General features: G+C 39.0%; 1 protein-coding gene across 3 annotated transcripts; it reads left to right on the top strand.

The window, feature by feature from the left end:
* The first annotated feature begins 17,164 nt into the window (after positions 1-17,164).
* MAP9 (microtubule associated protein 9) lies at positions 17,165-57,951 on the top strand. 3 transcript variants are annotated; one of them, XM_068137224.1, is made up of 11 exons: positions 17,165-17,228; positions 18,153-18,249; positions 19,441-19,860; positions 21,114-21,370; positions 22,749-22,807; positions 23,324-23,486; positions 24,715-24,804; positions 25,557-25,718; positions 26,160-26,305; positions 27,895-28,027; positions 57,866-57,951. In XM_068137224.1, exons 1-11 carry the CDS (start codon positions 17,175-17,177, stop codon positions 57,938-57,940), a joined length of 1,656 nt encoding a protein of 551 aa, XP_067993325.1. In that variant the 5' UTR covers positions 17,165-17,174; the 3' UTR covers positions 57,941-57,951. The 3 variants fall into 3 exon arrangements, with proteins under 3 accessions (XP_067993325.1, XP_067993324.1, XP_067993326.1); XM_068137223.1 differs by lacking the exon at positions 57,866-57,951 and adding an exon at positions 33,134-36,005; XM_068137225.1 differs by lacking the exons at positions 19,441-19,860; positions 57,866-57,951 and adding an exon at positions 33,134-36,004.
* The last annotated feature ends 14,138 nt before the right edge of the window (positions 57,952-72,089 follow it).

The following is a 72,089-nucleotide window of genomic DNA, read 5'->3' on the forward strand; positions in this document are numbered from 1 at the left end:
AATCCATAAGGAAGCAGCAAGATACCAGACAAAAAAAGACACAGGTATTAATAGAAACAGATCTTGCAAACTGAAACTTGAATGTGCTTTAAATGTTTCTGTTTGCAATTATATTAACAACAGACACTGGATTTTAATTTTTTTTTTTTAATGTTCTCTCAGCTGAGCACAATGTTCTTAATGGGTTTGTATTTCTCATAAACTGTTGTTGTTTGACATGCTTAGGTTTGTCCATTACTTATTCCACATGATCTGCAAACCCAAATAGAAGGCTAAAACACAGACACCCATTGCAGCCATGGTGTAAATTGTGTATCTTTTTGGAGGACAATGGTATTAAATAGTTTTGCTATTCTGAGTTCCAGATATTTAGCTCATGGGAGTGAGTCTAAGTGCACAAAGAAGTGTTGCTATAATTTTCTGTAAAAGGCTACTTGGAATGCTTAAGGAGCTGGTTATATAAGTCAACAAGTCACCAGGAAATACTCTGTAAATGCAAAGACATCAGTTGGCTGTTATTTTGGAGGACACTGTTATTTGTTGTCAATTGCTGAAGTATTTCTGAAAATGTAAGACACTCAGATTTTTATATGCATTATCAGAATAATGTTAATTTAACTACTGGTTAACACCTAACTTCAACCATTAGCTACAGTACCAGAGAAAACAGAGACACATCGTTTTGAGAAGTAGAATCTGTCCCCTCTTGAGTGACAACTCACATGCTACAAATAGTGACATAAATAGTTTGATAACCATCTACGATCTGGATTTTTCTGGAAAAAATGTTCAACAAGTACTTGTGAACAATGGTTACACATATAGAAAACAGAACATGCTTGTGCACACTTCCATATGAAAATTAAACTACAGCTTCAGAAAGCTGTTGTGCCAGATTCTCCTGTCACTCTTGCATATGTCAGTGTTCATTTCTTCCATGGATTTTCTGCTCTCATCTGTGGGATCACCTTCAAAGTGAACAGGTAACAGAAATGGCCTTAATTTTTAGCAGAACTAATGTTAATGAAGAAAAAATTAGTAATAATACTTGTTAATGAAGAAAAAAGTAGTAATAATACTTGTTACAGGCTGACTTTGAGCTTCCCCTGCTCTGCATCACTAAAAGTCTTAATGTAATTACTGCATTAATTCAAAATCAAAACAGGTAGTACCATAAAACAAATTAGATTAGAAGGGAGTTCCAGAGGGTTTATAGTCCATGCACCTGCTCAAAACAGGATCCAAGTTCAAAGTTAGGCCAGGTCAATGTTAGATCAGGTCAAAATTGAAAATAACTTGGTGACCACAATTGTGATGGTCCTCTGATACTTCATGTCAATTCCAAATACCATTTAAAGCACATGAGTGTTTGAGTGTTTGAATGATTTTAAGTTTTGCAACTTGCTTTTATCACCTTTGTCAAGATTGACTAAGCTTTGGCCCTTCTCATAGAGAGAATATGATATTTAATCTTGGTTCTCAACTTTAACTCTTAAAAAATCCCAGGTTTTAACTGCTGAATGTGTTTAAGAGGATTTCATTATGGACAATGTCAAGCAATGCAACTTAACAAGAGTATTGCTTAACAGAAGAAAAGGGCTAAAAGCTTAGACTTAATACTAGGGCAATGTTTGGAATCTAAACACCAAGGTTTCAGGTACCATGTAAAAATCCTAGAGATTTATAAGTATTTCAGAAGTAAAATGAAACTAAAATGTGAAAGTGGAATGGAAATAAATAGATATCTTTAGTGTGTAAATGGAGCATCATAATAGTACTAGCAGCCTGACACTCATGCTGCTTAGAGCTGTATTTGCCGTATAACCCAATGGAAAGATGGAATTTTAGAACTGAGTGAAATATAGTAAAATACATTAGCTAATAAAGAAGAGATGACAACATTAGCACAAATGTCCTAGAATGATTGTTGGTGAAACAGCCAAGATGAAAAACTTTCTAATGTAACATTTTAAGGATGGGAAAACAGAGTCAATACTTTACATTTGCACTGATATTCTCAGTTTATATACGTTTTATTATCTGAAAGAATGGGTGCTTTGTGAATTGTAAGTGAGGCTATTTTAATTTCATTAAACAGTATCTCTGTCATAAAATCTAAGCTGGAGAATGAATTCTGCTCAGCTAGATAATTCCAAATGAATTAATCAGTAGACCTACAATTAATGATTCTAATTAACAGACCAGTCCTTAACAGCCACTTATGCAATTGTTTGCTAGACACTGGGGAAAATGGCTCTGCAGGGTTGCTGCAGATCCCCAGCACAGATGGACAGGAGGAGATGAAAATGTTGGAGACTGAGTGCAAGGGAGCATTATCCTCCTAGCAGTCCCTCAGCGGTAGGGTCATACAGGAGAGGTGTAGTCCAGCAGGCAGGCTTTCCTGGAGTAATACAAAGGCAGGACTGGTCTTCCCAGGCTGCTCTGGGGCCAGTACAGCAACACGTTAGTGACTGCTATTGCTCAGTTACAAATTGATCAATACCAATCTGAATGAATGTGTTGGTAAGTGATAGCATTTAGCTTTTAGAAAAGAACTCAGGGTCAGATGTTAAGATTCTTGTTGACATGAAGTTTAAAAGGGTGTTTCACCAGAACAAATGAGAGAGCATACCTTAGTTGTGCATATTTAGACCTTGGTGTTCAGAGTACACAAGCCTTTTGCCTGTTTACAGCATGCAAAGAAATGTATACTAATGGTAGAAGAGTTTCCAGTGGATGAAAGTCAAATATCAGCCTTTGTTACTGCTGTGGTTTAGCGACTTGCTCCTGATTAGGGATTAGAAATGCTCAGTAAGTATTTTGCAGGCATTAGAGCTTTGTCTCCTTGCATTCTATGTGACATGGTTTAGGTGCTACTATTCTTGGGTTAAAGCAAAATATGTAAGGACAGATCACAACTGAGGAAGAGTAATATCCAGTTTCCTATATCTGGAGTAAACTGAGGAATTTATGCCTCAAAAGAGAAACATTTGATACTATGATACTATGATATACAACTTACTTTGCAGTTCTGCTTGTGGTCACAGTAAAATAAAATCCCTTTAAGGGAAAACTTTCAAGTAGATTTTAAAATGAAAGGTGTTGATTTTTGTGTCCTGAGTTTTCAGTTTTGTCTGGGGTCTCTACTTTCTGTTTGCAACCAGCTTGCTGGACAGATGTTCAAATTCAGCTATGTGTTTTTAACATTGAAATAGTAGACTAATTTCCTGGTATAACAAAAAAAAAAAAAAAAAAAAGGAAGGTTTTACTAATAATATTAAGGACTAAAGCTTCCCCTTGTTTTCTGTGTGTGGTCAGCAAGAAGTGTTCCTTCTCTCCTAAACCTTCCTCTACTCCTAGTACAAACAGATTCTGTGTAAATACCAACACTCAAAAGACTGGTGAGGAGGTGTGACTCCACAGATCATTAGAAGAAGAATTCAGAGGACTATTAAATATAAATAAAAAGCCATTAGCCATTACTCACAAAACCCTCTGAGCTATACACAGCTATAGGCTGAGAAAACTTTCTGAGGAAATAGTACTATATGCTTGCTATGTTCTTTAGGTGCTATCAGTGACTGAGATAGGATGTTGAAGTACATGATCCTTTGATATAATCTGATACTCATACAATCTTATTACCTCAGCTACACTAAATGACATGGACTGTATTGAAGAGTGTGAAGTTAGTGAATACTAGAATTCAGAAGAGTAGCCCCATCACTTACCACATGCATGTGCCTTACCACATACATGAATCCACTGTAAAGACCCAAACTGAAAATTAGTCCAAGATCCAATATTCAGTTTTGCCAGTATAAATACATTGGAAATAACCAAAACTCATATTGTTGAATGGGTAGATCAAGTGGTTCAGTTTCTCACACTCTAAATCCAGAGAGATAGTTGTTTCTCCTGAAAGGACATTTTAGATTGATGTGGTTATTCCTTCCAAGCCTAGCAAGTATTTATTGAGAAGGACATTCTGCAGAGAAATACAGGTTACAAACATACTGCATGGTGATTACCTAGTGTGACAGGTGGACAGAAAGGCAATTGTCCAAAACAGTATAATTTTAAGATTTGGGGAGGGGGGTTTGTGCTTCTTTGATTAACAGAAGAGAGATTTTATTTAAAAACAAAATACAAGTTCAAAAGTTGTCTTGAATTTGAAAAGGCAGCAGCATCTATTTAAATGTCTCTGTTTAATTCTACAAATACATGACCTTTTCCACCACTCTGACAAGTTCAGTTCCCAGAAGAAAAGAAAAGCCTCATGGCCTCATGACTCTTCATAAGAAAAACATCTTGGGAAGGATACGGCTGGCTGAAAGAGCTAAAAACCTGTGTGAAAGAACAAGGCAAAAACAGTGGAAAGAGTTGTTTGTAAAGCCAAATGCTCTAAGTTCACATGATCCTGGTAACACATTCTGACATCCTGTGCTGTAGAGGCAGATGCCTTAACTTGCCAAAAGGGGGTAAACCCACACATTTCTGGATTCTGCTGACTACTAAGAACATTCTTATTATTTAATGCAGGTACAACTCCTGTGCATCAGCTGCACTTTGTCTTCTGGAAAGAATGCAGTTTTTGATCCACAGTTTCTATTTAAAACAGAAAACACTGAAACAACTATGACTTTCATAAATGTGGTGTCTCTGTGGACTACAGCCAATTACCTGTAGTGCAATAGCAGAGAGGATGTATCTGTCAGTGTCTTCCTTTATCACATGCTGTTTGAAAAACTGATGAAAACATCCCTCATTTTAAGTGCTCGCCACTTCCAAAACTTCATTTTCTTAAGAAGGTCTTTGCTAAATCTCACAGGAAAATGACAAAACACTGATCTTTAGAGGTTCTTTTCAGTAACTGTGATCCTGCTTTTTGGAAATAACTGGAAAAGCTCTGTTGTCACAATTAATGAACAACAGAATGTTTGCTTAGACCCTGCGTATGTTTTGATAGCAGTTACAGAACATTACGTTGTCCCTTTCATGTGCAAGACCAAAGTTTTACAGTTTAGTTCTTTTCTGATTACCATTTCTAACCTAGAAAACAAAATTATTATACTTTAAGACTTCATCCCAAATGAATGTTTACCTAGGTATTTGCCATAAATCTAAGGACAGCAGAATCCAGATGCTTTAAATATAATTCTTCTCAGACCATGACAGCACTGACATCTGCCAAAAGCTTGAATCTTAGAAGTATGTTCCACCAGTCCTCTTTTCATAGACTGTACATTTCTCATCCCCTCAATACAACTTTAGAGACTGCAGACATCACAAAGAACCTTTAGCACATCATTAGATCTTTTCACACCCCATTAAAAGAAAGGAGAAAGAATCTGGACATCTGAAACCTCATCTCTACCCTTCAGAAATATATTCTACCATTTTTAAGAAAGTGAGAGTTGCAAAATAAGAAATACTAGAGAAGAGAAATTAAATTAAAAGGGATTGAAGTACTACATTTGAGTTCAACAGACTTTGATGATTCCCCATGGAATATGTTATGTTTTTTGTCCCATGTGAAAGGAAGCCAAAGATAATTATAGAACATAGCACTGGGCAAGCAAATAAATCAAGCTTTGCACTGCTGAATTCTCACATTGCAAATTAGCAGCTATGGGTCTGCTAGTGTTCTATTACAACAAAATGATGCCAAATGTAAGTATAGCTGCTTAGCTTAGGATAAGAAGATGTATTCCAAAAGGAAATGTCCCCTTCACAAGAATTCATGTCCATGGACTAAATCAACACACACAATACTGTGCATTAGAAGGAGAACCCAGCATATAACACCACAAAACCCCACACTGAGTATCTCTGTAAAATCAGTGTTTGCAGCGCATGATTTCAACACTAGAAATATAATCTCAGATACTGAGGCTGACATGGCATTATATCCTGTATATTATATTGTGTAGTATAATGTGCATTCAGTAATCTATGTATACATGTAGGGATTATGTGTGTGTGTGTGTGCATAAGAGAGAGAAAAACATGCAAATAATCTTCCAAGGATAGCACTAAAAATTCCATGTAGCTGAAACTGTGAAAAAAATCCCATGGCACACCTCAGAACCATAGAAATGGTGCAGTCATGTCCATACGCACAGGCCAGGTTGATTAGCAGACTATTTGAATATTCAAATTTTCAAGTTTAAGCTATCACATTGGCCACTAGCTTGTAAAAATGCACCCACTTGGGAAATCTGGTGGCAAACTTTTTTTTTTTTTTTCTGTTTGCCAGCAACAACTATTTTCAGGCAGAAATGGGAAAACTCAACATCAAAAAAAAATCCAAATCGTGTAGAGACTGTTTTTGAGGTTAGGTACTGTATTCTGAACTTTAATGTTCAATTGCAAGACTCTCCTCTAAAGGTAATTTTTTCTAGTTTAAAAGCCAGGTAAGATTTACTTGCTCCTAACTAATTGGGCTGCTTATAAGAATCATTCCTTTATTAGAATAAACCTTTATTAGAATAAACCAAACCAGGTTGGAAGAGACCTTCAAGATCATCGTGTCCAACCCATCAACCAATCCAACCCACCCAAACAGCTAACCCATGGCACCAAGCACCCCATCAAGTCTCCTTCTGAACACCTTCAATGACGGCGACTCCACCACCTCCCTGGGCAACCCATTCCATAGCGCAATCACTCTTTCTGTATAGAACTTCTTCCTAACATCCAACCTGAACCTCCCCTGGCGCAGCCTGAGACTGTGTCCTCTTGTTCTGGTACTGGGTGCCTGGGAGAAGAGACCATCATCCGCCTGTCTACAACCTCCCTTCAGGTAGTTGTAGAGAGTGATAAGGTCACCCCTGAGTCTCCTCTTCTCCAGGCTAAGCAGCCCCAGCTCCCTCAGCCTCTCCTCATAGGGCTTGTGTTCCAAACCCCTCACCAACTTTGTTGCTCTTCTCTGGACTCGTTCCAGCAAGTCAACATCCTTCCTAAACTGAGGGTCCCAGAACTGGACACAGTACTCGAGGTGTGGCCTAACCAGTGCAGTGTACTTGACAGCACCACACTTTGAACATGGCATCCTCTATAATGTCACCAGCATTGTTATTATGGGCAGGGAAAGCCACCATCTGAACATGAAATGTGTGCCAGGTACCTTTTCTCTCCACACATTGAAGAACTGCAACTCATACAGGATTTTAACTCTGTTTTGTTTTTTAGCTTTGTTTCTGTCTGCTTGGCTACTACCTATCTCTTGAGAGTATGTAGGGTGGCACCATGACCTTGAGGGATGATTCTCATTCCAAGACATTGCAGGATTACTCCAGCTTTTTTCAAACTAATGCATTTAGCCAAAAGAACAAAATGCAACTCCCCCACTGCCACTCACAATCATACTCAGACGCTTTACTCCATTCTTTAAATGTCTAAATACCTTCCTGGATTTAATTTATTTTTCTACATGTTGCATTTAACTGCAACACAGGATAGGTTGCTCTTGCCAGCTAGCTTCTAGTACAGCTGAGGTCAGCTGCTAAATTCATATGTTATCAACAGGATTTGTACAACATAAGGAATTCTCTGCAGTCCCAATTTCATTTGGCTTTTTATCCGTATTAGGCAAGATTAAAGCTAGCTGAGATAGCTAGCAGAGGAGGTGTTGAATTGTGTAAGGGCATCATTTGACTCAGAAGCACCTTTCTGTGCTTACTTAACAACTTGTGCTAAACCCAGATCTGGCTAAAACGATTCATTACAGAGTATTAGGCAACAGATAAAAGAGATAGGAACTCAATACCTGAAGAGCCTCTTCTAATTGAGATAATATAGTAGTAGAGAACTAGGAAGCCCCTCAGCACTGTCCAAGCTCTGCCCCTTCACACTATAGTCCTGCAGCTAAATCCAGTAGTGTAGAATTAGGCCAACACTCAACTTTAGATATATCTAATGCATGGATTAGTGTAATATGAAAGCCACTGCCTTTTATTGCACTGAATCCAGTTTTCTTAAGCACATACAATGGATGGTGTACTGCTGGAGAATTTTTTTTCACATTTATTTCTTTTTTTCTTCAATGAGCTAGACATTGATTGGATTGTATGAAAAAGTGGAACGGGACTTTTTAAAAAGGCCTTCTTTCGGCATCTGGCCACTCAAATTAGAACAAGGATTGATAAAGAAATAGATTGGTTTGGGTAGATCCCCACTGATTTCCAAAGATCCCTCAGTGATTTTAGAGAGAATATGAGATCTGTAATAGGTGCTCATCCACAGTGAGCCATCAGCATCTGTCAGTGCTGCCTCCACTCAGAAGTGTAAAGTGAACTGTACTTTTTATCAGCAGTGCCTGAGTTGCATGGTGTTTCCCAAGGCAATTAAAAAATACAACTGACATAGTTTATTTGAATTATAAAGTAAATTATTAAGAAAGGTTGAGGGACTTGGGTCTTATTAGCCTAGAGAAGAGAAGACTTAGGCGGGATCTTATCAACACTCATAAATACTTAACAAGTGGATGTCAGAAGGATGGGGCCATTGTTTTTATTCAGTGGTGCCCAGCAACAGGACAAGAGGTAATGGGCACAAATTTGAACATAGGAAGTTCCATTGAAACATGAGGAGGAACTTCCTTAAGCTTATGGTGGTGGAGTACTGGAACAGTCTGCCCAGAGAGGTGGTGGAGTCCCCCTCCCTGGAGTATTTCAAAACACATCTGGACACAATCCTGTGCAACCTGCTCTAGGTAAACCTGCTCTGGTGGTGAGGGGTGCACTGGATGACCTCCAGAAGTCTCTTCCAGCCCCTACTACTCTATTATTCTGTGATTCTGTGAAATAACTGTGTGTTTCAAAAAACAAAACCAAACAAACAGTCTTGTCTAAGAAAAAGACTGCACAATCCATTTAACAATTTACTGCAATGCAGATGGATCTCACATCATTAGCAAAAAGAGATTTAATGAAACATTTCAACTTTGAAACACTGAATAAAAAGATCAGCATGTAATCACTACCTCATCTTGATCTGCCTTCCATTATTCTTCTAGAGGGAAAAAAAAAATGTTTTGATACAAGACGAAACACAGTTCCCAGCTGTATTTTGTCATGAAACGGCTTTTGCAGCTCTACCATCAGGAAAAGATTCTCAGCAGCTGGGTAAATACATTTTGCTTTGTTGATGCTGCCTGTTAATTGTGCATCTTAAGCTTGCCAGTATTATAGAGCTATAAAGCTTCAGAAAATACCACTGGTGAGAAGTGCAGTTGCTATAGTGTGGGTAATACATAGGCAACAGATGAAAAGGATCATGCTGGTTCCTCTGATGAAGTATTCCAGGATGTGTTTTCAACACAGAGAGATAGTGATTAAGTAGATAGGTAGGCAGTTGAGTGCATAGATAATTATTGTAGTATAAATGTGTATGTATATATATATGGACTTATTGACAAGTTGAAAGTAGTTTTTAAACCACTTTGTTTAAATAATATGCTTTAACCTCAGGAAAGAGTAGCTTCAGCATCAGGTGGTGTCCTCTTAAAGTACAAGTATTGAAACTAGGAAAGAAATTAACAGTGGTCATGAAAGTTCATGTTACAAATGGCATTCCAGATATGGTTTTAAAATACAATATTCATGTATTAATCTTTGTAATGCTTCCATGTGTAGGGTTGGTACCTAGAAATGCTTGCATGTACCTCAGATATTCAGAACATATCTTTGTGGCATAAGGTATTGCTGGCAGGAGATGCCAGCATTACTGTTGACTGAATTGACTTCAGAAATGGATACAGTGCAGTGGTTAGCATGATCCTACAGTACTGAAACTAAATGGCTCTCCTTCACAACTCCCCACATAGCCTGTGTGTACCTAAATAACTGAAAAGGCAGTTTACATCAGCTAATCTGAATCTACATGTACATGAAAATGTACTTAGAGGAGGGACCATCCCTTTCCTGAAGAGTACATAGTAAAAAATACTCTGACACAAAGAACTCAGTGGTCCCTGGCCATTCCAGTGTGTTGTCTCCTTGTCACCTCCTCGTTGCGTCCAGCCCAGCTCCCTTCTGCATTAAGGTGCCACTTCTTTCTTCTTTACTCCCTTCTCACTCTGCGAGAGTCCCTCTTGAGAGAGGTTTGGCACTCAGACCATTGCCCACTCTCCTTATGTTTCTGGCATGCCCATTTGCTTCTCTTCAGGATTTTCTACTGACAAAACAGGCTGAAGAGCCCTGGCACAGAGAACCAGTCTTAGGATAGCTTTAGATAATCCCCTAAACCGATGACTAATCAATTTGTACAAGAAATAGTAAATGGGAAGAAAGATCACTCAAAGTGCAGGTTTAGGCTGATGACATTTGCTGTTAAACTGAAGCTAAGTAATCTTAGCAACTGAAAACATTTCAATCAGTTGCAGGGGCTATAAACTAAATCACAGACGGAAGGAAGGAAGCAAGCATGAAGAATAAGCAAAGATGAACCATTAAGCTCCTTTTGCAAATACAGAGTTTGATTTAACCTTCCAGATTACTAACTTGGATTATTTGATTCCAAGTGCTGAGGTTAATTGATGCTTTTCCTTAACAAGTCTGAATAAAATGTTCTTTCTGTAGGTCTTGTAAAGATGACACAAAAATACACAGTAACAATAATAGGGAATGTCAATACAACCCTTAATCCACAAGAAAAATATCATGAAGTAGCATGGCCCCCATAGGAACTACATAAAATCAGAAGCTTTCATTTTGCAGGTCTCTCTGGTGTTACCACTGCAGTGCTCAGTCTGCAGTCCCAGACAGGACCAGTGGACATGTGCTGGCTGACCTAGGAAGAGGAGAAGAGTATGTACATGTCCTCCCTTAAAATGGCTATTTCTTAAGAGAGCAGTTGAGTACAGTGTAGCTGAAACTACATAAACCCAATCTACAACATAATCAGTGATCTACCTATTAATATGCTAAACAGACATCATGAAATGCCCAACTAGATGTTAGTCATCTACTTATGAAGTGGGTTTGATGTAGCTTTCTCTACTATGTTATCATAAATGCATAACTCATCTGTTGAGTATGCAGAAAAAAATGCCATTCAACAGCCCTTTTACTAAAAAAAAACCAAAACAAAACTCCACAACAGGCAGCTGTAGCAAGTGCTTAAATCTTTTATCAAGCAGAGAAATACCATAGATGTTCTACAGATTCTTCTGCTTCATGTGCAGCACTGTCTGAGCACAAGCTGACTGAATTTTCTTCACTTATTAAGGGCAGAAGTTAGTGAAAACCAGACATATTAGAAATCTTCCAAAATTACAACTCCATAGAACTTTTGCATGCCTTTATATTACTAGCACAGCTCCTGAGTCTTACCTCTATAAATATTAAAAGGGAATAATAATTCCTACTCTCAGCAGTGTAGCAGGGAAAACTGATAACCCACTTGAAGTATAGGAAGTATTTTGATATTAGTGAGCTTCCTAGAGGTATACTGATAGACAACCCAAAATATTTGGAAAATACAAAAAAATATTATATGGTCAATTATAAATTAACAAATACTAAGCAAAGTAGTTAGTGTGCTGTCAGTGGGCCTTACTTTTGCCACACTTACTCAGCTGAAGTAATCATACATCTTTACTTGCTGAAGTTACTTGCACCATAAAGTTCTATCTTCGTTAGGGGTTACTTGTAGTAAAATCCAACCTGGCAGCTATATTTTCCTTTAAATCTTCCTGCTGCAGTGCAACCAGAATAGCACTGAAAATTAAAAGGAGATAAGGGAAGAATATAGACGTAAAGAGCAAGGGCAGACATTACTATTGTCAGTGAGAATTAGCCAGTCAATCTTTCTGACCACAAAGCAATTTAATTTGGCATGCATTTTTCTCTGATTAATTTTAATGATGTCAGACTTCTTGTTCCCTGGGGCTAGAATTCTGTGGGACATTGTCCAAGTCTTTAATCCAAGGTCCTGTGTCCGTTTCTGTGATGATCCTGCAGGTGGAAGCAGCTGGAGACCTGACACTTTTCAAATACACAGGTGATAATCTGACAAGTGCTCTTCCTCTCTCTGTGAAATGTGCCACAGCACTGCAGGCCTGAGTTACTGCTCAGCGCTTAGCAGCTGTTGGCTTTTTCTGACAGCATTAATACAAGACTAGACACAGAGATTTTTTGTGAGTGAGAGATGTTTAATGAAATTGCAGGTCTGCAAGGTTTCTATCAAAGATGTTTATTCAACCAGAGTTTATATCTGCAAAACTTTGAAAGAATGTATCTATATACAAAATATATTAGTGGCCTTAGTCATTTGCACACAAAATTACTCCACTTGACGTGAAAAGTTTGCATTTTCTGACTCTCCTTACAGGAAGTCTAATCTGCTGTCACCAACATATACAACCTCTGTGTTTGAAAACTCATTGTCTGTTACTATGACCAAGCACAACACTGAGACAGCTGTGTTCCTGCATGTTCTAATGCTTTTCCTTAAAATCAAGTACTGTTAGCAAAACAGGACAGCTTAAAAAATAAAGCCTATAGTATGTTTAATAAAGAAAGGAGCACTTCCTTCCCCCCCCCTTCCCTTTTTGGATGTCTACCTCCATCTGCTGCTTCTAAGTCTAATGCCCAGAGGACCATCAAGAATACATGTATTTATCATAAACTGCTATATAAATTAAGCAGTTGTGACTTTATTCATCTTAGTTTCTCTTTACTTTTGCCCCAGTTTGTCAGTCTGTTCCTTCAACATATATGTTTATTTCTGTATCTATTAATTTTATCAAATTCAGGTGCCCTGGAACTATGTCTGAGGACAAGAATCAATTATGTGAAGCTTGCATACCTCATTATCATGACAGTACCTTCTTTAACTACATATATATCAGGATCAAGGTGTAAAAGTGAGAGGATGATTTGATGCCACCATGGATTTCTCTCTGATTTCCATGACACCACATTTTATGAACATTACTATGTTAAATGCATTAGGAGTGCATTATTGAAAAATTAGCTGCTTTCTTCTGGAAACATGCTAGGAAAGTACTCTCCAGTAAAGTAAGAAATATTTGGGATTTATATCATTAAACTTTCTGCAACAGTGAATGATGTAGAAGAGATTAAGATAAATTTTAAGAGTGGTGAAGCCCTGGAATGGGTTGTCCAGGGAGGTGGTTGGGGCCCCATCCCTGGAGGTGTTTAAGACCAGGCTGGATGAGGCTCTGGCCAGCCTGATCTAGTGTGGGGTGTCCCTGCCCATGGCAGGGGGGTTGGAACTAGATGATCCTTGTGGTCCCTTCCAACCCTGAATGATACTATGATACTATGATATTTCAATTTGACAGTTTCAATTTGACAGATGTGCTTAAAAACATAGTTATTTTGTAATCTGTTGGAATACAACCCCTTTATGTAGTAGGAACCAAGATGTTGTGTTAATCACTGAATAATGACAATTTCTTTTAGGAAAAGTAAAAAAGAAACCCCTGAAAAGGTTTTTTTCCATGTAAATAAAGTTAATAAATATTTAATCACTTAAAGATTATTTTATAGTACAAATGCAAAAGGAAGGGGAGACAAATACATCAGCATCCTCAATTTTGGTATTTTCCTACACTTACCTACTTAGCTGTTCAAACTGAGCATTAGTTTAACCATTGTTTTTTATTTAGAAAAATTAAATCAGGTAGTCAAGAACTACACCTAAATTTGTCTTTTCAGAAGTGACTCAGAGGTACAAAAAGATATTTTTAGATGGAGCAACCCAAATCCTTCAGCTCTTGCAGGAGCAGCTCTGGAATAATCCAGGGATAGTGGTAGAGGACTGCCAATATGAATTAAGTTAATTAAGGTGAGCTGTCAAATCTTTTCCAGTTAGACTGGCAGTCTCATAATTTGAACAGGTTGTTCTCTGAGAAAGAGTGTAATTTACTCAAAATAATACAAGTGAGGGGAACAAAAGGCTGAAGTCCTATTGTGTATTTCTCTGTGGTGGTAGGTGGCTGTTTCTGCACTTACCCCAGAGCAATTTAAAGGTGGTTCAAGCACCTTTGGGCCTCTGAGTAGCTGAGGTAGGACAGAACACACTGCAGGCTACAAACTCACTGAGGAACACACGCAGCTTTTTCTGTGCTTAAACAATGCTGACTGTTTTCCCAGCACAGTGATACTGGTCTCTCACCATCTGAGGTAGCAGAAGTTAAGCCCAGTTCAGACAAGTCTATACTGGATGACTTGCAATGAAAGCATCCTCAGTATATCTAACCATAAAAGCATAAAGTAGAATATATTTCTCATTTTGTTTCTAGACAAGCAAAAAACAGAACAGCATCTTCTGGTAGGACAGCATAGCCCTGCAAAATATGCTAATAAATTACTTCATATTAACTAAGAGGGAAATGTGAGAAAAATAATTTTTAATGTTTGTGCTTTAAAAAGTCTGGGAAAGTGACCCAGAGGTAGAAGATCTCACTGCTGTTTAAAACTGAAGAAACTATTTAATCTGTTGACTATGTTGACCTCCTAAACCAATGCAAAACCCATGAGCCAGATACATGTGTAGATAAGAGTCTGATTCCCACTAATGTCAAGGACAGGTACAGACATTTATGAGTGAAGACTATTGAAATCAAGACCAAAAAATCACTTTTTACAGGAATATACACCAACTCAGGCATTTAGTCATGCCATTAATTCTCTTCTCAAGCATAACTTGACTTTGGGAAGGAATATCAAAGAAAGCAGAACACCATTTCTGTCCAGTAAAGGGGTTTACGTATTTTGCCTAAGGTGACTTATGGTATATGAATTTAGAATTTTTTTTATCTGTGCCATTTGTTTGGAAGAAATCCTGAATTAAATCATACAAATTCTAGAAACATGAATAAAGTAAACCACTTCTAGAAGTTATTTCTATGCATAGGAACCAGCCATCTGACAAACTCATCATACCTGACTTCTTTCTGAGTGTAACGTTGTTCTTGCAGGTTGGAATTATGTTGCAGCATGATAGGAAGTAGAATTAAATGTTACCTCTATGCTTATTTTAGTCAAACTAATATAATTGCTGGGATTATTTAGAGCATTTTTCTCAATGCTATGTATGTATTTGCGTGTGAAAGAGCAACTTCATGGTCAAGCCCATCCAGTTCATATTTGTAAAATATTCATGAGTTATTAATCAAAAAGCAAAGGTTAAGGATCTTTTTAATGACATTAAATCCTCTGGGTCTTGTCCTCAATAAGCCTCCTTTCTTATTTTTTAAGTAAATATCTTAGAATCCTTTATATGTATACTCAAAGCCCTACATTCATATTTAGACATAAATCTCATTCACCTCAGTGGCTCCTGATGCACTTTTTGCCTGAGGTAAGATAGAAGATGCAGATATGCATGATGTTCATGTGTTCTGACGAAAACATCTTCACACATTTTGAGTACTTCAGTGCTAACAGTATTGATCTTTTTCTCTTTTCCCCATATCCTACCAACTCAGTACACCGAATACTTAATAATTGCCCATTGTCTGACTCATATAAACAACGTAATAACTGAAAGCAAATCTTCCTTCTGCGCAGCTTATGCAAGGCTCAAATAGTGATCTAAATAAATACGATGTCTTTAATAAAATCCCATATAGACCAACAAACAAACAAAACAAAAACCCCAAACCCCAAACACAAAAAGTACAAAACAACCCAACAACACAAGAAGCCACCAAACAAAACCCCAACAAAATAAACAAAAAAGCCCCACCAACTTTTAATTGTTTAAATATTTTGCTGCCACCTGCTGGAATTTAATAAAATGTGCATGTGAGTTAACGGACATAATTTAGCCTTCAACAGTAATTGCTATTATTACAGAGAATATGCATGTTTCCTCTTTATTACTTTTTAAATTCAAAACAAATATGTCCAGTTTCACCTTCCACAGAGAAATGTAATAGTGCAGATTAAAACGTAAGGCTTTCCTAATAAAATAGTGGAAAAAGTACTATGCATCAAGTGGAACTCTGAACAAAGGCCATGGATGATCAGCAGATCAAGTATTATTTGGGCATGAAGAAATTATCAATGAAGAAAGCAAGGAACTGCTCAGAGATAATAATTCACAATTAATTGTTACTTTAAATCCAAGGTTACTCATTAGAACTTGGGGCCTCTTTCCTTCAAGTGTGTTGTGGTCTTCACGTAACAGCACAGCTTTTCAAATATAACTCTACATAGACAAGAAGCAAAAAGGCTCTGGGTTCTGTCCTATGTATTCCCTCCCTGTTTCTGTCAGATCTTTCTCTACACAACATGTGAAAATGCAACACATTTTGGGGAGGATTAATGTATGCAAATATAACACCAGTACAGAGAGCATGTCAGAAATTCTTTATTACCACTACGACAACTGGAGCATGAGTCTTATTTTAGAAAATGAGCAATTACAAGCATTTAAACTGGAGAAAGAATAGGTATGTCCACATCTGTACATGATCCTGAAGCCAAGAGTGTTCTCTTCATGTACAAGATCAGTATTCCCATAGCATCCTGGGGGTTGGTCGCCTCCATCACATCACCTTTTACAGCAGACAGATGACCTCTAGGACAGCCAGCTCTGCAGGGATGTGTGCTCAGCTGGGGCTTGCTAATTGCCAGGTGTGTTGCACAACTGCCTTTTGGGGAAATAAAAACCAGGAGGTGCAAGTACCAGGTGGTTTGCTTCTATGTTACTGTAATTCCTACATCTCTAAAATCTCATTTAAATTAATGCATGAGTGCTATAATTTTTCCCCCAAAAGCATGAGCTTGTTTCTAATGGAAAGCATTGCCCATGTCAATACTTAGATCTCAACTGCAAGTGGTTTCTGCCAGGCACATGAAGCCTGACTTTGGCCCAGGTATAAAGTTGCTTCGCAGTGGCAGAAGGCTTCACTTTAGACACATAGACGTATCTGTCCCTGCTATCCGTGAAGGAGTTATAGAAAACGAAGGGCTTCGAGGTTAGGGGTAACAGGTGGCACAAAAGCCAAGGTCAGTGTGCCATAGCTGCTCGCCAGCCTTCAGCCGCGGCCTGAAGGCAGAGACGCTGCGGCGATAGTTCCCTTCATCCGGTGCCCGGCGCGGCGGCGTTGCCAGGCACCGGGCAGCGGCGCGGTGGGCGGGCCTGTCGGAGGGCGGCTGGCGGCGCTACGGCGAGCGTGAGAGGCCGCCGCCATGTCAGGGGAAGGCGCCGGCCGGCGGACGGGCATGCGGCGCAGCGCGGTGCAGGTGAGCGGCGGCAGCGGCAGGCCGTGGGCGTTCTCTGCGGGGCCAGGGAGCTGCGTCGGTGGCGTTTGTCTGAGAGCAGCTTTTCGCGACTGCAAATGCAGTAATTTGCTGTTAAAGACAACATAAACGAAAAAGCCGGTTTGATATAAAAATAAAAACTGTGAAGCAGGTTTCCTTCTGTGTGGACACGGGGAGGGGATTCCCGTGCGTAAGCTGGGAAACAGTCGATGAGACGCCTGACTTCCCTGTTCCTAGCATGCAAAAATGGCTCTGGCTGAAGCACCAGCTGTAGCCGACAGCAGGTGCCTCGGGATGAGCATTAAGACTCATGTCAGACAACCTGTTCTCAAGCCTTTAGAGATTTGTGGCTTAGGGTCTTGCAGTCTAGAGATATTGCTGCCTTTCTTAAGATACTATAGATACATAAGGGCAGTTAATTTCTGGGCCCACGTAAACACGGTGTGCCCGTGATGTCCTGCAGCAGCGGTGCTTTATGTGAAGTTCTTCCACTCTTTTGCACCTGCCACCTACTTCAGGTTCCGGTACTACAACAGTCAGTGAAGGGATCTTCCTCTCACCTTCCTTGTCCTGTGTGAGTGTACAGACCTTTTTGTTGATCAGAACATGAAAAGGGGGAAAGCATGTCATTATTGGCAAAAATGGAAGTGGGATCCTCAAGATACACATTTTATGAAGAAGAACCGTAGATTAGTACTCCATGGAGTTTGGTGGGGTTTACACAGCAAAAATGAGGGAATTAGGATAGAGTTAAAATGCTGTATTCTGCTTACACTTCACAGTACATTTTGATTAATCTCCATCGCTTAGTTTTACTTATGTATGTGTGGGAGGGGGGAATTAGTGCTGAACTTGAAGAAGTGAATTTTCCCTTCTGTGTAAAAGTTATTTGTGAAACCATTTCAGGATGAGCTACAAGAAGCAAATACTGCTCATGAAGCAAAAGAGCAAACAGCTGAATACTCAGATGACTTTGAGAGTGATGAAGATGGCACATTAAATGGTAAGACAGAATATTTTTTCTTTGTGTTCTTCCCTTTCTAAATTAATTACTAGATCACAGAAAATCTTTGTGAGTCAGTATATTTCAAGATTTCATACTTTGACAACTTCTAAACCATTTAGTTCTCCCCTTCTAAGTTGGGAGGAAAATTCCCAGCAAAGTTGATGCTGGTGCCAACCTGATAGACCAAATGCAGCCGGTACGGTTCCCTGCAGTTGTGGTGCCCAATTTTCTTCCTTAGACATATTATTTACAGTGAAAGTAAATGTGGGCAGAGGGAAGGCCATGCTGTTGTCTTACTGTTTTTTTTCAGTCTGGACAATCAGCAAATAAGGATTGCAGAACTCACTGCAGTGTACTTAAACCAGGAAGAGGTTTGATCTCCCTGTTTGTCTTGAGCCAGGATGCCTTTGATATTTGGTGATGTTTAATGTGTTTGGCCAAATGGCTCTTCTTCCTCCTGACACGGTGATGCATGTTAAGAAAACTATGAATCGTAAATATTTTTTTTTTCTTTAATGGACCTCCTGTGGGTCATTTTTTTGTCCACATCTGACACATCTTTTGAAAGTTTGTGGGGTGCTTGATTTCCCTTTACTGACATGACTTTTCAAAAAGCTACACCTGCAATAAATGTGTTACGCAGCTTTCACAACATTCTTTTTGTTTTCTTCCACAAGTGTTTGACCTCTGAAGTAAGGTCAAGTATAAATAACTATGGCAAGATAAATATGGTTTTGTTATACATGTGAACCTTAGCATTGGCACAGATATCCTTTGTGAATCTTCTAGCAGATTTCAGATGGGACTGAAGTGGAGAGGATAAAAGTGGAGGATGAATTCTGATAACCGGCCATGCTTAGATTTCTTGTTCACTTGCTGCTTCTTCTTATGGCATTGGAAACATAGGTTTTAGAAAGTATTTAAATTGTGAGACAGACAAGTTTCAACCAGTGAATATTTGAAGTATTTGTTTGAGATTGTGTCCTTGGAAACAGATTCCAGGAAAGCAAGTAGAATAACAACCTAGTTTGGTTGCCTTGCAGAGTTCAGTGATGCAGAAAGAAATGCTCAGAGACTTAAGTCAGGAAGTGTTACATGAAATACGCTTTTAAATCATAGAAGATAGAGTTTTTATGTCAGGTTTTTTCACTTGTCTCAACTGGAAGTTGATAACATGCTACTTTTCAGGTGCTGGGGAAGAACTTAATGAACACAGTTCAGGTGCTGAAAGCAGTAAGGAATCAGTTGCGATAGAGAGTCCTCTCTCAGATGATGATTCTTCACAAAAGGCAGGCTTGGAAAAGGAAGCTGCTGATGACTTGGCTTTATCTTTTTCTAAAGAAAAGCTTCAGCAAATAGTGCTTTCAGAAAGTGAAAAAATAGAGGATGACAGAGAACATGATGAAGAATGTTTGGAAAGTCAAAATCAGAGTGATGACAGAAGAAATAATGATGAATGTTCAGCTGTGGAAGTACCATGTGATAATGGTGAAAGTGACCACTGTACTGACTTACCTTTTCATGAACTACAGAAAAAAAACAATCAAGAGGAACACAAACCAATACCAAAGCCACGATTGCACAAAACAAGAAGTGCTTCAGCATCAGGTGAAAAGAAAGCATCTGGATGTTGTTGCTGCTACTTGCTTACCCATATTACAATATTTTTAAGGTGTTGTAATTTGGGTTATTTTATATCTTAAGTATCAACTGCTTTGACTTGCAGGGAATTACTCAATATTATTCTAAAAATACATGGGTTTATAACCTCCAGCTGCCAGGGGATAAACTGAACCTGTCCTGGCTTCAGGTGGGATAGGGTTAATGTTCACAGTAACTTGGGAACATTGTGCTGGGCCCTGGCCAGTATCAACCAAACAGTGTGCTATAGTAAGCAGCACCTTCAGAAGGGTAGGGAAAATAGACTTATAGGCACTGTGGCCATCTCAGCCCATGTAACAGTTGCATGGGCTTAAACCATGACTGGGCTAAGTAGCAGAAGGTTTGTATTTGCCTCTTCCTTTCAAATGAAAAACAGCAATTTGGGTACTTAAAGTCCAGCTCTCCATCAGTACAGGCCCACAGAGGGAGCTACAGAGTTTCCCCCTCTACATGTGCATAGCACACAGAGACATAATTACACACTGTCTGTAGAATCCATGCACTTTTTAATGGAAGGGTCCTTAAAACAGTCATCCTATCTCTATGTATTTCTTACAGCAGTTCTGTGTTACGTGCATGCCACCTTCTACATGTGTGAAAACTGACTTTTCCAATTGCAGATAAGCCCTTGAGTGCAGTTTCAATGTATGCAAAGATAATGATAAATGGAAGAGATTAGTTTGTAGATTGTCTATATAGAGATTGTATTGGAGCCTTTATAACTTCCATTAAACTTTCTGAAAAAGTGGCTGAAACCATATATAGCTGTTTGTATATGGCCTTGCTGTGATACTATGTAAGTGGATTCTTTAACTGAAAATAGTTGAATCTATCTTGGTAGAATCTCATTCCAGACTAAAATGTCTTTAATTCTGTAGATGTCAGAAGAGCTCTTGTTGTGATTGTAGTGGTTTCTGCTCTACAACTGTGTTTGGGTGGTAAGGCAGATGGAAAGTTTTACTTTTGTCATGCTCTTAGATTCTATTTAGAACTTGTTGCTACTTCAGTCTTATAATACAATCTAAGTGAATACTCTTCTTATTAGTCCATGTAGTTCTTAGGAGGTGGTATGCAGAAAATGCATTATCAAATTCAGCAATATGTTTCATAAAACAGATGATTTTGGCACAGAAATAGCAATACTCAGAAACAATTACATTCTTGTTAATATGTCTTCTCAATCTTTCTTTTTCCATTAGATCAAGATCAGAGCAAGATCAGCACCGGTGACTTGAAACTGGAGGGCAATAGTAGAAAATCCCCTTCTGTAACAGAAGTAGTGACAACCCCAAAACATGAGAATACAAAGAAATTAGAGATGCCAACAGAAGAAAATTCAGTTGAAACACTGAAAATAGTGGAAGGGCAAACAGTAACTGATACAATACAGGAGGTATCAGTGAGCGATCAGTCTGAGCATGGGGAGGCAGAGACCACTTCAGAGGACTCTGTCAAGGTATTATTCACGTGAGTTTTTCACCACTGTTTAGAACAATGTCCTAGAAGAACAGTAAAAAGTTTTGTAAAGTTCCTTTTGGTATCTTGGATAGGTCGTACTCTGTAAAGTTAACAATTTATCTCTGGTTTCTAGAGCTGAGGCTTTGTTTACTAATTCTGTAGAGTTTTATGGAAGATGTAGAGAACACCTTTTACATAAATAATTTGTAGTAGGTAAGGGTATTGTGAGCTCAGATGTCAGATGTGAGGCTAGCTGAACTGGAATAAGCAGTGCGTGTTGATAGAGGATGGACTCTGTGGTGTGACTTGAATAATGGATAAGATGCAAAGCACTTCATGCTGAATCACAGGAAAGCTTTAACAACTGCATATGTCTATATAGTTTCTAACTATAAAAATTAGTTAAAAGAATGTTGATATAATAACAGGAAACCCACTGCCCAGCTGGGTTCTTTTTATTCCTTTGTATATCTAAACTATAGACTATATTTTTATGTGTGTCAAGATGGGATGCATCAAGAAGAGTGTATGTAGCAGGTCTAGGGAAGTTCTCTTTGCCCTGTTCAACTTTGCCCTGGTGAGACCGCACCTGGCATACTGTGTCCAGTTTTGGGCTCACCAGTTCAAGATGGAGAACTACTGGAGAGAATCCAATGGAGAGCCACGTGGATGTTTAGGGCACTTGAGCATCTCCCCTATGAAGACAGACTGTGATCCCTGGGGCTATTTATTCTTGAGAAGAGAAGACTGAGAGGGGATCTCATCAATGTGTATAAGTATTTGGGGGGTGGGTGTCAAGTGGATGGGACCAAGCTCTTTTCAGTGGTACACAGTAATAAGGCAAGGAACAATGGGTTCAAACTTGAACATAGAAGATTTCACCTCAACATAAAAAGAAACTTTTCTACAGTGAGGGTAATAAAGCTCTGGAACAGGCTGCCCAGAGGGGTTGTGGAGTCTGTCCCCTTCTCTGGAGACTTTCAAAACCCACTTGGATGCATTCCTGTGTGGACTACTCTAAGTGATCCTGTTTTGGCAGAGGTGTTAGACCCGATGATCTCTTGAGATCTCTTCCAGTCTCTAATTCACTGTGATACTACAAGAAATGTTTCTAGGTGTCAATCCAGAAAGACACAGGCATTCTGAAAGTTTGGTTTGATCTGGGAGTTTTTTACTATCTTACCCTGTACTGTAGCCCTTCTATATTAGAGTGGCTTTTTTTCATATTTTTCTAACAGCATAGAATATCTGGAGTTGGAAGGGACCTATAGGGATCACGTCCAGCTCCCAACATCCTTTTTGCCTTGTAGAAATCTCTTTCATCTTGGTCTAGTTCTGTTGCTTGAAAAATTTTATTTTTCCTTCATGTTTCTTAGAAATTAAGTGAAACAAAGGAAAGAGTTCTGCAAAACCCAAATGCTTCCTTATCTGGCAGGTAAGAGAATCACAGGATGCTGTCTATCACAGTCTGTAGTGTAACTGACTTTACAATGCTGCTTCACTCTTGTTTTCTGTTAGTGTTGTCTTCACTGCTGAGAATCTCTGACCATCTATGCAATAATAGATGGCATTTTATTACAACCTTTGCTCAGGGTTAGATCAGATTAGAGTTCCAGCCTTTTGCCAGTGTCTCTGATGAGAGTATGCTACTGGATCCACCAATTAATCCAGTCCATGCTGTCTTTAGAGGTTTTAAGCTGTTTTGTAGATGAAAGTGTATGGAACTTGTTACCTTTTTTGGTCTGGATATATTTGGTAGTGGCAGTAATAAAGCCCTCTGAAGAAAACAGGCTTCTTTCTCCTTTTGGTTTTCCCTGTTCCCAGCCAAGTGCATGTGAAACCAGAAACACAGTAACTCTTGGTATGTGCTGTAATAAAAGGAACAGTACTTGGTGTCATCTACAATAAATGGACAGGTTTTGACTGTGTTTTTGTCTTGGTATTTTTATAGGTCTCTGTCTTCTGCATCATTAAAGAGAAAAGCGAAAGCTGTTCCTTCAGCTGCACCTGTTTCATCTCAGTATCTGGGAACGTTAAAGGTGTTGGAGGATAAATGTCTGCAGAACAGTACAGAGCTTAGCAAAGCAGACAGTTTGCGAGCAGCTGTTTTCCAGGTAGATGTTAAAAAGAAACAAAACCTGAACAAAACACCAACCAAGAAAACCATGCATATGAAAGTCCTGCGAGAGGAGTCAGCATCTCTTTTCTTCTTTTTTTAATTGGAATCAATGTTTCTGAGTATATTCCTTGCATATGCTTATGGGTGTAATAATCCTTTTATTCTGTTAGCTGTGCCTTTTTATCCAAATATGACCTAAAAAGCTAGATGACAGGGACATGCTACAATTCATAATTTATTGTGTCATTCTCTTCTTGGACAAATACAATATTTTCCTTTTGTTTCTGCGTTTTTCTGTAAGTGTGTAGTTTAAAGTTTCTTTTCCTGTTATGCTCTATTCAGTTGGCTTGCAGGAAAGGTGAGAACAGTTCTACTGTTCTCTCCAAAAGGATAATCTATGTGGACTCTGTGTAGAATTTTATTAGTTTATGCCTTCCAACAGATTTTTGCTACTAATCTAAGTGAGAAAAAAAACTTTAACCAATGATGTTCATACTGGTATGTGGTTTAAATACTTGTGATGTTTCTAGAACAAAATTTAGAACCTCTAATCCATATTTACATTGTTTCTAATTTTTAAGGTAGAATAGGCTTCATTTGGGACACTTGTATCTCTAAGCAGCACACCAAATGGATAACTAAACCTTGAAAATGTAAGCTTGATTCTGCAAATGGCTCATAGCACTTTTTGAACACTTGAAGTCTCACTCTTCCCAGTTGGATTTAATTCTCTTTCATGACAAGTATTTGCAAGGCAATAAATAACATTCCTATCTGCCAAGTGATAAGAACCTTTATTCTGCTCTGTTTCATGTTTGTTTTTTTAAATTGGGTTTTGATTATTATTAATTTATTTATTTGTTTTTCATTTAAGATTTGATTTTAAAAGATCCTTAAACTTTTTCATATTTTGTAGCTAGGATTTTAGAACCTGTGACTTCCCTGGTCACAATGTTTGTGGGATCATGCGTTAGTCTTATGGAGTAGGTACTTAAGTAGCACATGGAATAATTAAGACTAACTTTACTATTCATTATATTGATGCTGCTTTAATAGTATTTGGTTGCTTTAACAGAACTTTTTAAGTTACCCCTTAAAAGTTGTTACCCCTTAAAAGTTGTTACCCCTTAAAAGTTGTTACCCCTTAAAAGTTGTTACCCCTTAAAAGTTGTTACCCCTTAAAAGTTGTTACCCCTTAAAAAGTCATCTAATGATTCTTACAGAATTGGCTGGAAAAGAAAAGGGCCCTTCTACTGGAATTAAAGAGAATTGAAAAGAAGAAAGCTGAAAATCTAAGGAATGATACTGAAAAGGTTTGTTTACATTTTCCTGTTTAAAAAGAAGATGAGAGACTATAGTTCTTCGAAGCATGCTTGCCTCTGCCTTCTGCCCAGTAACATCACTCTGCTATTCCAAGGCACTTTTTTTGTTGGTGTGTGTTTGTTGTTGTTTTGTGGGGGTTTTTGCTTGTTTGTTTGTTTGTTTCTAAACAGCACCAGGTGAGTTGAAACAGTAAATGGCAGGTCCCACTTGTTACAGTTGCTGTGTGCTATGCATGGCTGATACTTCCCTGCACATTTATATGAGATATGTTAAAAGTGTGCTGCTTAGATTATTGTCCGGGTTTGCTTAAAGACCTTGGAATAATCAACTCTTCAGGTGTTAAGTTTAATTTGTCATGCTGGAAAGGAGTTTGCTCCCTGTCTCAAGAGATGCTTCTCTACAGAGGATTGTGCTTTGGGAAGTACCATTCAGGAATCTTAGACGTAGCTTTTAGGTGTTTAATGTGTTTCACTTTGAAGTATTTAACACGTACTTCATGTTCTTCTACCTGTGTTTCGCAGGAGTGGTTTGTCTCATTCGATTAAGTTAAATTGTAAGTGAGTATGGAAATAAATGCTTTATGGATTTCAAAGTTAATTTTGAATATTATGTGGAATGTTGTCTGCAAATAATTTTCCATTTCGTTATTGCTTCATCTGATCCTACATTTGACAATGAGTTTAAAACATAGTGTTTCAGTGATGGTTTTAGATTTAAGTGTAGGCTGTTCTTTTCAATCTAGAAGGAAGCTGTTAAAAGAGAGGAAGCAATTGCATCTTTTGAAGCCTGGAAAAAAAAGAAAGGAAAAGAAGCAAAGAAGTTAAGTGAACAAAAGAAGCTGGAGGAACTTAAAAAAAAGAAAGCAGCAGAACAGAACGAGGAGAAAACAGAGGCAGCACAGAAGGTGATGTAAAACATACACATGAATATGCATTGAATGTGGTTCAGGAGATTTGAGAATAATTTTGATTAATCCATCAGGAGGTGGAAACAAACCAGATTGTAAATGTAAGCATAGTTATTTTTTGAAGAAAGCTCATATTAGATTCTGTTGGAAGTATGTAATGTTTACATTTGCATGGCAAGAGGCATTTTCCTATTATTTAGCTACTATTAACTGAATGTACAATAAATTCCATATAAATGCATTGGCAAGGAGCTACTACTTACTGGGAAAATTATTTTATTCTCTTTTAGGTGTAGTGATACTTTCAAGCGATGGCACGAACAACCATTAGAAAGCTGGGATGGGTAGAAATTAAAAAAGAACCAAACCAGGATAGGCAATAGATATTGGCAAAAATGTGAGGGATAAGATTTCTAATAAATCAGTGGTTTTCTTTAGGCATTTGAAAAATGGAAAGAAAGAAAAGTGGAATATTTAAGAGCACAAAACAGAAAGGAAAAAGAGTCTGAAAGAATAAAAAAGAAGAAAGAAGAGGAACTGATTGCAGAGAAGAGGAGGGACAGCATGTCAGCAGTTGAAAAATGGTACTATTCCACTGGGTTTTGGAATATCATAGTTTCCCAACTATTTGCTTATAAGTGCAGTAGCTCTTTTGTGAATGTTTCATGTGCTTTTAATTGGGAGACAGTGGCATGCTTGAGGTCAGGCTCTTCACTCCCAAAGAACAACAGGTATATCAATGAGAACAAGCTGTACAGCTTGTTTCAGTTCATGAACTGCAATGCTTACCTCTCCAGAAAGTTTCTAAGCCTGGGCAGATACTGCAACTGAGAAGTAAGGTACGTTGAGTAGTGTAGTGTTTTATGTGATGACTGTTGTGCTTCAGTACTAAGCCATAGGAAGGAAGGTGGATCTTTAAAGTTTTCATAGTTTCATAGTTTCATTCAGGGTTGGAAGGGACCACAAGGATCATCTAGTTCCAACCCCCCTGCCATGGGCAGGGACACCCCACACTAGATCAGGCTGGCCAGAGCCTCATCCAGCCTGCTCTTAAACACCCCCAGGGACGGGGCCTCGACCACCTCCCTGGACAACACATTCCAGGGTTTCACCACTCTCATGGTGAAGAACCTCCTCCTCACATCTAGCCTGAATCTCCCCACCTCCAGCTTCATTCCATTCCCCCTAGTCCTATCACTACCTGAGATCCTGAGAAGTCCTTCCCCAGCCTTCCTGTAGGCCCCTTTCAGATACTGGAAGGCGACAATTAGGTCTCCTCGGAGCCTTCTCTTCTGCAGACTGTACAGCCCCAACTCCTTCAGTCTGTCCTCATAGGAGAGGTGCTCCAGCCCTCTGCTCATCCTCGTGGCCCTTCTCTGGACACGTTCCAGCACCTCCACATCCCTCTTGTAATAGGGGCTCCAGAACTGGACACAGTACTCCAGGTGGGGTCTCACCAGGGCTGAGTAGAGGGGGAGGATCACCTCCCTCGACCTGCTAGCCACACTTCTCCTGATGCAGCCCAGGATCTGATTGGCTTTGCGGGCTGCAAGTGCACATTGAGAGCTCATGTTGAGCTTTTTGTCCACCAGCACCCCCAAGTCTCTCTCTTCAGGGCTACTTTCCAGCCAGTCAGTGCCCAGCCTGTATTTGTGCCTGGGATTGCCTCGACCCAGATGCAGGACCCTGCACTTGCTCTTATTGAACTTCATGAGGTTGGCTTGTGCCCACCTCTCCAGCCTGTCAAGGTCCCTCTGGATGGCCTCTGGATTTTGTGGAATACAGTGCATGAACGCAGATGTATTCAGAAGCAAATGAGATATGTCTGCTGGAGAAATTCTTAGTTTTTAAAGTCAAGAGTTTTGACAGACCCCATACAAGTTACAGAATTTTTGAAGCTGAGTTTTTTCTATTATCCTAGAGGAAGGAGGAAATGGTACAGAGTAAGGCAGTAAGTACAGAAAAGGTGTTAATATAGTAGATGGAATAGTAGGTTCATTTATACCTTGATGATATTATATATAAAGTCAGACTTCAAAAGTTTAAAATATACAATCTAAATATTTTATTAAATGTGTAAAATATCTCTTTTAACTCAATTTGGTTTATCTGTTGCAGATGCAGTATTTGGTCATTACATGATGATCTCTTGTTCTTTCTTCTCACTATACAGGAATGAAAAAAAGGAGGAATATACAAAACAGAAGAAAGCAGAAAAAGTCCTAGAGAGAAGAAAGCAAAAAATACAACAGGCAAAGAAAGAAGAAAAAGATAAAAGGGCTATGGAGGAATATGAAAAATGGCTGGTATTTATTTTTTAATCTTTGGTTTTGCACTTTATCAAACCCAAAATAATTATTGTAGTAATGAGTGGGATTGCCTTTGTATTATAATCCTCGTGTGTTTTTCATGCTGTTATGAAAGAGGCCAGGTGATGGCAGTACTACATAGCGAGTTCCCCAAAGTTCTTGAGAAAAATGATGATAAAATACAGTGGGCTTCATATTTAGCATACATGGGAAATATATACCCCTAGCTACCTGATGCAGAATTTTGAATTTCATAATTAGTCTTCATTTTTTGACATTCCATGTCAGGAGCAACCATCTCTGAAGGACTTACTCACCACAGCACAAAACCTGCAAAGCCAGGCAGCATCACCAGCTGCGACAGCAGGAGCATATACATTAAATGAAGCCTTTTAAGTAGAGACTTGTATATCTTAAAATTGCTAACATCACTTATAATGATACTTGAGATTATTTCTATTTACTAGAAACAGTGGAACACTGATGTTCCCAATTACACTTTTATTGCAACAGCGTATTTTAGTCATAATTATCAATTACTAAACTGATCTAGTTTACTCTGGCCCTGGCAGTAAAGCATTTTGTTTGTTTCTGTGCTACAGAAAGAGAAACTAGAAGTTCACTAGTATTCTTAGCATATATTGTTTTCTTAAAGGTATGTGACTTGCTACTGAAACCACCCAATAACACAGTCATTCATTGTATTGACTTTTGAGGTCTTAGTTTGGGGCTGTTTCTTCTGTTGTCTCTTTCCTTGTGATTTCTGGCATGGGTCCTGTATGTATCATGTGTTCTCTTGCCATTTATAAGAATGGGTTCTTGCAATTCAGCTGGCTTAAGGTCCTTACAGGAATTGATTTGTAGTGTCAACAGCTTAACAAAAGGTTTTCTGGAGTCTTGAGTGGCTATTTTCTGAGGGGAGTGGATAGATGAGAACTGAGGCGAGCAGATGTACAGTTGTGGGGCAGTTTTTAAAAGGATAATCATCCTTTATTTGGCTAACTCAGAAGTATGCATTTACATAAGACAGCAAGAGCCTTCTCTGTGTTTTCAAAATTTTAGTCTTAGATTGAAGTCAAAATTTTAAGATCTTTTTTGACCTGGTCTTCTGTTGGAATACCTCTAATTTTTATAGTCATTGGTAAGAAGTGTCTTTCACATTGGTAAGAAGTGTTTTCTCTGTTTCCTTTTCTCAAGTGATTTCCAGCTCAGTTTTTTGTCAAATGATCAATTTCTGATTTTAGATTATTTTTCACTAAGTCAATATTCCTGGTTTCTAGCAATGGAAGTATTATACTTTGAGTAGCATCTGATATACTTATTCCAATGAGCTTTACCTGCTGAAACTATCTACTACTGAAGCATGAATGTTACCTCTACTCTGCTCTTTTGAGCCACCACCTGAAGAAGTATGTTCATCTCTGGGGCCCCAAGCTTTAAGAAAGACATCAACCTGCTTGAGCAAGACCAGAAGAGGGCCATACACGTGATCAGGGAGCTGGAGCACCTCCCCTGTGGGGATAGGCTGAGAGAGTTGGGGGTGTTCAGCCTGGAGAAGAGGCGGCTCTGGGGAGACCTTATAGCAGCCTTCTAGTACTTAAAGTGGGGCTACAAGAAAGATGAAGAGTGACTTTTGTCAAGAGCATGTAGTGAATATGACAAGGGGCCATGGGTTTAAACTGAAAGAGGGTAGGTGTAGATTAGTTATCAGAAAGAGTGGTGCCGTACTAGAACAAATTGCCCAGAGAAGTTGTGGAGGTCCTTCCCTGGAAGTGTTCAAGGCCAGGCTGAAGGGTGCTTGGAGCAGCCTGGTGTAGTGGAAGATGTCCTCTACCATGCAGGGGAATTGGAACTAGATGATCTTTTTAAGGTCTGTTCCAACCTAAACCATTCTACGATACCTATGTCTGACACTTGTCATTGAAATGGACCTGTTCTGAGGAGTAGAACATGGAGGAAAAACATGCAGAAAGCTTTTAACAACAGATCAGTTGAGTTTCCTAGATGGGTTATATTCTCCACTTTATGTGGTAAATGTTAATCTAGTATAAGTTGATGAGAAGTAAAGCTGCTCTTAAGTCTCGAAGATCAGCATAATAAGGTTAAATCACTAGAATTTTCAAATTTTGCATGCTCAACACCTATTTTTGGTATTCTATAGCCACTTAAACACATCAGGAAATTATGTACTGGATGAGTCTTTTGGATTTGTTGCTTTTCTGGGTTAGAAACAGCTGTCACGGGTTATCCATTTTAGGTAGTTTAATAAGATCTATCTGAAAAAAAATAACTATACTGGCATTTTAATCTGGCATTGCAGTGTGTTAGAAATAAGGCTGTTATTCTTTTTAAATGTTGTAAGAATTCTGTAGCATTTAAAATGCAATTATTATGTGACAGTCATACTGCTAAGGAATGTGATCTTCTTAGAATTTTGTACGTGAAAAATGTATTAATCTTACAAGGCTGTTGAGTAGGAAACTTCCACAGAGAAATCAGGCCATACAATCAAGTTGATCTGCTGTATGACAAGCTGCATTTATAGATTCCATCTTTCACTCTCTGTTACTCTTCTCCTGTCAATGCAAGCAACATCTTGCTTGCTATTTTAGGAAATAATTCTATCCATTACGTCTTGTGAGGATGTGTATGGTGGTTAGGACTAAGAGAGTTAAAAGCTTTGTGTGTGTTGAATGCAAGGAAGAAGCCAATAAGTCTTTATGCCAAATTGATTCTGTTAAAAAGCAGTTAAATTAACTCAGGACTCTTTGGCACTGGCATTCATTCATGACAATTGGTTCCTCAAACTCAAAACATTCAAAACTGAGATATAATTTTAACATCCAAAGCAAGGTTCATTTGCTTTCTGGGTGTGTATTTATATGTTTTATATTTCATTTGGTCTTCTCGTACAGGAGTCTGTTGTGTGGTGTGTTCAGTGAAGAGTGCTTTATACATGTAAAATAAGCACATTTCTTTGTAACATACGATTTCTCAAATAGTTGCCAATTCCTCTACAGTAAATCCTATGCTTAATGAGTTTTGAGTTACCAGTCCTGATTTGTGTTTGAATGTCAAATACAAATTCAGATTCTAAGATTTGTAGAATATGATTAAATCTTACTTAAAAATAAGTTGGCTGGACATGTGCAAGTACTGCAAAATAGGAACATGGATTACACGTGTGTTCCATCATAGAGCACACTATTCCCAAGCTTGTCTGTGCTGCTTGCACGTATCTTCTTGTCAACATTTTTTTAAAATATCCCTGATAATGCAGACTTCTTTCCCCTTATGGTACTAACCTTTAAGAATTCCTGAAAAAATACCTCTGACATTGTTCTAGATACCTAAAGCCACCAGTTTTGTTCATCTGAGGAAGATCTCTATGACAGCTGAAAGAAAGCAAAACTGAAGTATGACAGAGTCAGAATCTAATAGGGCTACAAGCCCAGTTTCTCAACTATTCCAAGTAACCCAGAGAGATGGGGTTTGCACAGAGAACGTTTTCTGCTACACTGTGATGAATTTTTGTATCACTTGTTTTAGTAAAGGGCATTACTTCCCTGTCAAAGCCTTGCTTTTAATCAGCTTTACTGGTAACGACCTGAAATAATTGTGTTTATTTACCCAGACCAGAGATTTCTAATTGAATTGGATCTTCAGATTTATGTTGACAGAGACCTAAAGGGCCCAGATTAAAATGATATTGATAGGGTTGATATTTCAGTGCATGTTACACTTTCTCGTACATCACACGTAGGGCTAACATTGGTACAGCCTGACTGCTGCTTATGTGTAATGAGAGGATTTCCAGTCAAGCTCCCTTTTTTGTACTAACACTTCTACACCTAATTACCAGTCTACTCCCTTAGCCCTTTCTACCTCACTGTCTCTCTTCTGACTTACCGGTGGCAGGCAAACACTGCTAGGATCTTGGGAATCTGAGGACATAGTATCCCTCAGAGGGATAGAATCATGGATTAGCTGAGCGTGCCAATTACCTTACAGATATCTTCAAGGAGCAGTACTTCCACTGCAATGCAGTTCATACATGTAAAAGTATGGTGCTTCAAAATACTGTCTCATAGGCTGCAATGAGAGGACCAAGGTTGAATTTTACATAATGGATGATAGGTTTAAGCCTGCATATCCACATTGCATCTTTGCCACCAGTGATGTGTGTGTCAATTGTTGATCCTAGGCAAGAATGTGCCAGAAAGCCAGTGGCTCAAGGACCCTTGATCCACCTCTCAGGTGGGGCACACTATACATTATGCCCTAGTCCATAATGTCAACCTTACTCCTACCAAGATAGAAACTACTTTAGGTCAGTGATGTTCTCAGCCATGCACCACAAGCCTACAAGTGTGAGACAAGGAAAATTTTCACCTGTAAAGAACTCTCTAGTGCACTAAATTGCTAATGCAGATGCATCTTTAGATGATGATCCTGACAGTGGAGAAATGGCAGTCATCTTTGCAAAGAAGAATGCTTATTTTATACAGAACAGAACAACATAAAAATTAAATAATTTGAAATTACTTTTGAATGACAGATCTCTTGAAAATTATTTGTTAGTCAGGCACACAAAGAATGTTGTAAGTGTCTTGCTTTTCATTCATCATTGTAATCGCCCATTGCAGTTTGAAACAGTAGAAAATATCATCAGAACTATGCAGAAATTAGATAGATATTTCTTTAAATTGTTTAATTCCCAGTTTGTTCCATTACAAGGCAAGTGTGATTTAATAACTACAAAAAAATTACAGTGATGAATCAATGTTCTCATTACATGAGAACTTGATATTTAGCATGGTGATTTAGGTATCCTCTTAAAAAAGAACTAAGATGAGACTAATTGCATACAAGAGAAACACAGTACCTGGTCCTGTAGGCCTTGTCTTGGGCCTTTAAAAAGAATACACTAAGCTCCAAAAGGCAAGCCTCCATTGCATATCCACTTTTCATTTTAGAGTAAAGAGGTATAGCAATAGTTATAACTTTTCTGTTGGTGGAGTTGGGGTTTTGTGGATTTTGATTGGTTGGCTGGTTTTTAATTTATTTTGTGTCCCGCATCCTACCCGCCATTTTTATTCCCAGGAAAAGAAAGAGAGGAGAGAGGAGCTTGAGAAGAAGCAAAAAAAGTTGCAGGCTGCCCATGGGATTGAAGTGCCTCCTCCCTGGAGTCCACCTGGCAAAGTCACATATTCAAGGAATTACTGATCAGTCCATTGCTTTCTGTGAGAAAAGATAGTGCACAAAGTTCTGACAGGGGGTAGTCATTGTTTCAGTAACAGCTGATTTTCACTTAATCCATTATTGATTTTGCAACCTTCATTTTGAGTTTATTGGATCCCTATAGTTTAAATCAATTGTCCCTTTCCATTGCTTTAGAAAATGTACTAATTGTTGTAATTCTGCATTGTACTTAGTATCGCTAAATCCTGTGTTACTTTGTTCCTTTTGGGGTGAAAGAGTATAGCCATCATATGTAAGGCTGGACTGGCATTTTTTTCAACCAGTAAGTAGCAAAATGATAATTTGTAAGATACTAGGCCATGCTGCTTGGGGCTTAAATCTAGAAAAAATGCTTTGTGAAGGCAAGGGTATGATGGACAAGGAACAGGACAGCAGTCCAAAGGAGCAGAATGGAAAGAAGCCCCTCCAGCACTGTGGGAAGCAGGAGGAAAAGAAACTTGGAGCCGGACCAGGAGGAGTGGTATGAGATACATGTACTTGTGAGCCAGCTTGGGTCTGCTGCCCAGGCTGACTGAAAGCTTTCTGATGGTGTGCAAACCATGGCTAACCTGTGATTCTATCCCAGCAAAATCAGGAGCGTGGGCAGCCTAAGAGATGGGGTAAAATTACAGATATCAGCAGAAGTAGCACAGTTACAACACAGGCAAAATGCAGTGAAACTGCCAAGTCAAAACTGGCCCACCAAAATTTTATAGAAAAAATATTGAATAAATTCAGGCATGCAGGCTGGAGTGGTGATGTGCATCATTGCTTCTGTAAGGTTCTAGCACTTGGAGCCTTGACTTCAAGTTTAGTCTCTTAAGAAACTGTAGCTGTAATATCATGAGAAGATGAAACGTGTAGTAGACAGCAGAGTTTTCTGTACAGCTGTCATGATCAGGTTAGGAGAGTCTGAGGCAAAGCGTGCAGCCTGTGAGGAACAAATTGTCTGGTTCTTTATTTTTGCAGTGTCCAGTTAGAGCAAGTAAGGAACTTTCTATACTGGCAGACCTACAACTGAGAATTTTGAATGAAAACTATGATAGAGCAGTGACAGAATTAGAAAAGGGTTTGTCATGTGCCTGTGCCTAGACTGAATACTGCATCCCTGATGGATTTAAGCCTTTCAATGATTGCGTAGAAGTCTTGTGACAGGAGATGCATGTGGGAAGATGTTGCTGACGTCTTTCGGAGGAGCAATTTACCCAGCACTTGCATAAATTCACAACATTTCCATGAGAAAAAGATGTAGAAGGTCTGAAGACATGGAGAAAAATGTTGATGCAACAGTGTGCTTAACTTTTATAATGAAATATTGGGAGCTTTGTCAAATTTTACTTTGTAAAACCTTGGGCATGCATGATGTAAATGTTCTAAACTAAGAACAGCTGAGAAATACAAACCTGGATATGTTAATTTATAAAAACTTGTACCTGTAAAAATCCTGTTCATATATTTATTGGTGAGAGAGGGAAAATATTTTGTTCTTAATAAAGTGTATTTTAGTCTAACGTTCTCAATGTTTTAATTGGATCCTAGGATACAGATCTTTCTTTAATGCATGCAGATGAACTAAGTGGTGTCCCTAAGCACAAGGTTTTCTTTCATCATTGATCGTGTGGCAAGTAGACAGGGAGGTACCCTGCTGAAGTCGGAGCTTCTGCTGCTACAGAGCTCTTCTCCAGCTCACTGACAGTCACTTTGGCATGCTGCCACACCAGTGAAAACAAACATTTACAGAAGCAGGGGTTTCCAAGTCACAACCTGGAAGATGGTCAGTATCCGTCATTTTTTCCTGAAGCATTTCCTTCAGCTATGAAGTTACTGCATTGGTGGGCCAAAGGGGCAGGTTGATGATAATTCTTTTTCTATTCCAATTCACTCAGTGTGTGTAAGAACAATTTTATGTTGTTATCCATCGTGTCTTCTTTTTCTTTCATATTTACAAAATACAAGATCAGCTTACCTGGTCTGTATCTCATGGACTGTTGCATTTCACTCTGGTATTTTTGTGTTGAACTGAGTTACTTGAGTCTGACTGACAAGGATGAACTCATTTGGATTGTGAACATTGCTGCCTGCCTTGGCTGAGAGAGCTGGACTTGCTCCAGTATTTCTCTATCTTTCCTGCTCTGGTGAGCCCCACATGCAGTCTTGTACCCAGATGCCATCTCAGCCATGCCAAACAGGAGAGAACAATCACTTCCATCAACATGCTGAATACATTCTTGCTAAAACAACCCACAATGTTGTTGGCATTCTTTGCTGTAAGAGCTCGTGGCTGACTTAACATTCCATTTCCTGTCCTCTGGTACCCTTAGGTCCTTTTGTGCAAAGCTGCTTTCTACCCTGTTGGGGCTCAGCCCACACTGTTGCATGGGGTTATTTAATCCTGGATTCAGAATATTGCCTATGTTGGACTTGCAAGTTCCCACCAGCCCACTCCTCCAGCTCCCTCAGAAACACCCAGTTTGGCCCCATGGACTTGGCTGTGTCCACTTCACTGAAGTTCTCTCCTATCTTCCTTTTCAGTGCTTCAGAACCCAAGGGTAGACTTCACCAGTACAAAAAAAACCCCAAAACAGTAACAGACAAAAAAGGCATCAATTACCTCAGCCTTTTCTGTGTACTGCGTCACTAAGTCACCTGTGCCCCTGAGGAGTAGGACATCTTTCTTTCACTGTCAATGTGTAACAGAAGCCTTTCAAATCCTGTATGAGATTTCACTTCTGTTAAGACTTTAATAAATCCCTCCACGCTTACTCACATAATGTCTCTATATAACTCTTGTGTTGCAAATACTGTGCGTCGTCTGTGTGCTCGCTTACTGTCTGAACTCGGGCAGGAGAGCCCCATTCATTCACAGTGGCTGCCTGCCACACTTGCTCAACTACCCATGTCAGAGTGGACTGTTCTGGTGTTCTGACAAAGGTATTCTTGAAGGTCAACCAACTCCTGGGTCCCTTTGGTCCAGGGCAGTCTTCTGTGAGATTCTTCCAAGCTAATCCCTGAACAAGCCACCATCTTCCCTCCTGAAGGCCAAAGCTGTGGTTCTACTATTTATCTTGCTTGGTTCTTAAATGCCTAAAGCTTCTCAAACTGAGTTACAGCAGCCAAGCATCAGCTTTCTCAACCCCCTACTAGTTCATCCCTGTAACCATGCAATAACTAAGTTCAAGTCCCAAGCACATCTTAGGTCATCAGCACTTCCACCTTCAGACTTTTACTAAACCACTATTTTTCAGATTTTTATAAAGGATAATAAAGTAATTGCAAAACTCTTACCTTGTTATTTCAACCTGGGGCATGGAGAAGCCTGCTTATATTAACAGCATTCAGGCAGGTGAGTTATGTTTTCAACTTAGTACATCATTTTAGCACTTATGCTCAAAAGAGGTGTGTTAATAAAAGCCCTTGCAAAGTGTTTTTCTTCTGTACTACCATTTCATTTATGAATAGTCTTCCTGTGATGCTTTTATTTCCGGGTAGAGTCAGACTAGAACAGTGCAAAGTTTTTCTAGTAATTCTTCATTTAAAGAAGCCAGCACTCCCATTACAGGCTAATTATTTTTCATGAGTAGAAATATAAAATTAATATATATTAATTTTCATTAATATAAACTAGGATATCCAGTCAATGATGCTAACAAATGATAGACGGATAACATTGTTTTCAAGCATCATTAACTCTCAACAATTACAATGTTCCACTGTTTAACTGTTTTAATGCCCAAATGTAACAGATATGAACCTAATAATTAGATTATATTTTCCTTTTCACCTTTTAACATCATGCAATCCACTGGGGACCATCCCAGACTTCCTCAATCTGTTTCACTTTCTTGAAGAAGCATCTGCAGAATTATTGGAGAGTAAATTACTTTTTTTAGCTACCCTGAATCCCTGTACACTTCTTAATATTTCTAACACTGAAGTATAATGAAGATGTGCAGAGAAAAGTTAGCACCTAACAGGCTAGCCATAAAGCCCTGCTCCCATTCTGAAGGGTTTCTAGGAGACGTTGTACTCCATGACCCAGGCAGGACAGTATCTACTCTTCCCTCCACACACCAGAAATATATTTCCACTGACAGCCATAGGCAAAATATGAACAGCAGTTAACTCAGCCAATAGCTAACCATCAAAGATAACATTCTAAACTTCCCAGATTTGACTTTTGTTGAAGTAGATGCTTGTTAAAATTTTTGTTGCTTAGCTCTTCATCTGTTACTGAAGGAGAATGCTGTCCTTGATTGAAAAGGGAGCAGAAAAGATTGACACTGCAAAATTCAGGGAGCAAAATGAAGACATTCAGGCTTTTACGTAAACTTTTTTTTTTGGCTGTCATGGTGAAAGAATACCAGTGAGAAAATAAAAGCAATCAGTACTGTCATTATTAACTGTATCATTTGTAGAAACCTTAGTGGTTATGAACATGGTGCTGGATGCTGCACAAGTAAGATATAAAGATGACTTGCCACAGAAGGCTCTGCATTCCAGAAAACACATAATAGAGATTTAGTCAAAAGCATAGGGAGAGCAAGGATGGTCTTGGGAAGGCAGCTTCAGTTTCAGAACAGCAGGCAGAGTACGGTTGTGTCAACAGCTCCTGGCAGTTTGATTTCACAGTCCACCAGCTACTGTCCTTGCTCTCTTGCCTTCAGCAGACAAAGCAAATGTGCTCATTTTTCCCTTGACTCTTCTCCTGACCACATTGTTAAGCATAGTTAGGTTTCCTTTCTTCTAACATACCAAATTTCCTCTTTCCTGTGTAAGACACCAATTCTGTCCATTGTTGCAGTCATACAGCGCCTCCAAAAGAGATCAATCTATTCAAAGAATGAATCTGCTGTCAGTATTGATGTACAATTTGAGTATTATTATAGTATTAAACCCTAATATCAGCTAGATACTTGTTTTCCCTTAAACAGATGGTAGTGCATCACGCTGTTAAATTTCACTGCAGCAAAAATTACATTCTGCTTAAAGTTTCTATTTCTCATGTAAATCAATAAAATGTAGGAACACTGCACTAGAGAAATGCTCTTTGCAAACAGCTATGCATTTTTTTATCCTATCCAAAGAAAGGGCTTCTGATTTTCAAGGGCAAACAATGTTTTTTTGCTTACCAGGTATCACTAGAAAGAAAAGTTATGTGCAAATAATGTCAGGGCAATGGTAGGTGGAAACAACAGGATTAATAGCTCAAGGCTCAATGTGGCAAGTGCACATTAAGTCTTTCACAATGCCTGTCTACTGATTTGCAAGTCAAATATCCTTTATGCTGTTCTCTTTGTGATTCCCTTTCACCTTCTCTCATGCAGATATTTGTTTTAAATAATCTTGTACACTGGTTTTAAGCAGTCATAAGAGAAAGAGCAGGGAGAGTTTTGCCTGTATATGTAATCCTTGTTGTCAATCTATAAGTAAAACTACATCTAGATATATCTAAATATATCTAGAAGTAAAACTATAACATGAGCATGGGTGTAAAACAGAAATTGGTAAAAAACTGTAATAGTCAAGTCTGTACGACTTGAAATTACTGCCATGAGGGAGGGAAATCAAATGTGCCATCCTACAACCCATGCTTAGAGCCCCTGCACACAAGGCCACTGGACCTGGTTTTCTTGGTTCATATAAAGGTGTCCCAACAGGCCATGCCACAGAGCTGCAATGACATTCCAGGCTTGTGCACTAATGAGGTAAAACAAAGCAAAATGAAGTTTGGTCAGTGAGGCTTTGTATAGGCTTCACTCTGTTACAGACTGAATGATTTTCTGAGCTGCCAAAATCTCTCTGAAAAAGCTTCTGCCACAGATGCCAGAAGAATTACCATGGGCAGGTTGCATTACAGTAACGGCTAGCAAGGATCTATTTTCATCAATTTAAACATTTATTCCTTAAAAATGAAAAAAAATATCTGTGGCTACAGTAAAGCACTCCATGGGTAAAAAGTGAGTCTTACTCATCATTGGCAAAACAGGCAGCCAAGAATTAGAACACGTCATAAAGACTTCAGGTTCTGTGTCCTACTTTGAGTTAAAACTAATTCTGTTCAATGATTTTAGTTTGGTCTCTTCTGAGTCACTGCACTTTCTGCATCTGACAACATGTTTTTGTAGACAATGTCTGCTTCAAGCAGTGATAATTCTTGATGTTTGCATCTGGGAAAGAACAACCCTGTGTACCGGTATAGGCTGGGGACTGATCTGCTGGAGAGCAGTGCAGAAGAGAGGGACCTGGGGGTCTTAGTGGATAGAAGGATGTCCATGAGTCAGCAATGTGTCCTTGTGGCCGAGAAGGCCAATGGAATCCTGGGGTGTATTAGAAGGGAAGTAGGTCCTCCTCCCCTTCTACTCTGCCCTGGTGAGGCTGCATCTGGAATATTGTGGAATTGCATCTGGAATATCTGGAATATTGGGCCCCTCAGTTCAAGAAGGGTCTCAGTGAACTGCTGCAAAGATTCCATTGCAGAGCCACAAAGATGATGAAAGGAGTGGAACTTCTCCTTTATGAGGAAAGGCTGAGGGAGATGGGTCTCTTCAGTTCAGAGGAGACTGAAAGGTGACCTCATTAATGTTTACAAATGTGTGAAGGGCAAGTGTCAGGAGGACAGAGCCAGGCTCTTCTCAGTGATGTCCAACAATAGGACCAGGGGCAGTGGGTGCAAGCTGGAGCATAGAAGGTTCCATGTAAATATAAACTTTTTCCCTGTGAGTGTGATGAAACATTGTAATGGACTTCTCAGAGAGGTTGTGGAGTAGATATTCAAAACCTGCCTGAACACATTACTTTGTAACCAAGAACTGGAGTGCGCACCAAGACCACTGCTAAATCTTGTGTACTGTGCAGAGTAAAAGACCACACCAACAGGGAGGAGTGGACAGTTCAGGTGACCCCAAACTGACCAACAAGATATTCCATTCTATATACATTGTAATTGGTATAAAGCTGAGGAATCATGAGGGTTGATATGTCTTCTTCAATGGCCATAATCCAAGGAGGACCATATCCATTCTGCCTTCAATCCTGGTCTGTGAGTTCCTGAATCCAGTTCCAGAATCCAGCTAATGAATCCAGTTCCTCTCTGCCACTAAATCCAGTCTGGGACTTCTGCCAGAGCATCAATGGTGACTATGACTAATTGCCCTCAGGGTGACTGGGTTCAGTACAGGTTTTGTATGTATTTTTGGGGGGAGATTGTTTTTTGTTTTGTTTTGCTTTTGTTTTTTTAAATCTCTTTTAGATTTCAAATTCATAAGTTTATCTCCTGCGCTCCCTTTCTCTTTCCTCTTGGGAAGGGAGAGGTGTTAATAGCATCTGTCACTTGTTTAGTGACCTAACCCTTCATATTCTGATAGAATTTACTGTATGACTCCCTCTGTCCCTTATGTTTAATCTTTGGCTGTTGAGGAGAATAGGAACTGGTATTTCAGATATTTATACTGCGGGGTATTGAAGAGCTGCAGAGAGGCATCAAAACCAGGTCTGCAACCACCCCAATGTGACCTGAACAATGCTCTAAATCCCAAGTTGTGGAATTATTGTCGTAAGCCAAAGTGGCCCACCTCTAGGAGAAAAATCAGTGCTTGAGCATTAGCATTTAGTCTGCTGCAGGTTTATCAGGCTAGCCAAGGTGACACTAATGTGCTCTACTGTGGCTCACAAGATCAGTTCATGGGAATTTCCATGCAAAAAATGAGTGCTGGAGACAAATCTTAAACAGGGTTCAAGGCTTCTGCCTGTCCCATGCCACCCACCTCACTCCTACCCTTCACAGCCCTTTCCTCTTTCTCCATTTTCCTCAGTCATGGCATCACTGTCCTGGCTCACAGGTGGCAGAAGCCCTGCCTGCTGGCGAGCCTTAAAAGCAATCCTTGCGCATTTATAACTAACTGCTTCTGTGAATGGCAGCACCCAGCTGCCACTGCAGTGGTGCCTCAGGGGGTAGGCATGGAGCAAACAAGATGGCAGCAGGGAGAGGTAATTCCAGGCTTGGCAGAGCCTCCTGCAGAGAGCCTTTTCACTGATAAATATTTCTTCTGGTCTGGTACCTTTTTTCCTGACTCTCACCAGAAATATTCAAGTATTTTGGGTGGCCACTGACCCCAAGAACAGAAGTTTTGTCTGGCCCCAAACTTTTTGAATGCCGGGGGGTGGGGGGGGGTGGGGGGGGGGGAGGGGTGGGGGGGTGGCTTGTGCTGTTCATTAATTGTAAATACCTGTGAATATTGTAAATACTGTATATTTTGTACATACTCATTGCATTCCATTGTAGATTGCAGTTTTGATTGTAAATACAGCTTTCATTTGCTTCCAATGGAGCTGGTCTGGCAAATTTATTGGGGGGGTTGGGGCAGAATTTTCAACCCACCACAATGGTATATGTTTCAGTCTCCTGGGAGCCGGACCCCTTATAAATATGATTACAGTAAATATTTCACTTGTATTGCATGCAGTCCATTACACAAAGTTAGAGCAACAAAGTTGGTGAGGGGTTTGGAACACAAGCCCTACGAGGAGAGGCTGAGGGAGCTGGGGTTGCTCAGCCTGGAGAAGAGGAGACTCAGGGGTGACCTTATCACTCTCTACAACTACCTGAAGGGAGGTTGTAGACAGGTGGATGATGGTCTCTTCTCCCAGGCAGCCAGTACCAGAACAAGAGGACACAGTCTCAGGCTGCGCCAGGGGAGGTTCAGGTTGGATGTTAGGAAGAAGTTCTATACAGAAAGAGTGATTGCGCTATGGAATGGGTTGCCCGGGGAGGTGGTGGAGTCGCCGTCATTGAAGGTGTTCAGAAGGAGACTTGATGGGGTGCTTGGTGCCATGGGTTAGCTGTTTGGGTGGGTTGAATTGGTTGATGGGTTGGACACGATGATCTTGAAGGTCTCTTCCAACCTGGTTTGGTTTATTCTAATAAAGGTTTATTCTAACAAACCCTTGCATGACCTGAGAGCCAGACTGACAGGGCAGGCAAGGTCAGCAATTTTCTGACATGTCTGCTCAAACAAGGCTAAGTGCTACTGCTGGCTGGTGCTCAACCAGTGGAACAGAGCACTTTGGGCAGCTCAGTAAACCCAAATCCCATGTTCAATTATGGATGAGGAGTGTCTGTTTTGACTGAAACTCTCAAAACAACTTTATTTACTTCTTCTAAGAGGGAAAGCTTTGTAAACATATATTTCTGAATTATTTCTATTGCCATGCAACCTGGAATAAAAGTTGCTGCCTTCCTTTCACTGCCCATGGGAAGCTGATTTACCAGCTAATGAGGGAGACTACATTAAATGGCAGCAACAATGACAGGCCATGGATCATTCATTACCACCCCTTGGAAAGCAGCTGGGAGGGATCTCCTTCAGTTGTGCCTGTACCTGGGATGTGGAATGTTAGTCTTTACCCTGAAGGTCTCCTTCCACTGGTGAGATCCTGCAGGTACCTCCTGCTCACTAGTGTTTAGCACTCAGACTTAACAGTTGCAATACACAAAGCAGTTAACATCAATGTTTTACTTTAAGGAGTGTCAACGTGGCTAGACCAGGAACTGTTTGATTTCATTCATGCTTTATATTGGCTCAGTGGAAAAATAGGTGTTTCTGCAGGCAAATAGCAGAGAAAGTTTATGAAAATAATAGGGAAAATAGAGACAATTTTTCTTATTACTGTACTGAAAATATTCTAGATATGTGTCCAAAATGTTGGCTCCTGCATCTAATGGGGGTTTGTACTGTAGTTTAACGCGGTCTTGTATTCATGTGGCCTGTCTAGTGTGCTTGCTAAAATGGTAGGAGCAATGCTTGCTAAAATGGTAGGAACACAACATCTGTTGAAACAGCTTTTTTAAGGGAGGGGTGTGTGAATGTGTGTGACCCAAGCCTGTATGTGATTTACAGTGCAACATTTGGAAACTCTAAAACTGTGTTCAGTGTACTGCTGAGAAGCCTGGTGAAAGAGCTGGCAGACTGATGTTTGGCATCACCCTGGTGCATCCCTCAGGTCAAGCTTGAAGGTGCTCTGCCAGCAACACTGTCTCTGAGGGACCCCAACATCCCACCAAGAGCAGGAATGGAGGCTTAAGTAAGATTACTTACACATGCTTTACAGGCTCATTTGTATTTGGTAGTAGCTGGCAGATTCACACATGTAAATGAGGGATGGGAAGCTGGGGAGGTGGGTACTCCTAGAAAGTATATTCAGATGATGGGGGACAGCTGCAGTAGCTCCTGAGAGAATCCCAGCTGTGGCTACTGAGATGTAACGAGAACTTTTCAGCTGTATGTTCAGGTATGGTCTTAACTCTGAGTTTCACTTGTTGTGCTGGGAGTTTTGTGGTGTGGATCCTGATCACTCCTGACCTTCCTCCTCTTTCAGCTGGGTTTTCCTTGTTGGCTTAGGACACAAGTATCTTGCTTGACATGAGTGGTATGAGACTCCTAGGAAGAGGAGGAAATCTGATGGGCAATGTCCAGTGAACATGGATGATGCCAATGTTGCATAAAGGAGGTGTGAAATGGAGGCTAATAGAAGGGGTCATTCGGGAACAGGATAGGCAGCACTAGTGAAAAGCACGAAGTGGAAGTTGTAAGTCCTTTCTATTCATTCCTATCTACATTTTTTCTGCTTTACACTTCTACCAGCATTAGAGCTGTGTATCTGGACACTGTAGTTAGTAACTGCTTTGTATTTCTACATGAGCTTCCTTGAAGGGAAACGGGTATTTAATATTGCAGAAAGGCAATGAGCATAAGATTCTTGTGGTGTTCCTCCTGAATACACACAGTTATTATTCAGTCATTGCATTTTCAGTGCCATTCCTGTATTCTAAAACAAAAAAAAAAAAAAAAGAGGAAACATATAGATGGAAAGGGGACAGACAATCCATGGTAAAAACCTGGGAAGTGCTGGGAAGGAAATATGGTGAAGTAAATCTCACAATGAGCCTTGCCAGAGGGAGTACTTGCTATGAAAGTGCACAAATTAAAAGGATAAATAAATGTAGCAACAAAGGAAGTTTTAATTAAGTGGAAGTATAGAAAAAGAGAAAAGCTGAATTCTGGTACCTAAAAGAAAGCATGAAGAAAAGATTAAGATTAAATAGTTGGTGCAACTTAAAAGGTGTGTTACAGAAAATGGATTACATATGAATAAGGAAAGATTGCAGAGCTATCCACTCAACAGCAAAAAGCCCAAGGGAAAGCTTGGCCTGCCTGTGCTTGGTGGAGAAGCTATGAATGTTTATGAACGTTAGAAGCTCTGGATTATTATGTCTATTTCCCAGAAATGGTATTATTCTAAGATTATTTCTGCTAATTAGATGGCATTTCATAATCTATTTTTGCTAACCATGATGATTTCAGATGGTCATGATTTGTGATGTTCACATGTTCTCAAAAGTGTGGTTCTTTGACTGCATAACAGCAAGCCCAGAGAATCTGCAGTGAAATTGTCTTGTGGCAAAGACAGTTCAAACTGCTAAAAGCATACTTTAAAATTCAAGCTAGTACATGGCACTATTAAATTTCAGCACAGCACCCTGGAAGCTGGCACAGGCACTTGAAAGTAAGATTCCCACTTGCTGAAGTGTTATTTAATAGAAAGTTTTAAAATCAGAAAGGTTAGAAAATCTTCACAGCCAGGAGAAGTTGCATGCATGCCTGTAAAGTATTTGGTAAAACATGGCCCAAGAGACAGCATTCTCTTTTAAAGTGACTTTTTTACTCCAGTGGGTAACTTGCAAAACAGGACTATCCTATAAATAAATGAGAACTCTCAGGATCTTCACTGGACATATGTCCTTGGTCTTAGATCCAAAATGGGCCTAGATACTAAGGAGTGAGTCCAGACCACACCAGCAAAAATGACTGAGCAGAGACATGACGAGAATAGCATCTGAAGTAGTCTCTCCTTTGTCCGTTAGCTCTTACAAGAAACTTGGAAGCTGAACACTAATCTTTAAATAGAATCATAGAATCATTATGGTTGGAAAAGAACATCAAGTCCTACCACCAGCCCAGCAATACCACAAATGTGAAACCATGTCTGGAAGTGGCCATTAGAAATTAAATCTTTAATCATGTCAGCCATAGTTGCATGGGCAGCTTTCTCTGTGGAGCTCAAGCACATAGTGATGCCACATAAAAACGCTTTGGTAAGGAGCAACTGTATAAATGATGCCTTGTAGACCTTAGGTTCCAAACTGAGAATCTGCATTATTCTAAAGTGCCCCTCTCCCTCCCACCCCACCTAATTTTGGAGCTATCTAGTGGCAAAAAGTGAGCAGGCCAGGCTTCTGGAGGAAGCCATCAAGACTCAGTGCACCTAAGCACATCACTTTCTGGCATTAAAGGTGTCAATTTAGGTGATGCTTTTCATTTAGAGCAATTGAAGCAAATTATCTGCCAGTCTCTGCTAACATCTTCAAGTCAGCTAAATTCGTGTTGTTCTTGACTTTGTCATCATCTTCTCTACCTGTCACCCTACAACCTCCAACAAAAAAATGTGTCACTAGTCTCAATGCTGAGCATAAAATAACATGTACCTATTTGAACATGGCAGCACAATTTCTTGATACTTGCAATATCTGTGTTAAAGCAGCAGGAAACTAAATTAATTAATGCAAATATTGATTCTCAACACAACACAGGTGAACCTGTGATGTCACTATCCAAGGGAACAAAGGTACATTTCTGACACCTTCCTACTTGTTATGCTTGTTGTCCTGTTGAAATTGAAGGCACTGATAAGTAAAATACTACAGGTATTTTGAATCTGGATGAACTGGAGGCAATGAATATACAAGGTAGAGGGAAAGCTTAGGGCACCTGACTTGTCTCTCTTCCTCTGTTTTGGTTAACCTTTAGAAAGATGCTAAAAATAATACCAAAACTATGAAAATAGCTACTACTTAAAATACGGACATCAGGAGAAAATTTCAAACAGCTAGGTGCCATCATGTGTTATATTCTTCCAAATAAAATACAAATTAGTTACAATACCATTCTGAATGACTCTCTAAGTAGAGGAAAACATGTATAAATGGTACCTTTAAAAGAAATCCCAAATACTGGAACATGTGGAGTTACAAAACCAGAATTCCCACACATGTAAAAGTGTAGGCAAAGGAATCACAGAATGTTAGGAGTTGGAAGGGACCTCAAAAGATCATCTAGTTCAAGCCCCTTGACAATGCAGGTCACACAGAAACTCATCCAGGCAGGCTTTGACTGTCTACAGAGAAGAAGACTCCAGGTTAGCTTCCCTGGTCAGACTATATGACATTTGACATTTATTAGCTGCCATATTTTCTTTTTCAGTTGTAGCGTTTAAAGCAACAGCGGTGCTTTACTCTACCTAGTGTCACATGAGCTTCAAAATATATGTCTGTAGCCATTTCTAGCTAAAAGAATCAGTAGCTGTCAACTGGATGATCTAATATGAGAAAACCAAGAAAATCTAGAATAGCAAAAAATGAAGACAGAGAAAATCTGCCCAAGTATTTCTACATGGTGTAGCCAGACAATTGAATTCCTGGTTCAATTTAATGGTTAAATGATACAGAACAGGGATTCTGTCCAGACATGTCTCCTTCCCATCAGCTGTGCTTGAGGGAGTTTTAGATGTGACTGACAGTCTGGAAGATTTTTATAAACCATCAGGTTCATATTTGGAAGTTTGAGAATAACTTGCCTTCTGTCAGATGCTGAAGAGAAAAAGTTCTTCCTTTGTAGCTCATACTCTGGTTCTAATCAGTCAGACCAAAAAAAGAAAAAAGTTTAAAGGGATGGAAGTACAGTCATTAGTTTAATGGAAAGCTGCTCAAACCACAGTAGTAGAAATAGTAAAGAATCTGAATCTAGGCGAAGGAGTAAGAATATGAGGGGGAAAAGGAAGCTCTTTCTACAGGACAACTTTAAATTGTCTGCCCTTGAAAACAGTTTCTACATTATTAAGTATGTTTTGTTCCAATGCAAAATACCATTTTACCACAAAGATGTCTTTATAATTGCTATAGGGTGTTAAAATGTACTCGGGATCTTCAGATTGATTGAAGATGAGCTCATGCTTACTGCAAGGAGTATTGGCTAGTTGTACTGCCCTGTTCTTTAGTAGTCAACCTCTGGACCTGGAGACACTCTTGAATTGTGTTTTAAAGCAACATGGAATTAAGCTCTTTAAATTTATCTGCAGATTAGAGCTCATTGCTATAAGGTTCGGGTCGTCTGATAGCCTGACACCTGCAGATATGCACTCAGCAGTTCTGATCAGTGCTGACAAGCGATCTGTTGAGCAGGCAGCTTTCACAATCTTTGCATGAAGCCATATGGCACAGAATTATGGAGCTATGCAGATATTCAGTCTGCACTCAGAGTGGTTAATGCTGGGGCCCTACTCTCTCAGCCACAAGTCATGCAAACTATTTCACAACAATTTACATTCTGGCTCATGGCCAAGAAATATTCCCTGGTTATACCGATCTCAAAGTAAAATTTTTACTGAGAGCAGGTGAGATATGTTACTATTATTCTTCAGGATTATTTCTTGATTTATATCATGCAGGGTGATAGCTAGTTCAGGGAAGAAGCCCAGTGGCTTCTGCCCTGGTTTTGATGCTCCTATTTATTTTTTTCTTTTTATTTTTTTTCCCCTTTTCATTGTCTCTCTTGTAGTTGCCTTTCTCTTGTCAGGAGTTCATATTTCAACCGTTTTCAGCTGTCAGCCACTAAAATGACAGGTACTGGAATAGTTAATGCTTACATTCTTTTTTTTTTTTTTTTCTTGGGTTTCAGAATATTTCTTTTTAAGCAAGCAAGGAAGATTTCAACACCCAGTCTTTTTTCAAGCTCTCTGTAGGAAAGTAGAGCTGCAGTAAGTTATACCTGATTTATATCTGGAATGTTGTTTCTAAAAAGACTTGAATTTGCAATAGTGTGTGTTAAGCAAGTCATAAATACTTCCTGGAGAGGAGGGATGATTTGAAACATGTTCCAAGCCTATCATTATCAGCTTTACAGAACACCATGTATCTCAAGTTGGCTTCTGAGCAGACTGCAGTCATTCTTATTACATCTTTTAGTTGCAAAGAGAGCTACAGTAAATGAACCATGATGTTAAAATCAATGCCCATCAGTTATGTGAAGGAAGCCTTTGGGCAAATCTTGCCCTTTGTTAAGATGTAACAGAGTGTAATTTTCTCCTGAAGACAGTGCTGGAGCATGAGGCAGTTGCTGTGTTTGCTGTCCCCCTCATCCTTCTCTGCCAGGTGGTCTGCAACTCCTCTGTGGCAGGGTGGGAACCTCTTGTGAGTGGCAGAGCCATGACAGGGAAATGGAAGGAGGAGGATAAGAGGGTCATGGGGGCAAGATCTCGAGGGGGTTCCTGTGGCTGTGTGCTGTCCCTCATTTGCCTTCACTAGAGTGATTTCTTGTCCTGTGTCACTGCACTCCATGCCATGTGACTGATGTAGTTCAGGATTTGGTGGTGCTCTATGAGAAGGATCCTTGCCATCATGTTGTTGTACCTGGAAGAAGCAAGGGAAAGAGGCTTACTCATCTTTCTCATTCACATGTAAATAGAATGAGATTAAATTTCTATAGTGAAATGCTGAAAATTAAATTCTCTTTATGTTCAGGGTAATAGTGTAATGCTTCATGAATGTTCAAAACTTAATGGAGCTTAGTCTCCCTTCTCATGTTTATGGGGGAGAGAGAACATTTGTATATTGCAATAAAGTCCTGCTGTTCAAAAGCAATCAAATAGTGAGTGACTGGATAAGTAAAAAAAATAATAATAATATTCATAGTCATATGATGATTACATGAATTTATGTTCAATACTAGGTTAAATATGAAAGAATATACTAGTTAAGAAATCTTACAAATAAGAATTTGTTATTTCTGTTGGAAACGAAATCCTGCAGCTTTTTATCAGAAAAATAAAACCTGATACAAGTCTGGAAATTACTGTGTATCCTTTTACTGTATGTAAAACTCACAAAGGAGCAATTTCTAAGCCTCTGATGAATGATCCCTTCTGACCTTTAAAAATGCTTCTCTTGTGAATAAACACTTGAAACTACAGGTCATTTACTAGAATTAGGATGTACTGCTCTAGGCGTACTTATGAGTAATTAAATGATCTCTGCAAACTGATTTGCCATGCTACTGACTTGTGTGTGGGAGTCAGTAAATGGCTCAGTGCATGATAATCAAACTTAATTTTTATTACAAATTCTGTTGAAACAGGCTACATTCAACCAGATACTCAAGGACTTTAAATGAATTACAGACAGAAACCAGGTCTTACCATAACACATGTCCTAACTACTGACCTTCAACATTTTTCTGTCACACTATCTTAAACTTTCCATCAAATAAATAAGTTTGACTCTTTTGGGTAGTTAAAGACTATGCTGATGACAGGCAGCTCCAGGAGGGCATTACAGATCTGAGAGGGGGAAAAAAAAACAACCAATTGGGCAGACACTCTTCAGTATATATAACTCTGCTAAAGCAAAATAATGCCTTGAAAGAAAAAATAATCTGTGTGTATGGGATGCTGAGCTTGAAACTGGCAGGTGGAACTCCAGAATGTCATGCTGAAGTTTTTAGCTCTCTGAAACCACAGGCAGGGATGTACCCTCTGACAGCACCAGTTCAAAAGTGCAGGTTGTTGAGAGTATGAGGGGAGTAAGCTGAGTACTGACTGGACTTCCCCTACAGCATCTAGCAGACACAACCTTCTAGCACTCTGTTGCTGAAGATTAGAATATACTAGAGAGAGTGCAGAATCTGTTTTTCCTACAATTGTAGATTTCCTTATCTGTAGATAACTATTTGCTTGGCATAATGCCTACATAGAATCTATGGGTGAGGTACCAGCTTACCATCAGGTATCACGTGTGGACCTAGACATCTAACACATTTCAAACCTTACTGTAAAAAACTAAATAAGCCTGAACATTTGATTATATAATGACTGGCTCAAAAAGTTCCTAGATCCTTTCTGTCTTTATTTCATCACACTGGCAGCATTCAGCAGCATATGCAACATGAGTTTTGTTTTCCTCAGTCTCTTATCTTGCTAACAGTTTTTCAGATGCTCATTGTGATGCATATATTGGGATAGCTAGATTGTTTTAATATGCTTTGGTTTTTTGACTGCTCATGGAGGCCAAGCTTTTTCCATCATGAATTATCTTCTGTACTATCATTGTTTGACGTAGCTTACTTAATTCAGTGTTCACAGGAAACTTAATGCTGTGTTTGTTTCTGGGATGTAGACTAAAGTGGACAGAAGTAGAAGCTTCAAGTCAGACTACCATGTCTTTTGTGTAACAATGTAAACAATTATTCTATCATATGCCAAGTTTGCCATATTTCACAGGAACAAATATAAACTAGTTGAACTATCCATTAGCAGATAAGAATTGGATTATTTGAAATTTTAAGTAGGTATTTGGAAAAGTAACATTGATTCCCAGGACATGAGAACTTAAAATATATGTTTCATTTAAAGCTACTGTAAAGTAACTTGTTGCTTAGTTGGTTGTACACTGTTACCTGAGTGTTCTACATTCAGATTTAGTAACGAAGTAGATCATGCATACTGATAACATACATTAAACCACTCTGTTATAACTGTGTGTCCACATGATAGATACATCTTCTTTCATCCAATAGAAAGCAGTTTTGGAAACTTAGCTGAATCGTCTTAATATATGTGTGGCCACCCAGTGCAGTAGCCACTGCCTCTTGCAGAAAGGGAGCACAGTGTGCAGTAAGACTGGGTGAGGTAGGAATGTGAGACAGGAGGAGAGAGAAGCAAAGCAGAAGAAAGCTGTGCCTCATATCTCATCTCTGCAGTCTTTACAGATAGCAGCTGCTGTATTTCTTTTTGAACATGCTTGGATAAATGCCACATATTTGGGGAGAGGCACAATGCGCACAGGCACTTCTTTCATACCCAATGTGTAGCACAATCATCCATCCTGGCCTCTTTAACAGCTAGCTTCCTTGCTACAACTTTCAACCACATCTTGTGGGTGCTTCCTTTCTCAGATATTTGAGTGATATTTCAGGAATTCTACCAGAGCAACACATTTTCAGAGAATCACAGAATCTGGTAGGGGTTGGAAGGGACATCTGAAGATCATCTAGTCCAACCCCCCTGATAAAGCAGGTTCATCTAGAGCATGTTTTGGACATCTCCACAGAAGATGACTCCACAACTTTGTGAGGAGCCTATTCAAATGCATGGGGTGATCAAAACCAGCTTGCTCATGCCTTGATATTTACCTGCTTATAAACAAGTTGTTAATGTAAGTAGAACATCCTCCTTCAACTTCTTGCATTTGTATGCAGGTATTAAGCCATTGTTCATTTACACCAAATCTTTATACTTGGCTGAAACCTTTATTTCATTCAAACTTGAATTTAATGCCACACTTCCTAAATGTAGAAGGATAATGCAGGAGAGGCATCACTGGCTGTTGGTAATGATGGCCTATGAAGGTAAGCATATGTTCTGTGACGAGTGCAGTTGGACTGTTTGGTTGCTCAAATCACGTTCCAACATGTTTAAACAAGACCTAGGAACTTCCATGGTATATTGAGTTTAAGGTCTTGTATTCCATTTGCACTAGTGGCTACTTGCTTTGCCATAGAAAGATGTAAGGGGATAGATTATGCTGGCTAAATTGGAACATAATGTAACCTCCAAATTACTTGCTTGGTTTGTAATAGCAGTAAGACTTATTGAAGCATGATCTGAAAAAAAGTTTGCAGATACTAGGGACAAAATTTAGGATTCAACAAACATAGATCTAAAGCTGACAGATGTAGCTTTTCCACTTATAAAAAAAAATAATCAAAAGTGTTCCCAAAACTACAAATGGTAGTTTTGTCATGTCTCCTGGTTTTCTTACAATATTCAGAACTGTGCTTCATGTTGCTGTAATATCCAACATCTGTAGCAAATTGAATCCTTAACGTTCTGAGTTTTAGCGTAAGGAGTGTTTCCATTCCTTCAAAAGTTATTTTGGTGGTATCATATCACACAGCTGTGTGATCGTAGGCGGTATGAAATTAGATAGAATGTATTCCTTAACTTCTCCAACAGAGCTTTTAAAGCTTTGGGTGGAGCAGATAACATAATGTTGTCTTTTGATGTGTGAAATAACATTTAAAATTCCAATTTTACATTCATTTCTAGGGATATGCAGTGACTATTGCTCCATCAAACAGAGATTCAGCATAACTGTCAGATGTTTGGATCAGTCCACATTCATCATGCAGCACTCAGCTACAGTTAGGAAAATATGGCAAATTTGATACACACTTCTGCCTCATTCCTGTATTACACAAGGTAGTAATGAAAATGCAAAGATTTGAGCAAACTGTAAGGCTGAACTTTGTGCAAAGACATTTTCTTGGTTTTGAGGCCATTTCCTTTAAGGCAGAGGGTAACACCAAAATGTCCCAAACCATTCTCTGATCCTCTGTTTGTGGTAAGTACTACAGGGAAGTTGGTTTCTTTTCTGAAATTTAGAGAGACTGAAGACTGTTCTGTAATTTTGATTTGGTATTTCAAAAAGCTTGCTATAGAAATAGAAAAATCAGATGAGTCAATGAAAGTTGATGTCTGTTATCTGTAAAGCTTCTCTGGTATGCCTGTGATAGTAGCTTCTGCTGTAGCATCCCTCTGTCTTCTTCAAGCAAAATGCAGCTAATCTTTGGTCATTTGACAGAATTAATAAGTATGAACATGATGAACTTGACCATTAAGAAGACAACAGTAAATTCTGCCTGAGAGGATATTTGGAGCATAATTACCTGCATACTTATTACTTGCTTACTGCAGTTTATCTGCCTTAGAGAAAGGTGAAATACAGAATTCATTATTTCCTTCAGATCTGCTCTGTCATCTGCTCAATCACTGCTTAATTGTCACACTGCTGAGTTCTTCAAGTTTGAGAAGGTATCTGTTAACTATCACAAAGGGGGGTGAAATTTAACAGGTTCTGCTCTCAAGACCAGGGCTAACATCCATCAGATCAATTGTTTTGTAGCTGAGCTTTGCCTGTGGTCAGCCATGCCTCATGGCATCTAGTCCCTTGTTCCTTTCCCTTAACCTATCCCAAGAGCCTCTCCCCTCAGGCCCATTTTGGAGTCACTGCCCCCTTGCACACAATGATGCCTTGTGTGTCATCAGAGTGCATCTGAGATGACTAAGCTGGACCATTCATCTGGACATGACTTGCTTGGTCTGGAACCAGACACTGTACTCCTGACTGAGGGAGTCCATTGCAGCAGTGGCCAGCACTGATGTGGTGAGACTTGTGCTTGGTTTTGTGTCTCCTGTGTTGTTCAGCAAATATGAATGGTTGCACTAGATGAAAGTGCTGTCATGACCTTTGGAGTTCTGTCTTGTGAGTCAGGGGGGAAACAGCGAAGGCCAAAAAATGGGACACACTTCTACTGACTTTCAAGAGTTAGGGGCATAACCTACATTTGGAGAACACTGTTAGCAGAATCATGCCAGTGAAAACTTGTCAGTGCTTCCATCTCATAAGCTTAAAGGTTTCCTCTTTACTCAAATCTTTTTCTTTTGCAATGCCTCATGCTTCTATTGATTCTATCCTTTAATATAAGGAGACCAGAAATCTTCCCTGTGGAATAAATATTGAAAACTAACAGCTGCCTTATTTATATCTTCAGCTATCCATACTGTCCAGCTTACAAATTCCCACATTTTGCAAGTTAAGAAAAGACTGAATAAAGCATTAGGCATAAGATAAATAAGAGGACACTATAGTGAAATCTAATCCCTCATGACTGGCTTTTAAAAAATGCTCATTAAGATATTAATGAATGTACAAGTGCATGTATTCCTATGTGTAACAATTCTGTATATAGCTTGACCACTCTTCACATCTTTCTCCAGAGGAAATGTGTGTTGCTAACAAATATTTAGCTCTTTAGTTTCAAATAATTCTAATAGAGCTGACAGTGCCTCTTAAAAAATAAAACAGCAAGCGAACACTCAAATTTTGGAGGCTTTGAAGGCACTATAACTGTTGCCCCAAGCTGGATCAGAATACTTTCCTTTACATACTTAGTATGTTTAACTCAAGGAAATGAGTGCTGAGGCTAACAGAGATGTAGATCAATGGAAAAGGAACAAGGACTATCACTTATCTCTAAAGAAATTATTCAATATATCTACTAGACCAGTTCCTGTCTTAAGTGTGTGTCTAATACAGTGCATACACCGTGAGGAAGAAGGAGATGTTGCAAATTTCATTAACCAAGGACAGACATTGCATTAGGAGTCACAGAAGGATGAGTTGAGCTTATTGTAGGGGAAGATTAGGATAAGGATGACTTGCACCAGATACTCTCATATGTATTGCAAATGGTGATTACTTGATTACATAGGCATCATAACTGCTAGTGGTGATCTTGGAGTCTAAAACACTGTCTTACAGTTTTGAACTTCTTAAATTTTTTACAGTTTGAACTTATCTTGGAAAAGGCAAGAAAAAAAAAACAGCCTATGAATTTTACAGCTGTCACTGGAACTTAGATCTTGGAAAAATACCAGAATATACTCAAACAAGCAATTTGTAGGCACCTAGAAAATGACAAGGATATGAATAACAACCAGCATGGATGTACTAGCACAAGTCATGTCAAGCTGATCTAATTTTCTTCTCTGACAGAGTGAATAGGGTGACTTTTACAGATTGTTGTGCTCCCTCATCATGGAAATACACAGCAGGTAAGACTATTAAGACATGCAGAATTAGTAAGAAGTATCTACTCCAGAGTAGAAAACCAGTGCTTTAGCATCAAACCAAAGGGCTGTATCAAACAAGGACCTTGCTTGAGTCTAGTATTATTCAGTATTTTCATCAGTGATTTGGATAAAGGAATAATGGTTTAACTATGCAGATCACGTTAATTCAAAAGGCAGTAAGCACCTTGGAAAAGATCAGGTTCTCAGACTCTTATCTCTTATAGGTCACTTGAGATGAATACCAGCTTTATAGGACAAGTCCATGCGGACAGCAGAACTGCAGGAAAGGATTTAAGCTTTACAGAGGATTGCAGTATGACTCAATGGTGATTGGAATGAGACACACCAGAGTGGATGCATCATCAAAGTCTTGAAATAGGAGTCTCCTACTCTGTTCAGCACTGAATTCTGCAGATCAGGACAGTTTGCAGTGAGGAAAAATAACTTCAAATTTAATTATGAGAATACTGTGGCAATCAAAGTCTTCAATTACACAAAGGGAATAAACAGAATTAAATTCCCCTCCATGTGCTGCAGGTAGGTCAGGTAGTAATGGACTTTAAATGATAGCAAACAGATTTAGGCAAGTCCTTAGAAAATGTAGGAAGAGGTGCTTTAGCACTGATATTGGATGGGCACTGATGAGACTGCAGGATTTCCATCTGAGGTTTGTTTTGAAAAAAGACTCAAGAAATAAATGGGATGACAGTTCTCCCTCTGGGACAGAAGATAGGTGAGCTGATATTGTGTTATCCATTTCTCCTCTTCCAATTTCTGGTCCTATGAGGCATTTTCTGTAGTAAAATGTGTTAGAATGTTATCTAAGTATATGGCTAACTTGCATGTTAGGTCAGCTAACTTGTTCCCTAGCAAAATTGAAATAAATCTGAATCAGATTGAAAAAGTTGGACCTAAACATAGGTAAAATGTTGTAAAAGCCAAGTACACAGAGGAAGTTATAGAAATGCATAGCAGCTCAGCATATTACTGCAGCCAATGACTACCTGAAGGTTTATTTTCCAACAGTTATGTACCAATCACTTTGAATACTTAAGAAAACTCCTTTTTTTATCCCCTTTCAAAATATACACATATTGTATCAAGATCAAATACTTTGCTTAAGGCGATTGGTGTTGCTCAGTCCCCACTAATACTGAATCTGTATGCACTACTTTTGTAGAAAAACCGGGTCATTCTGCAAAACTGAAGAAATCCCTTTAGGTTACTAAATACCTTCTCACACCAAAGTGCCACAGATCTGCATTCTACATTTGGCCAGTGTCTACTGCAGTGAAAAATAACTCACTTTTTCAGTAATAAACAGACAGCTGTTCAAAAACATAGCAAAGTGCTATTTTAGAGAGAGTCAGGTAGTTGGTGACTTACTAACATTGTCATATTAATGAATCAAGATTGTTAATAAAGTAACTCAAGAACTAATTTAATTTCCTTTTTCTTAAAAAATGGACTGAAGGCTGAGTGATTCAAAACTGCAAATGTTCAAGGACTTTATACTCTGTGAAGTCATACTCCAAAAATATTTTCAATATTTGTCAGCTTTTAGTTAAAAGCACAAGAAATTATTCTGTTTGCCCCTTGGTTTAAAAGATAATGATTTGAACTCTGTATTTTTTCTTTTGTATCATTCTAAGTCTTAATATTTTGACTATGGTTGAAAGAATTCAAATACTTCAGATAAATCTACTCAGACCTGTAGATAATTTAACTGTCAGAGACTTCTGTTAGATGAAAAACTGTGGGTTGCAGTGCTACTGGGAAAAACCTGTGGTTTGAATAATCTACTACTTGGCCTTCTTCACTCCAACAAATAGTGGACATTGTCATGGAATGAGTTCAATCTGCTGCTGTTCTTCATTCCATTCTGCAGTCATGTCAGCTTCAAAAATGAAAGGGCTGGCTGGAGCAAAGTATTATGGGGCATGAAGTTCAGACTGTAACATGGGAGGCTTCCTGTTGCAGTTGCTGCTTCTGGGTTCTGGGTTTTTGGATGTTGGCTCCTTTCTGCAGGCATGGTGGCAAGGTGGGAGTCGGGTAGCATGCCAGTTTTGGGTTTCTGGTTTATGCTGATTTTTCCTTTCCTGCATTTCACTGCAATTTTTACTGCAAGTAAGCTAAGCTAAGTTAATTATGCATTGTGATTATGATATCTTACGTTGTATTGAACTCTTATCTCTTTATCTCAACCCCAAGTTTTGTGGGTTACTTTTCCCTCACTTCTGTGTTGGGGGAGCAGGAAGGTTAAACAGCGGTGTGTTAACAATTGCATTAAACCATTACAGACATCTTTGTTAGTATATGGCCAAGAAACTAAGTGTCATAATACAGATTTCAAAGGAAATGAAACTGAATTTTCACCTTAGTTATTTGTGAACTGAATTTAGGCTACATAGGTAGAGTAACAGTGCTTCATTACCAGAAAGCTACTTTCTAAACCTGGGAGCTAAGCAGAGCAAATCAAATTTGGCTAGTGAGGTGGCAGGCATGAGCAGACTAATTGAGCTCCAGGTCTGAAACCAGAGCAAGTTGCTTTGTGGCATCTGCACAAAAAGAGATAGAGCTGGAAATGAAGCCTTTGGAAGTGTACAGAGGGGTTTCTGGCCAGCCAGGGAGCAGTGAAAAGCCATTGGCATTGGCACAACCAGTCACATAAGTGAAGTTCTGGCCAGAGATACATGTAATGCTTTCTGTGGTTAAGTCTGGAGGGGTTTGTGTGATGAGGTGAAGATTTACATTTAATTTTATTTTTTTCCAATTTACTTCTTCTGTTATTGACAGCTGGGTGCTTGCACAAACTTGTCCAAAGGCCATTACCAGCAAGATTTTGGCTTGAGGAGTCCTGTTCAGCCATAACTTTACTGTGGAGTGAGCTTGCTTATTGGAGACCAAGTGAGTAACAGCTATCATGTTTTAAGTTCACAGATGTAGTAACTTACATTAATTCCCCCAGTTCAGTGTACAGGACTAGAGCACATGCAAGTTAATACTTGGTATCATGCCCTTAAATGAGGCAGGAGGCATCTAAAAGGAGAGCAGGAGTTACAAGCAAAGCCTAAGTTTTTCTGGCTGAAACTTTATCATAATGATTGCATATCTGTACAAGCTCACCTTTTGCAGCATGAAGAATCTGACAGTACAGAAAGTATTGTCAAGTGCACCGAGTAAACAAGCTGGGGAAAAAAGAAACACTTCCTCTAATCACTTTCCCTTTCAGTCATTGTGGATTTAATATACAACAATAGCAGATAAGGCTATGACAGGCAGCCTTATGTCATATGTTAATTAATGTAAAAGCCTGCCTCAAGCCCATTAACATTGGCACAGATTGGGTCAAACTTGTTCATCATTATGTTTATAATATTTGAACTGGTATGCATTTCATTTCCATTGTCAGGTCGGTTGTTTAGCAATGATAATATTTCATGGGCACCTAATCTTTACTTAACTTTTTTTGGTTTTCTTTCTAATAGGTAAGAGAGCAGGAAATGGTTTGTGTAGAAATTACAGAGGGCAACAAATGATAGTTCCTGAGCTTCCGTCAGATGCTGTTTGCTTTTAGTCCTTCCCAGAAATGTCTTGTATTGAGACTAAAATCACATGTTGTAGCAATGCTGAGGCAGTGGTTTTGGCTTGGTACTCTACATGTGCACAGCCAAACTGTTTTGTACTGTACTTCTGTCCCAGTAGACATACATGTTACACAGAAATAGGTCCAGTGCTACTGCCAAACTTTTGTCTGTGCAACCTTGTTTCGTATGCTCAGGCAAAGTCAGTGGCATGATGGCCTTGGTAATAACTTTCAAACCAGAATTTCAAGGTCTTGTGATCTAAAGACCTTGGGCAACCTGATCTAGTGTGAGGTGTCCCTGCCCATGGCAGGGTGGTTGGAACAAGGTTATCCTTGAGGTCCCTTCCAACCCTGATAATTCTGTGACTGTGAAGTAAAATGTACACTTTCCCAGATTTTCTTGGATTAAGGGTAATGTAATAAGATCCTCTAAACTTTGGATTAAAGGGAAAACCAAGAACTGCTTCTTCAGGTGTGTGTTAACTACTGGAGAATCTTTCTGTGGCTAGAGAGGTATAAAGTTTGTGTGTGTTGGTCTGGTGTCATAGAATAAAATGGAACACCCATTATGTTTTTACTGCTATTCACTCTAATTGTATTTACCTGTAGCTACAATTAGGTGAATTAATGTCCCTTGCAAGTTTTAAGTCTCTTTTTGACACAACTTTTAAAGCTGTGGGCATTTCAAGGTCTTGTGATCTAACCCAAGAGTGGCTGTTTTACAGAACATACATTATCTGAGGTTTAGTAAGCATAATGCATAACAGACCATAACACATTTGTTGAAGCAGTGGATAGTCACGGCCAACAGTCACCCATGTGAGGGTGAGCTATGAAAGGCGACTGTGTAAATTAGCACCAATGGCTTCCTGTTGCTGCCTCTGTCTAATTTGGTGGGAATGTGAATTGCAGCTGAACAAATTGTGTTTTCCTTTCCATTTGATGGCACACTCTGCAAAGAGGACCATGACCTTGATCTAGATGAGGGACCTTGACTACTCATGCAATTATAATAATTAACTTCAAGTTGCCTGCAGTGCTGTGTGTGGCTTAATACAATGGGGATAAAACTGTGTAGGAGATGTATTTCCCTAAATGTCTTTTTCCACTTTAGGAAGCCTGGATCTGTAATAGTTGTTATGTGCATGTACACCCACACACATCTTCTGATGAGTGTGAACTTGAACTAAGTGTTAACAGCTAGCACTGGTAGCTTGTTGTGGCCAAGGCTACTGACTGGAACATAAATTAGAAGCTGTAGATCATCAAGAACTTTACCTTAGCCTCTAGCAAGGTAAGTCAAAGAAATATTTAAAATGCTGGAGTCAAAGAAAGAAAGATTATTGAAGTGATTCCAGAAAGTAAAAATGACACCCAGAGTTTCAGTTACTTATAGTACTAACAGACTCACTGGAATGCTTTTAGATCTCAGGTGTGTGTTATGGCAGAAATGTACACATGAAGGTAAAGGTCATGCTACATAGCAAATACCTGTAATGTAAACTATTGCAGCTCAGTTTCAGCCAGAGAAAAAAGGTTTCACTTGTTTGTTCTCACATTAGTTTTCATTCTCAAAGTGTGGAGGAAACTTGAAGTGAAAGAAAACGAGTGTGATGGCCCATTTGTACCTTAAGAAAAAGGGACACAGGCAGGATTCTGAAATAATCTGTGATCCAGTGGGTATGAGATCATCCCTCACAGACATACTGGTGTGGAAGGGGTGAGGCTTTTGACACACATACAAGGATGCATCCTATGCATCACAGTCACATCTGGGCTGGTTAGTGCAAGGCTTTAGTGACAGCAAGGAGGTGGAAATGTGCCACTATGTGCATTCATTCCCTGAGCATCTAGGTACTCTGCACATTGGTGATCTTTTTTCACACATGAAGACATATTCTTTTGTAACTAAGAAAGAAAGGTTTGCTTCTGCTCAGTAAGTATTGAAGATACAAGCTCAGTGCTCAATTCCAATGTTCAAAAAAAAAAGCCAGGATGCAATACCTTTAAATGGGATTTGATCAAAACTGTGTATTTACACAAGAAGACATTTTCTTGGTGACACAACGACATTATTTTCTCTTCTGTGGATTGGCATAATATCTAGTGAAAAGATGTTCCAGTTTGTTCCCTCCAGCTGTTAATTCATTGCACAAAGTACTTCCTGTGTTCTGGAAGTGTTTTCAGGCATCTCTGGGCATGGCTTACAAAACCTGGATCATTCTGTTTTCTGTTTTTCTAGAAGAAATGTAGCTGAGAAATTACAGAGTTCTGGGTGATGAGGGAATGTGTAGAAGACTGAAAGTGAAGTGAAAATAAAATGCTTCTGTTTTTTTTTAAAGAGAACATAAAACTCAAAATTTGCATTCCTCTATAGCACTTCAGAAATGTCTAAATTTTACTGAATGTCATTTACTGTGTATATATATGAAATCTCTGCTTTTTCAGAGCGTTGAACCCCTCCAACACTCTTAGCATGTAAGCTAACCCGATACTAGGTTAAAAAATACCTGACACCAATAATGATCCTCTTCTAAAATAGCATTAATTTCTGAGGTGTTCCTAATACTGACCTTCATTAAAATTCACTTGAATAAGGGACTCACAATAATTTTATAACTCATGAAAATCATTTGAACGCTCATGTTTGGAAATCCTACCTCTTTGTAGCATTTCAATGGGCATAAGTACAATACTGTGCAAATGGAAATGTAAGTGTGCTTTTCCATGTTTTTTTTATTTTTCTAGGATTTTTAATAAAACTCTAACAATATAAACTTATTTTTAATAACCTCTTATTTGTTCACAACCTTCCAAGTTAGAGGCAAGAACATCCCATGGAATTACAAATGCCTTCTCATCCAGTAGAAGCAGACTGCAGTTTTGTGTACTGTGTTCTCTGTTGTTATTTGGTTGTTCTATTCTGAACTATTTTCCAGGTAGGAAGTGAATGTCAAGTGACTTGTCACTTGGTGTAACAGAATTCTAAGTAGTACTGCAAACCACTGTCATGTACAGCGATAAAGTTTTGGAAGTAAACCTCCCAAACTTCTGACTATACCTCAGGAAATGAAAGAATTTTTCTGGACTGTTTAAAATGAGTGACTGGAAGGCTTGCTGCCAGCGATTACAATGTGAAACTTCAAACGACCATTCCATATTTATGCTAAAACTGTTCCTCCAAGTAATACTGTGCATTTCACGTAGTCATCCTTCTTTTTTTTCAGAAGTCTACATTTAATTCAACCAGATTCCTCTCATTTCAAGATGATCTTATAGCTGTTCAAAAGAAAAAATGGAATAAAGGAACAATGAACAATTACCGTTAATCAGATTGTGACCAACTGAACAAAGTAATCACAGTCTTCGAGCATGAAACCACATAACAGTTGTAAGTTATATTCTTTCTAATAAAGGGTTTTCTTGCTGTGCTGTTGCATGCCTTCTCTTTATCCACTCTGGATCAGTACAAGTAAACATGCCTAGAGTGGGTATCAAAATTGTAGTTTCAGCAGTCTCCCAAGAAGATCTCATGGAGAGAGATATTATTGCTTCATGTGTAGCACAACAAAGGGCTTTTTTTCCCTTGGCAGATTTTAGCAAAAGGTATTTTTGATCATTGATATGAACAAAAGAGTTTTTGTTCATGAAGCAAAAGTGGTCAACAGAGCTGTAGTAGGTAGCTTCAGTTAGTGCTTCATCACATTCATTTGTTCTTCACAGTCTAGCAATTTTTGGATTGATTTTTACCTCACTAACACTAATAGATGTTGGTGAAACTTTTTCTGGGTTTATGTACCATAGTAGTCCTGGTTCAAAAGTGAAAAAGAAAATAAGAGCATAAGAAAGTTGCAGCTACCTACTACTGGAAGATCAGTCAATTGCTGTAAGCTTAGGTATAAGGATAAAGCAGTTCTACTACTCATAGAAGCAAATTATTTATACTTCACTTAAAAAGAAGTTGGCTCATAAAAGTTGTTCTTGTGCTAGCATCTGCAAGTATATATGAAACAGCTATCCCTGCACTTGTTCCAATCTCTTTAAAAATCAAAAGCTACTGCTGTCACATGGGAAGACTCGTTGCCTAGAAATGTCACTGTTTAGACATTGAAGAAAAATGGAAATGTGAGATACTCCAGGTTTATGCCCACCTCTGATGCCTGAGGCAATCTTTGTCATTGACATAAACTATCTAGAATGTCTGACAAAGCATATAACATATTAGGAGAATAAAGGGGAGAAGCAGTCGCTAAAGCCTTTTGCTCATGCACTGCTATGCAGCCATATTAACAGACAGTATGACTGAACAAACAACCTCGTCTGGCGTCTGATGATAAGAAGAGGCAGTTCCATTTTGTAAACTGTAGCAATAATTATGGTTAAAATAACCTTTCCAAAGGGGTGTGCTCCTCAGCTGATGCTTGTTCTTCCCATGCCACTGTATGTTACTGGAAGTTTATAATATAATCAACAGGATCAAGACACCCTAAAGCAAATAACAGCATTGCAATATGCTCCTTTCTGTGCTCCTGCTACAAAACATTTCTAAGAAAGTTCTATTGCTTAAAGACTCCTGGTGTGATCTATCTTTTTAGTAGATCTGCAGCACTTGTTTTTAATGCCCCACTACACTTAGAATACAAGACTGACTTACAGAAAAAAAAGTATAAACAATTTCCTTCCTCATAGATGGAGAACTTTATCTCCTTTTTAACCTTTCTTATTCTGGAAACAACTATAAGTTAAAACTGTGTCTTTAAGGAAGAGCAACCTCAGGTGTTATTGTTTAGATTGATACTTTGATACTCCTCTGCTGTATGCTGATATTTTTTTCCTTGGATTCACACCAGCCTCAGCTGCAGTACTGAATTGGGCTTAATTGCTGTATCTGAAGACAGTGCAGTTGCAAAGGTCTGATCCAAGCAAGACAGTTGCAGGATTTGGACACCAGACACTTACTGAGTGAAATGACATCATTTTTACTAGATTAACCTGAATCCTCTCTATCTGAGCAATAGGTTGCGTTGTGCCGTTGACACTCAGTTTCCCCCTTTCTACCTTGTTTCATTTGGTTCTTTTTCTGTGAAGTATACTTACTCTGTTGTCCACTGTTTTGAGACACACATGACCATTTTAATAATTATATTATTTTCTAATGCAATATCAGAGGAGTTACAGCCATTCATTGGAAAAGCAGAATACAACTTGCATTGGTTTTTAGCTCCCTTGGGTCACAGGATCTCAAAATTCTGCAATATTCCAAACCTCAATATTTTTGCAGGGGGACTTACATTAAAAAATATTTTTAAAAAATATTAAAACATCATTTTTAAATGAAGGAAAGGAAAACCAAACCAAACCGACCCAGTGGCACCTTGTTCTTTCTTTAGTGGTCTTTCATGGGGAAAAAACAATAAAAAACCAAAATGTGCTGGACAGTTGGTAAAGGTGCCAAAGGTTTAAATTACTGGATAAGGTCATTTAAGGTCTCTTAAAGGAAACAGATGTGATGTACCCTTTATTTGAATGCCAGGACTTAGGTTGGGAAACTTGGGGAATTAATGAACTGTTGTCAGGAGTATCCAGGAATGAATGGGACTTGCCTGTATCAACCTTTGGGGAACTATTTTACACCTGCTGCTAATCAGTCATAGATGCAGAACAGACTTCAAAACAAGCCTAAACGGGCTGATAAAAGACATGATTTAATGACCTGTTTTCCCAGTCTTATTGAAGTGAACTATAAAGTTGTCCAGTTATTAATCCCTGTAAATTAACTAGTAAAGAAGCTGTTTATACTTGGGCTTTGAGACAGAGATGAAAGCGTTAAGAGCAGGTCTTTAGCCCTTGAGGGGACCCTTGTATTTGGTTGCCTGCATTAATTTACTGATAAATCTCTTGTTCAATTTCCTGTTTCAGTGGAGTCTAGAAAGGTGACTGGCAATTTAACAGCACTGATAAGTGTTGGTGATTTAGAGCATTGCACTGCAATGCTAATAACTGCTCAGAGTTCTATACAATGAGTACTATAAATACACCCTTATGAAGTAAATTTAGCCTTAGGTTCTTCAGGACTTGAGATGTGTGTTATGGGTCCTGCACAGGTCAGATACCATTGATTTTTTTGGTGAAGATATCCTGTAGGAAGCAAAAAACCCTTGAGAGAGTAGCTTCAGAAGACATTAAAATCACACATGAATTATAGTGCCAGCAGACTTGAGAGATATTTCTGCTCATCAAAGGAAAATTTATTTAACTATATGAAGGCAGAGTTCAAGCTATGTATTTCCCTCAAGAGTTGGAGAGTTGCTAATTTAGGATAGTGCTTTAATGGTATAGGTATATTGTGAATCAATTATAAAGTATCAATAGCAAGTGATCTCGCTGGATGTCTGCTTTGATCAGTGACTGACTGACATTAATCAAAACTGATATATAATGTTGTGAACACAAGTCTTTGGCAGATATTTATAGATTGCTCTCCTGAGAGTATGGTGTCAAATGGATGAAGCAAGCAGAAAAAGCTCAGCTGTTTCCAATTTTCTGCTACAGCCATTTTAATGGTGTTTTTTCACAGACAAATTTCAATGAGGTCCATATAAACTCTCAAAAAGTAGAGTGTACTTGCACTTTGCTTGTCCTGTTTTCTCTCTGTTGCCTTCTGTTATTAATCTGAGAGAGAAAGTACCCTAGATGAACATGTTATTCCATCTTTTTCTAACTGTCATTGGCAGGGTGATCAAAGTCATCTGTTTGCATGCGGCTTGTTGCAAACAACTGACTGAGCAGCACTTGTGCAGTCAGTGGTACCATCTTGTACTAACAGCTAACCAGCAGTTCTCCAGAAAAAATTACTTATACCATAGGGAGCAGCTGGGAAGAAACATTTCATGATCAAAAAGAAGAAATCTGTATTTATCACTACAGCTTCTGTAATCTCAGACATTGTCTCTTTATGCAATGGGGCACTAATATAAGCATTCATTTTTCTGTTGGCTGTGGCATTCAGCAAGATAAGCTGAAATGGAGTGGATGCCTTTTAGTGCTGCCTTCCACTCACCCCAAGGGCCAGCTCTGTTTTCCTGCTGGCAGTCCTGGTCTGCTGCCCTTGGCTAGTGATAGCTGATTCAGTGCTGTTGCTGCTGACAGACCCACTGAAGTTGCTGCTATGACACCCTGTTCAGGGGTGAAAGATTTCTTTTCTATCTAGAGCCTGCACACCTGCTGAGCATGCTGCTGATGTCTTTTTACTGCTTATAAACACCCTAACCTTTCCAGTGAGATTTCCCTTTTTCAGGATCATGCACTTCTTTCTGAAGTTGCTTTATAGTTTAGAGAGAGAATCATGGGTTTGAGTTGAAAAGGATTTTTGAAGGTCCAGCTCCCTTGCAGTGAGCAGGGACAGCTTCAACTAGACCAGGTTGCTCAAAGCCCTATCCAGACTGACACTGAACGTTTCCAGGGATTTGGCTTCTACCACCAATCTGGGCACCTTGTTCCAGTGCTCCACCATGCTATAAAATGTCTTCCTTGTGCCTAGTCTGAATCTACCCTCTTCTAATTAAAAACCATTACCCCTTGTCCTGTCATTATAGACCCTATTAAAAAGTCTGTCTCCATGTTTATTATAAACCTACTATTTGCTAGTAACCTGTCCATCTCCGCTTGGCACATCTTCCCACAGCTTGTCAGAAGTAAGCCTGATATCTCGCTCTATACCTCAAGTTTTCCCAAAGTATAATAAAAAAAAAAAAAAAAAAAAAGACATAATAAATGCAAAGTAGATTGCATTTTAAATAGTGGGAATGGAATAAAACAACAATAAGCTGAAAAACAGGTATTTTATTTTAGTACCTAAGAGCTCAATAAAAGTTTGAGAAAAATGTCCAAATCAAGAGGAGTTCAGAGCTGTGCAACAGGTGAGAGATGGCCTGTAACACTGCAGCTTGAGGAATATACATCAAAAATCTACTTTTGCTCCACTCTAGTGCCAGTCTCTTTCTCTGGAATCCATACCTTCCATATTTTGCCTTTCTTGGAGAGCAAGCTGAACTGGGGGGATACCCATCTGGATTACACTGATGTCTCAGACAAATGCTGCCAAAGCAGGATAAATACACAAGGACTGTAGTTCATCTTATGCCTAAAATAGTGAGTGTTAAGGCTACAGTTGCCTATGCAAGCATGTGAGGAAAGGCTACCTTGCAGAATAGAGTTTTCTTCCTGCCTTATTCATGCATTTACTACCTTGTGTTGCTCACACACTTCACTTTCTCTTATTTGCTTAGTTTTCACTAATTGTGAATAATGTTATCCTTCTTTACTTCCCTTCCTTATTTCTCATGGACTAAAGTTTTATCTTTCCTGCTCCTGAGCAGCACCATGTGTAGATGCAGGGACATTATCAAGATCTGTTTCTCATGAGAATACTGAATACCAATGTTTTTATGATAAGGTTATGTGTTGATAAATTTGAGAATCTCATTTTTGCATCACAGACAGGATGCTGTTCTTACCTTTCACTCTGATTACTGCATACTCTACCACACTGTGAATTTTTCCAAAGCTAATTAGATGTTGGATGGAAAAACCTTCACAGCCTTTCTGAGGAACTGATTTAGTAACTTGTGTCCCTTTCTGGCTAGTAAGACACTGAAAGAAGTTTTGCAAAGAGAAGATGTAGCAGACTGACTATAACATCAAAGCATCTTCTATTGCGAGAGAAAGGATTTAAGAGGCACTGTAGTTTGAATTGGGTTAAGCTATTTTCTTTTTCTGAAGGGAAAAACCAAATGCATTCTAGAGCTTAATTCTAGCCAGATGGGATTTCCAAAGCCATTTGGAAGTGCCAAGTGCTCTGAGTGCCCACTTCCATCAGCAGTTAAGTTCCTGTCAAAGCCACTTTGAAAATGCTGTCTGTTCAGCTTGCCTCACTGAATAAATTAGCCCAAAGGGCCTCCCTTTCCCTGCAGTCTAGAACAGTCCAAAAAGAGTTTCTCATCAAGTTGATTAGGTTTCTCCAATTACTATAATAGTACAGTGGGGTTAAAAATGGCAACAAGGTACTCCCAAAACAGTTACATTATACTCTTTCAGTGTTTTGAGGCAGATGAATCCACACTAATTTCATGCAGTTCTTTTTCATATGTTGACTTGAGGCACATGATTCATTAAGGGCAACAAAGCCGGTGAGGGGTTTGGAACACAAGCCCTATGAGGAGAGGCTGAGGGAGCTGGGGTTGCTTAGCCTGGAGAAGAGGAGGCTCAGGACAGACCTTATTGCTGTCTGCAACTACTTGAAGGGAATAGAATAGAATAGAATAGAATAGAATAGAATAGAATAGAATAGAATAGAATAGAATAGAATAGAATAGAATAGAATAGAATAGAATAGAATAGAATAGAATAGACCAGATCAGGTTGGAAGAGACCTTCAAGATCATCGCGTTCAACCTATCATCCAACACCACCCAACCAACTAAACCATGCAACCAAGCACCCTGTCAAGTCTCCTCCTGAACACCTCCAGCGATGGTGACTCTACCACCTGAAGTTGTAGCCAGGAGGGGGTTGGTGTCTTCTCCCAGGCAACCAGCACCAGAACAAGAGGACACAGTCTCATGCTGCACCAGGGGAGGTTTAGGCTGGGTGCTAGGAAGAAGTTCTTCATAGAAAGAGTGATTTACCATTGGAATGGGCTGCCCAGGGAGGTGGTGGAGTCACCATCACTGGAAGTGTTTAGGAAGAGACTGAATGGTGTGCTTGGTTTAGTTGATTAGATAGTGTTGGATGATAGGTTGGACTCTATGATCTCAAAGGTCTTTTCCAACCTGGTTAATTCTATTCTATTTCCAGCAAGCATTAAAATGTGTTACTGAGCCATGGCATTCAAAAAAATGCTTTCATGAGGAGCAGTTTCTTCGTTACTTGTTTTGTATAAAAACTACAATTCTCTTTGCTTGTGGGAGATCATCGATTTTTTCAGTGAGGAAACTGAAAGCGCCTGTAGTTCTTCAAATATAGCTTTGGGGGAAATACAAGTAACAATGGGGAACAGGAGATCTCATAAAGGAGTTTGGTCAATGGCTTCACAGACATGCTTAAATGAACACTTGTTTCTGTATCTGATGGCATGATTCCCACTCTCAAGTGTGAGAAGCAACTGTTCTGTATTCCCATCAGTGGAGATCTGTATTATGTCACTGCAGTGCCTGATCTGTAGTCTTTACTTGTACCCTACCCTACCATTGTAATAGACAATCAGAAATGGTGAAACATACATGAATAACCTGCCAAACCAAAGCTTTGTGCATATTTCCTAAATGTAGGTATAGCTGGGACCACTACAAGTGCCTTATGGGTACATTATTTATTTGGACTTACATGTGCACACTGGCTTTTCTGCTCCTCAGAATCTGCAGGCTGATTTGACAAGTGTGCAGAGCTATGAAAACAGCTGGCTAAAATCCCATTTGACTTCAATTCTCATTTAAGTAAGGAAATTACATGATATTTTGTTTCACCCAGCAATGAAAGATTTTCCCTGCCTTGAAGATGTTTTGCTATAGTAAGTGTTACTTACATGTAGAAATTAAATTAAGTGTATCATCCTGCTTTGGTACTTGATTGGTTCCAGGAATAAACTTCACTCTTTCAGCAGAACTTACCAGTAGGCTTAAGCTTATGTACTGAGCCACAGTTTTTCACTTACTTGAATTGCACAGTTACACCCATGCATATCAGAGCAGAAACACAGTCTATAGTGAGAGGATTTGGGAATAACTTTTAGGGTAGGCAGGATCAAGCAAGGAAAGAAAATTTAAGTTTAAGGATGTGCTTTGAAAGTACCAGTTCTTGTGATGTAGTGGGTACCAGTAGAGCTGATTTTGCAAAGCTTTTTAGAAACAGTATTCAACCAGCTTAAAAGATAGCCTGGTCTGATCAGGGGCTGGAAGCAGAATGATGCCTGGGCTCCCAGCACAGTGCCTGGGAAGAAAAAATTAAACATTTGTAAGAACAAGATTTTATTACATTTCAAAGATGCTTGCTGAATTAAGGCTGAACTTGGTATTAATCTTGCCTCCCACTGGAGGCAACTTGCTGAAGACATCAGAGATACTCCATAGGATGTTCTTATGCTGCTGACATAATCTTCTCAGCAGTAGCTCATGAGGAAAATCAGTATCCTGGCTGTTATGGTCACATCTCTTGTTTCTTCTGAGACTGCTTCTGGGTTTCTTCTATTCGGGAAGCCTCAGTCAAAGCTAAACCAAATCCTTCACCATCTGCCTCTAACACCTACCACACAACAACCAACCTGCGGAGAGAAGACTAAAGGCATTTGATGTTAAGAACTAAATAGATAGCTTAAGATTGAAGAGGGCATGGTTACTTCCTTTGATATCAATTTGTGATGAGTTCTATTTATTCTTCAATTTTGCTTTAAACTAGTAATCTTCTTAATGTATATTATAAGGCATATATGAAAAATAGGTTTATTTCTTCAGTGAGTGGCCCACAAGGGAAAGCTTACCTCTAGTACCACATTCGTGACTTAGCGTATCAGTTTAATGTTCTTCTCCCATTAGAATCTGGCTTCCAAATGCTCTGGATCCTAGTTCTATGGAGGATCAGATGTGGGAGCTTCAAGTGCAAGCAGTCAGTAGGGCTGGACTTTCATTTGACTCTAGGCAGATACCTTTTTCAACACATCCAGAGTTCACAGTTCTGCCTGAGAAAACACAGCTCTCATACAATATTTCTCAAACTTTTAAAACTGCAAGGATGCCTTAGCATTTCTGAAACAATCAGCAGAACATCTGTACAGTGTTGCTCTAGTAGCTTCCTTTTATCAACTTCTGCAACTCTTGGCTAAGCTTTGATCTTTTATTTCATGTTATTCCTGTTCTTGTCTTTCATGATTGAATACAGACAAGTATATGGCCTGGGGGGTTAAGTATGGGGGCTATTACTAACAGAGGTTTTCTGAGCTGTGTTCAGGTACTTTTCTAGATCACAGAATGTGAAAAAAAACCCAAACCCACACTTCAAAGCCATCAGCAACACAGAACCTGTGCTTTTCCTAATTCTTTCATATTTCATTCTATTAATACTTTTGGAAAGTTGCATTGTCTCTACACTTCAAGATCCATCTGTTCCTGGACTCTGTTAAGGTCTCTAAACAAGAAGCTATTGCTTTGTATTGCCAAGTGCAAAAATGGGTATGTTTTGCTCCTTCAGTACTTTAAATATGTATTAATCTCTTTATCTAGACCGTATTTCCTAGTGTGAGGAAAATTAACAGTAAGGTTTTTATTTGACCATGTTTCCATATTATGAAGTTGAAATGGGAATTAAAAGATAGTACATGAAACTGAGAAAGGTAGCCCACACTATAAACACACCAAAGCCTACATGATTTTGACCTCTTACTCAATGCTTCTGTAACCTGAGGACACTCACCACCTTGTTGACTTGCATCCATTCTGAAGAGTAGAGGAGGTATAATACTCTCATTATGTATGTAATTAAATATATATATATATATATTCTTTAGCTTTAGGTGTAAGTGTTTTGAGTGTATAGTAACTCCATGTGTTCCTAAAAGCCACATACATTTCCTCCATAATCTCTGAGTAACTTCCAGCTGTTTCTGCTGTTTCTGCTGTGAAACATGCTGAGACACCATCTGGAGTTTCTAAGGGATGTTTGTCTCTATGTGTGGTAATAAGCATGTGTTTATAGTAAGCACAGAGCTTATCTTTTGCATCAGAAATAATTCAAAATGGATGGGTCAAGCAGGGTTTCTATAATATTTCTAATTTCATGAAACAGCTTTTGGCAAGATTCACAAAGAATCAGTTCAGATAAGCATATTTTTTGTGATATATTAAAAAAAAAAGAAGACAACAAAATGGCTGGACTAAACACATGGTATTCTCTTGTCAGTAACAAAAAGAAAGAAGGAAAGAAACCCATCTGTGGCCACAGAATAATTCAGGTAATGGAAAACTGAACAGATTTTACTTTGGAAGATTTGTACTGAATCTGAAGAGATGGGTCTTACTCTGCCAGTTATCCTTTCAGTACTCATTCTATAATGAAAAATATATTGAATGTTACTTTTCCATATACAAAATGGGCTTTATTTTGTTGAGTGTTAGAGTAATTTAGCCCCTAAACAGCCAGAATGTGCCTCTTGCCATAAAGACTCTATTCTGAAAACTGGCAGTAGAAAAATGTGTAAGTCGTAAAATATTTTACAACCACTTGCATTTTTAACTTTAGATCCAAAAAGGCCTAAACAGCAAAACAAGACACAAGTGCAGACTACCATCAAAATGTAGTTTAGCACTGCTTTGAAAATTATGTTTTCCTGGTAACCCAATCACTGGAAAGGGAAGGTGATGGTATGTATCATAGTATCACAGTATC

This window comes from Melanerpes formicivorus, unplaced genomic scaffold (genome assembly GCF_026170545.1).
Source record: "Melanerpes formicivorus ecotype bairdi unplaced genomic scaffold, bMelFor1.0.p_v2 SCAF_4, whole genome shotgun sequence".
NCBI classification, from domain to species: Eukaryota; Metazoa; Chordata; class Aves; order Piciformes; family Picidae; genus Melanerpes; species Melanerpes formicivorus.

Excerpts from the sequence above, each read along its gene's own strand:
- MAP9 (XM_068137223.1), top strand. The coding sequence starts at position 17,175 with ATGTCAGGGGAAGGCGCCGGCCGGCGGACGGGCATGCGGCGCAGCGCG. Across the intron at positions 19,861-21,113 it reads AAGAAGTGCTTCAGCATCAG|ATCAAGATCAGAGCAAGATC; the intron begins GTGAAAAGAAAG and ends TTTTTCCATTAG. Across the intron at positions 24,805-25,556 it reads TAAGGAATGATACTGAAAAG|AAGGAAGCTGTTAAAAGAGA; the intron begins GTTTGTTTACAT and ends TTTTCAATCTAG.